The sequence below is a fragment of the Nuphar pumila genome, chromosome 2 (assembly GCF_984573655.1).
Source record: "Nuphar pumila chromosome 2, dmNupPumi1.hap1.1, whole genome shotgun sequence".
NCBI lineage: Eukaryota > Viridiplantae > Streptophyta > Magnoliopsida > Nymphaeales > Nymphaeaceae > Nuphar > Nuphar pumila.
This window is the reverse complement of record NC_143250.1, coordinates 13878012-13950100: the sequence shown is the minus strand read 5'-3', so window position 1 is coordinate 13950100 and position 72089 is coordinate 13878012. Positions and strand designations below refer to the sequence as shown.

General features: G+C 38.3%; 1 protein-coding gene and 1 long non-coding RNA gene across 2 annotated transcripts; one reads left to right on the top strand and one right to left on the bottom strand.

The window, feature by feature from the left end:
- The first annotated feature begins 1263 nt into the window (after positions 1–1263).
- On the top strand, positions 1264–2444 carry LOC149844820 (uncharacterized). The gene is made up of 2 exons (XR_016430411.1): positions 1264–1434; positions 2257–2444. It is a non-coding gene; the product is annotated as an uncharacterized LOC149844820 (long non-coding RNA).
- Positions 2445–30277: 27833 nt separating this feature from the next.
- Positions 30278–58986, bottom strand: LOC149844819 (iron-sulfur assembly protein IscA-like 2, mitochondrial). The gene is made up of 4 exons (XM_089997352.1): positions 58781–58986; positions 58144–58274; positions 39017–39125; positions 30278–30599 (listed from the first exon to the last, which is right to left on the bottom strand). Exons 1-4 carry the CDS (start codon positions 58961–58963, stop codon positions 30537–30539), a joined length of 486 nt encoding a protein of 161 aa, XP_089853478.1. The 5' UTR covers positions 58964–58986; the 3' UTR covers positions 30278–30536.
- Between the last annotated feature and the right edge of the window lie 13103 nt (positions 58987–72089).

Below are 72089 nucleotides of genomic sequence, written 5' to 3'. Positions count from 1 at the left end.
AGTTCAAATGCACATTCTGAGAACTTGGTGTGTATTTTTTTACAGATGATGTTGCGCCTGTATACGACCCACCTACACCAGTTGATCGCACAAGTCAACAGCCAACACAGGAAACAGGGTCTTCACAGGCTGGCACAAGAAGACTCATTCGAATAGTGTATATCGATAATCGACCGTAAGTATTTTGTTTTCAATTATTGCATATCTTTTAAATATTTTATATTGATATTTACTGTGTAACAATTCATGTGCAGCACGAGGTTTGAGCCACAAGAAGTAGTACGGGAGATTAGGAATTCACTTCTTCAACATCTACCAGGACCAGTTGCTCAATGGAAAGAGTACCCAAAGGAGGTATTAGACAGATTGTGGTCCTCATTCATGGTATACAGTTGTTCCTCATAGTTAATGTGTTTCATATTTAATTTATTTAAGCAATGTCTACTAACTTTCTGAAAATATTTGTAGGCTTCGAATCGCTTTGCAACTACGGTGGAAGAAAATGATGCAAGGAAGGTGTGGCAGAAGGTGGCTGCCAATCGATTTGCAGACATGCTGCACACTATGAAGACTGCAGCAAAAAAAGCATCTGGCGTAGTAGATGATCCATTACTGTGGAAGGGCCATGGTCCTATTACTATCAGGAGAGATTACTGGGATGAAATGTGCGATATGTGGGCGGGAGATGCATTTAAAAATCGCTCTGCGAAGGCTTCACAAAATCGATCGAAGATGCCCGAAGCCCATCTACACACAGGTGGATCTAAGACATTTGGGAGCCACCTAAAGAAAATGGTAACTCATCAATATATAATATTAATTTTATAAGTATAGTTGCAAATTTTTGTACTAAATCTTTTGTCATTTAACTTCGCAGGAAGCAGAAAAAGGAGGCAGTGTACCATATAAGGATGTGTTTGTAGAAACACATAAACGGAAGACCACGGGAGTCTTCGTATCAGAGAAGGCGAGAACGACAACGGTATGTATTAATTCTATTAATAATCATTGCAATATATATGCAAGTCATCATAATGTTATCATTAATTATTAATGAATACTTTAAACATTATTTTGTAGGAGGCATATGAGCAACAAATGGTAGAGCGATATGGTGAAGACGCTACTCAGCATCCATCATTTGATCCTACAGCATGGGTGACTGCAGCAGGTGAACCCAAAAAAGGTCGCGTGTTCGGGTTTGGGAGTAATATGAACACTTCACCAGTTATTGGTTCTTCCAGTTACGGCTCACCAACTTCTTGCGCCGACATAAGCTCCAAGCAGCCGACTATTCTTTCCGGTGATGATGTACGCGAGATCATTAATGAATCACTGAATAACTACTTCCAATACACCGTCGCCCCCTTTCTCCGAAATGAGATCAAGGCCGCTGTTCAGGATAGGGGATCTTCGATTCCAGGTCCCTCTCAGGTATAATCACATATATAGTTTTTTTGACTATCTTAAAGCACATCTGAGCATGGTAGAATCACATATAGAGTTTTTCTAGATGCCTTAGAACACATATGAACATGCTATAATCACATATTCAATTTTTTTACTGCCTTAGCACACATATGAGCATGATAGAATCACATATATATATATTTAACTTTTTGTCTGTCTTAGAGCACATATGAGCATGATAGAATCACATATAAAGTTTTTTTGATTGCATTAGAACACATAAGCATGCTATAATCACATATTCAGTTTTTTTACTGCCTAAGAACACATATGAGCATATTATAATCACATATTCTGTTTTTTGACTGCCTTAGCACACATATGAACATGCTATAATAACATATAGAGTTTTTTAACTGCCTTAGAACACATATGAACATGTTATATATCATTTATGATAGAATCACATATAAAATTTTTGGCTTTGCCTGCCTTAGAGCACATATGAGCATGCTATATTCACATATTCAATTTTTTTACTGCCTTAGCACACATACGAGCATGATCGAATCACATATATAGTTTTTTGCTTGCCTTAAAGCACATCTGAGCATGGTAGAATCACATATAGAGTTTTTTTATATGCCTTAGAACACATATGAACATGCTATAATCACATATTCAATTTTTTGACTGCCTTAGCACACATATGAGCATGATAGAATCACATATAGAGTTTTTTTATTGCCTTAGATCACACATGAGCACATGATAGAATCACATATAGTGTGTAATTTATTTCATTATATTTTGTTTATCAATACTGACTGTTCTTTTCTTGTGTAGGCTGCTAGCGATAATCAGGGTAGTGGAGCTGAAGGGACAGATAAAGACAATGAACAAGAAGACGCACAAAATCTTGGCGATGATTAGAGGACTGTGTTGAAGAAGTTCTATTTTTTTTATTTTTCCTAATTGTAATTGTTGAATTGTAAATAATTAAACTTTTTAGTTTTAAGGTGGAACGATTAATTATTATAGATACTTGTTATATGAATTTTTTTGTGTGGTTTGTTTTTTATTTACAGGAAATATAAATTGTACAGGAAATATAAATTGTACAGTTCTCCGTAATTAATTTTTAAATAAATTTTTTTTGATTTTTTTTCGTTTTTGCGACGGATTAGCGACGGATGATTCCGTCGCTATTCATATTAATCTAGCGACGGCTTAGCGACGGAATTAAATCCGTCGCCACGCCGTGGTCGCCGTTTAGTACCGGCGGATTGGCGACGGAATATAGCGCTCGTTATTCCGTCGCAATTAGCGACGGACTTGGCGACGAAATAATTCCGTCGCCAGTTAGCGTCGAAATATTCGCGACGTAAGCATACTGTCGCCGTGTTGTCGCTAATCCGTCGCTAACATGGTTAGCGACGGATTAGCGACGGATTAGCGACGAAAGGTGGTCGTCGCTAATCTACTGCTCTGTTGTAGTGAAAGCTCATTTTTCTAAACCCTCCCCCCACCAGTCGAAACACCCTCCCTTAGTTCTAGGGGTGTCACCGGGTCGGGTTTGGTTCCGACCCAGGTGGAACCAGACCTAGCCCCGATTTTCAGGTATGGTATCGGGTCCAGACCCCAGTTAAATCAGACCCACCATAAGAGAAATCATACCAAGACCCGATAAAAACTACATGAACCAGACCCAGGCCATACCCTATAAAATAATATTTTTTATCATTTTTACATTAAAAAATTGTAGGTCTTAATAGGAACTCAGGTCTGGCCTGGGTCTGGTATAAAATTTCACAAACTATACCCAGCTAACCGGCTCCATCTTGATGAACGGCATCCAAGCCACCTCAAGTGTCATGCCCTTTATTTGGATGAATCCCACTTGTTTTCCCATGCCGATCATGATCCAGATGGATGGCATCGGAGTGGCATAAAATGAACGGCTCGTATGAGCCTCTTCACTTTATTTGATGGGTGGTGTTCATTTTTAAGATGAACTACATTTAAAGCCGACAGAGCTGCCTCTGACCTGGGGGTAGGCAACAGGCCGGGTGGCCGGATGGAACAAGCCGACCTGATCCACCATAGGCTGGTTTTGGTCAAGGTTTTAGGCCCAGGCTCATTAGTTATTGGGACGAAACTCGACCCGTTATATATGTGGGCTGGATGCCGGTCGGTTGCGGGTTTCCAGGCCGACCTGAGTTATTTATTATTTTTCATTAATATAAAAATAAAAAATAATTAATTGTATAGTAACTTGTTAGCTATTATTATTTACCTAATTAGTTGCATTAATTTTATAAAAACTAAGAAAGATAAATAGTTGGGTACATGAAAACTTGTTAATTATGTATTATTTACTTAACTTGTCAAACAATATCAACCTCATTATTGTTTTTTTCGTATTTTCTACTATGTTAGACGATTTTTCAGCTGGTGTGTGATTGGAAAATTGCTAAACATTTTCTTCTTGTACACAGTTTTCCTTTTTTTTTTTTAACCCAAGTTTTTGCCCACAAGGACTCTACATACCTAACTATGTGTGTCAGCTTAAGGCATTCAAATAGAGTCCGGATGGGGTGCAATATGATTGCACAAATATTTGTGCATTAATCACCTGATTGCCCTCCATCAGGCCTTGAGCCCCACAGATGAGAAACCCTGTCCCCAAGATGGAGGTGCTTAATGCACAAATATTTGTGCAATCATATTGCAGCTGATCTTTTCATGTTCAAATCAAAGGATGTGCATACTTTGATATCCGCCCTTACTGCAAGGTTGAAGCCAACAGCACACATTATGGCCACCAAAATATGGCACACCTCTTGGCCAGTACTCGACATCTAAACCATACTGCCCTCCATCTGCTTTTGGGCCCCACAACTGACAGACTGTCAGCTAAAGATGGAGGGCAGCCAGGTGCAAAGGCACACTCAAAGTGTGCCATGTGATGGCACCTGACCCTGGCTTTGATTTATTCTTGTTCTTAAAAAAGAATAAACAAGTCCCGGTTGGATGACGGGGAGGAAAACCTGGTTTATAAAACCAATTTTTGTCACTTAAACAAACAAGAAAACCTGGTTTATCCTTCTAAACCTGGTATCTACTGAAAACCAGGTTCAAAACCTGGTATTTAGTGGCATCCAAATAGGCCCTTAACGCACTCCTAAACCTCAATCTCAAATTGAACATGGCAATCCTTGCCAACTTGTGGTTTCTTGGAAAGGCAGCATTGTGTGAAGTAGTACTCTGGGTCAGTGTTGGATCCAGGATTTTGTTTAAAGGGGGCCAAAAAAAATTTTATAATAAAATAAAATATAAAGAGGAGGATTTTGCTTTAAAATAAAGGGGCAAATTTTTTTTATAATAAAATAAAATATAAAGGGGGCAATATAAATTTTTATATTTTGCTTTAAGGGGGGGGGGGGGTGGTAAACAAATTTTATAATAAAATAAAATATAAAAGGGAGTAATATAAATTTTTTATATTTGCTTAAAGAGGGACAAATTTTTTTATAATAAAATAAAATATAAAACTAAAATATAAAGAGGGCAATATAAATTTTTATAATAAAATAATAAAACATAATTTTCAACGCTTGAGGAGGGGCTCAAGCCCCTCCTTGCCACCCGGATCCGCCCCTGACTCGGGTCACATTTTATGATCAAAATCAAAATTTTATGGATTAAGGGCAATCCAAAAGCCTTATTCATGATGTAGCTACTTGTTCATGCTATATGTGTGTCACATGTTGCTTTGGTTTTTTACATCTACTAGAAAAACGGCCAGTCCTTATGAACAGGTCACATACACATGCGAATATACCCATATGTTATGGACCCCACCTTAGGTCTGACCTGCAAGCCCAGATCCATCCCCAATCCACCCAGTTTGGGATTTGGGCAGGAGAGAGACTCACTTATCTCAAGACTCTAGTATTTTACATGCAAATGGATTCAGATTTCTATCAAATCCAGATATTCATCAGATTCAGTAGCAAAGAATCAAAACCATATCAGCATTTAATTATAATTGGATGTGGTTTTGTCTTACCAAATTCAACTAAACGAAGTCAGTTTCAGTTGGATACTGGATAGAATCTGATCCGTTGACATTTCAATCTAGTAATCTCTCTCTCTCTCATCCACAGAGAATTCCATCCAAGTAGTTTTCCCAATTTCTTTCTATTAAAATGCATTTATACAACAACCAGTTTAGTAAATACAATAAAATAATCACAACACTCACCATGTCATTTAAGTGACGTGAGTACCCCTGAAAAAAAAAACAAAAAATAAACAAGTTTGTAAATTCCATCCAACCCAAACCACCCCCTCTGTCATTTTTAAAATGTTTCAATACAGCTAATTTTGGGCTTCTTAATGCCTCTCATTGCTGCTCCTTTATAAGTACTATAGACAGGGGGTGTCAACGGGTCAGGTTTGGTTCGGACCCAGGTAGAACCAGAATTGAACCAGATTTTCAGGTATGGTATTGGGTCAGGACCAGGGTCTAATTGGGTCTACTATAAGAAAAATCATACCCAGACCCGAACCCGATAAAACCATATTTTTACATTGAAAATTTGTGGGTCTTAATCGAAACTCAGGTCAGGTCTAGGTTTGGTATAAAATTTCACAAACTATACCCTAGTCCATGTATTAATGGGACCTTCGGGTCCAGACCCGGGTCTTAATCGGGTCTTGTTATTTATCACTCCGGGCTCTATAAGGTTTGGTTCGGGTCGGGTCTGGGTAAACCAGGCCCGTTGACACCCCTAACTATAGATGTAATTAGAGGTGGCAATTTCTGACACGACCAGCCAACCCGACCCGCCAACCCGCCTCTTAGGCGGGTTCGGGTTGGGCTTAAGCCAACCCGTTTAATAAACGGGTCGACCCGCGCAACCCGTTTATTAAACAGGTCGGGTTCGGGTTGGGGGTATGCCAACCCGCCAACCCAGCTGACCCGTTTAATAAACGGGTTAGGCGGGTGGGTCAACCCGCCAACCCGACCCGCCAACCTGTCAACCCGACCCGCCAACCTGACCCGTCAACCCGACCCGCCAACCCGCCTACCTGCCAACCCGATCCGTCAACCCGCCAACCTGACCCGCGAACCTGAAAACCCGTTTACCCGACCCAACCCATTTATTAAATGGGTTGGCGGGTCGTGTCGGGTTACCCGTTTATTAAACGGGTCGGGTTTGTGTTTGCCACAGCCGACCCGTTTAATAAACGGGTCGGGTTCGGGTTGAGGTATGCTGACACGCCAACCCGCCAACCCGACCCGATTGCCACCCCTAGATGTAATATTGTTTTGTATATATTGGATGTAATTCTTCCTTACTTTTCATATTTTTACCTTTTAATGATTGGTAGACTGAGAAAAGGACATAAATTTACATATGCTTAGTACAACACCTAGAGATAACGTGTAAAACTGTCAACCATTCGACCTGACAGATTTAAGAAAATCATACATGCATACGTTGTGTGTGTAATAATGGAAATATGCAAAATGTGTTTAGGTATTTTTTGGTCGTTTTGTTTGCAATTCTGACCGTATAGATATCTTCAACATAGTTGATTTAGTTAGGAATGAATACTTAAATTATGTTTTTTCAATGGAAAAATTAAATTTTCAGCCTTAAAAGTTTATGAAGATTTCGAACAATTAATTTTTAACCACTGAAAAACCTGTTGAAATCGGACGATTAAGAGCCGATCCCTGATTAAATCAAGCATGCAAATCACATTTTAATAGTCAGAATTTAAAAAAATAAAAAACCCATTGTGTTTATTTATTTTGTTTATTCCATTCGGTAGGTTATATATATATATATATATATATATATATATATGTGTGTGTGTGTGTGTGTGTGTGTGGATCCATTATGACAAATTCCTTTTCATGGAAGATTAATATATTTGGCAAAGAGATTAAAGTAGGCAAGTGGGCAATACATAAATCAAATCCAAAGCCATTATTTGTGTTAGAAAGTAACCAGACCTGTTCACGTGTGATGGGATTGGTTGGCTAACGATCCACGCAAGGGTTGCAATCTCTGGATCTGGATCCGGATCCGGATCTACTCAGTTCCTTGCCGGAGACTCATAATTTTGGTGTATGACGTGGCACTCATTACAAACAGTGTGTCTCTTGACTTTCAAATCCGACAGTTTAAACTATTTCTCATAAATGATGGTCTGCCACAAGACACCATGCAATTAGACCGCGTGTTTGAATGATGCCTAGATACACCTGTACTAAAAGCCCAAAAAAATAAAAATCCAGGAATTTCAGGATATCATACACAATTAATTATGCCTTCAATTTGAAGTACCACTAGTAATAGTTGTGGTAGGTATAAGAGTTATGAGCGTGTTATTTTCACTTTAGCAAGTCACTGGGATAGCATTTAGGGTTTTGTATCTATGGGGACACCACGGGACACGCCACGTGACAGTTATAACACGTCCACACAATGTATCTTACTTTTAATCATTTTAATAACATTTTTAATAAGAGTATATTTTATATACTAAAATATAAAATTATTTTCAATCAATTAAAATTTTAAAAATTTGTGCCCCGTGTCGTATTTTTAAAAAAATTGTGAACTCGCATTTTGTACTCGTATCAAGACACGATTCGTGTCAGTATATTACATTGCTTTTTCAAATACATAATTTCAACGAAACTAATTGCCTCACTTTTAGATGGGAGCTTTTGTTTGCAAGTCAGCCTCTTAAGATAGGGTGGTTGTGATTGTTATAGTGCCTCAAATAAGGTACATGGTGACATAAACCAATTGCTATATATGCCCTTCTTTGGGCATTGATCAACAACAAGATGCTCTTGGGATTGGTAAAATAGACTCCAAAGTCCAAACTTTGGCACATTGAGAGCATCCAGCCATGCAGTTTGCCACTTGTTGAGGCTTTTCTTTTTGCTATGTTGGGGAAAACCTTCATCACCGACCAGGCCTTTCATTGATAAAACTTTTGAGGTTTCTGCTGGGTTTGGTTTGAAACCAGGTGAAACCAGACCCAGACCTGATTCGAGATGATGGTATGGGTCTGAACTTGAGTTCAATCGGATCCACCATAAGAGATTATATGAATTAGACCCGAACCATACCTTGTAAAATAATATTTTTTTGTCTTTTTTACATTGAAAATTTGCGGATCTTAGTCAGAACTCGGGTTGGGACTGGGTTTGGTATGAAACTTAGACCTTCTTATTTATCACCAAACCCTGATCCTATAGGGTTTGGTACAGGTTGGGTCCGAGTCACACCCCTATATAATGTCCACTGAGAGTACACCCAGCTTCGACCTTGCAGTGAGCTATGCTCCCATGGGCTTTGAATTCATGACATCTGGTCAACTTGCTACATTCTCAAGTACTCCTACCAGATGAGGGCAGAAACTTTATAAGCTTTACTTAAGAAAATAAGTGTGCCTGTGGGCTTTTGTTTTCCAAAACTGTTAAATATATTTTACCAGCATACTGATGCTAACATCGATCTACATTCACTTTTCTTGTGTGTAGAGGGGAGAAAAGGGTTCATCAGTGTCTTGTAGTAGGGTATGTAATGTAGGCCCATCATTCCAAGCCACATAGGGCTATCAATAAACAGGGTTTGCAGCAGGAGAAATGATTATCTTCTGTTTCTACCACCAGAGCTATTTTACTGGGCTCAGCTCCATAATCTGGAATTTATAAGCCTCAACAGGAGGTTGTTTACATAGGATTAAACTTGTACAAATCAGGAACTCTTTGAGATCTGTTTTCTAAGGTGGAATCTTATTATAGTCCCTATTAGCAAACGTCACCTTCACAAGAGTCCACATTATGTTGACTCTTCTTCTTTTGATCAACACATTGGACTTGATCTTGATCTTGGACCTGATCTTGATCTATATCTTTAACATCCCTCCTCAAACCCAACAAGCCAGAGAAAATATTGAGTTTAAAACAAAGAAAAGAAAATTGATCCTCAAAAAGTGGCTTGCTAAGAATATCAACAGCTTGATCATGAGAGGGAATGTGCCATACCACAAGCTGCTTTTGATGGATCTGATCACGAATGAAATGTACTATGTTGGTGAAAAATAGGATGTGCAACCATATAGATGGCACTAACATTATCATACCAGAGAATTGAAAATAGTTGTAGGATAATGCCAAGTTCTTGAATAAGAAATTGGATCCAAATGAGTTCAACAACAGCTTTAGCAACAACCCTATATTTTGCCTATGCACTAGATCGAGCAATAGTTGGTTGCTTTTTGAAACTCCAGGATAGCAAATTAGCTCCAAGATAAACGGCATAACCTCTAGTAAACTTGTGATCATGAGGACAACCTACCCAATAAGCATCAGAAAAAGCAAAAATAGAAAAATCAGAAGGGTGAATAAGGGTGAATAAGAAGCTCAAACTGTAGGATCTGCTTGGTATAGCATAAAATCTTTTTAACAGTAGACGAGCTATTAACTAACATACTTAATTTATTGGCAGCAAAGGCGAGATCGAGACGGGACAAAGTAAGATATTGTAATGCCTCAACAATGCTTCTGTAGAGAGTTGGATCATGAAAAGGAGTCCTAAACCCAAATAACACCATGAGAGGAAGAAAAGGGCGTGTGGATGGGCTTAACTTCAGTCATTACTGCATGACTTAATAAATTCATACTATATTTTTTATGACCCTTTGTGGTGTTTTAATGGCTTCAATGCCCCAAAAAAATGTAGATCACCAAGATCTTTAATTGCAAATGTCTGGCTAAGGTTGGATATAAAGATTTAATTAATTATCCAAAATTGCCTATGACCAAAATATCATCCACATAAACTAGCATAAATACATGTAACTTATCTTTCTTCAAAAGAAACAGAGATGTATGAGTGTGAGAATTAACCAATCCAATGGACAATAAGGCATTACTCAAACGTTGGTACTATGCAGTGAAAGCTTGTTTCAAGCTATAAAGAGCCTTTTGAAGACAACAAATATGATTCAGATATCTATTGTCCTTAAACATTGGAGGTTGTTCCATAAAAACAACTTCACAAAGGTCACCATGCAGAAAAGCACTCTGAACATGGGCCAATTATAACTGTCAACAATAGAAAGCATAGTTCTAATAGTAGTATATTTTATTATAAGACTAAAAGTTTCAAAGTAATCAATACCTTCTTCATGATCATACCCTTTAGCAACCAAGCGACCCTTATATTATTCTAATGAACCATCAAGCATGTGTTTAAACTTGAAAACCCATTTACATTTAATAACATGTTAAGCTGAAAGATGTGGAATAAACTAGGTATCATTTTGAAAAAGAGCACTAAATTTAGTAGACATAGCCTTACACCAATTTGAATTTTGGTTAGCCTAACGAAAAGTTTTAGGTTTAGCATCTTGAGTTATTTGAGCTACAAGAGCAGCAGGAAGAGGATATAAGGTTGATGCATACAATTAGGAATACGAGTGTCATCTTGAGAATGTGTCACTATAAGGTGAGTTCTCAATTGGAGAGCCACACTAGATGAAGTTGGAGGGACAAAATCAGGAGAAATCGATGATGGTAGGGATTCAAAAGATTGAATGGATTCATTAGGCTAAGGTACAGGAGATGCAGGCTCAAGTGGGTTAGATATAGGCTCAGGTGAGTTAGACCCGGGATTAGGATAGGATATCAAACTAGCAATAAATGGAGGAGACATGTTAATTATGGATGAACTAGGGTTAGACACAGGTGTCTGAAAAGAAAAATGTTGTTCATAAAAAACATCTCTCAAAACAAGAACTTTTCTTGTAGATACATTAAGACATTGATAACCTTTGGACTATTATTGTAACCCAATAAATCATATTTTTCATTTTTAAGTCTAGTTTATGGGTCTGATATGGTCTAAGACACAGAAAACAAGCACACCCAAACACCTTTAAAATTTTATAATTAGGCGTTTATTTAAACAAAACCTCAAGGGAGACTTATTTTTAATGACAAGAGAAGGCAAACGATTTATTAAAAACACAAATGTAGCAAAGGCATAAGACCAAAATTTAATTGCTCCAGCTGCTTGGCTCATCAAGCTTAATCCTGTATCAACAATATGACGATGCTTTCTTTTAGCAGTGTCATTCTATTCATGTGTATGTGGACATGAAACTCGATGTGTAATTTCACATTCTTTCAAAAAGGAGTCCAAAACTTTATAATCACCACCTCCATCACTATATAAATATTTTATTTTTCTCCCAAACAAATTTTTTACTTGCCTTAAATAGGCGAAAAGCATTAGCAACATCAAATTTATGGTCAATCACATATATCCACGTAAACTTAGAATAAATATCAATAAAATGAACATAAAATTTATTGTGGTTTATGATAATAACTGGTGTTGGTCCTTAAACCTCATAATAAATAAGTTCAAGAGGTTCAAACACTTTATGAGAAGAAGCAGAGCACGACTCTTTCCCTATTGACAAGCACTACAAACTCTATGCATAAAACTATGGTAATAAGGTAAACCAAATTTTCATACAACACTTTGCATAACTCAAACCATAGTGTCCTAAATGTTGATGTCATTGCTCTAACAATGTTTTTTCTCCTACCAAAGTTGTTGTCTGCTCCTTACTATCTACTTTATCTTTATCTGACTAAGGCAATTTTAATTGATAAAGTCCTTCAGTGCTCCTCCCTCGAATAATCTCTTTCACTAAAGGTGGAACCTTAACACAACAATATTTTGGATGAAATTAAAAAATAACATTATTATTTCTAACAAATTTATTTATTGAAAGTAAATTGCTAGTAATATGAGAAATATGCAGGACATCTTTAAGAGCATACTTTGAATAATCCATAATAAATTGAGAAAAACCAATATGATGCATTTTCAAACATGTATCATCACCTATATTGAGATTGTCCTTTCTTTTATATGAAGGGTACAGGGAAAAATTGTTAAGATCATGAGTTAGATGATGGGATGCACCAGAGTTAGGGTACCAATTTTCTTCACCTATTAAAGAAGTTGTGGCTTGATAAACTTGAAAATGAGTCTACTGAGCATTGTTGCTAGGATTCTTTTGAGGGTTTTGGGTAATCTAAAAAGATTGTTTGACAGTATGACCCGATTGATCATAGTATTGGCATACCACAGTGCCATAATTCTAACCATTAAAATTTGATTGACCTTGGTTCCTACCTCTGAACCATCCCCTACCTCTTTGTTGTTCCATAGCTCTATTGTTCTGAAAAGATCTATTCTGATCATTGGATGTCTAATGTTAGACAAAATTGATAGAACCAGAGATCGCATCATCATGATCGATATCAACAAATTGTGTTTCTTTAATTAGCAAAAGGTTGTGAAGTTCATCAATAGTAATCAGTTCTTTCAAGTGGACATGAAAGTTTTAAAGGAAGCATATTTGATGCAGAGCATCCAACAGATCAGAGCTTGCAGACGAGTTAGATCCTAATCCAACTCTCTAGACCCAATCAATTCATCATTACCTGAGATGATCCAAACCCATTCAGGACATCTCTGGCCCAATATGATCCTCAGAGTAACTTGTGTTCATCAATAATTGTATTTTCTTATTTTGATTTCATTTTTACAAGTGTGGAATCATATTAGAAATGTTACTTATTTTTATTTTATTTTTTTATTTTTAGGTGTCGGATTCTACGGATTTGGATAGTTCTATTGCCCTATAGGATCTCTTTTGTGACACTAGAGGGTGTACGAGGTTATCGGGTAGATTTTTTTATTTTTTCTCAATTTTATTTTAATCTAAAAATTATTTAGATTTCTTTTTGTGGTCCATTTGAGACAATGGATCCTTTTCAAGATCCAATACCTTGAATTTGGGTCCATATTGGTACCCTCACAACTGGTCCAATATGGACCTGATCAATTAACTTTTGAATGGGTTTTGACCAGCCATGCCATTCCACATTCATTGGGCGTGAAAGAGGTGTCGCCCAGCTGCACATAACCTATCAGTTGGTGTGTTGCATGATTGGGTCAGCTTGAGGTGCAATGAGAGCCAAAACTTGTTTGAATTAACCTCTTTCATTGGCCTCAAGGGAGGTTGCCCTCATTGGCTTCAAAAGAGGCTGCCTCTCACATGGCCAATGAGAGAACTTTCTTTCTTTGTGTCCCTCAAATTCCAGCAAAAAAAATAGTGAGGGGTCTTTTGTATAACTGAAAAAAAAAATCTGAAAAAGGAGGAAAAGAAAAAAATGGGAAAGAAGGAAGATGGTGAACTCGTGAATGGTGGTGGTGTGACCATTTGAGGAAGAAGGCCCTTGTTGAAGGGTGTTCGAGTATTGTGGTGTTGCCCAGCGTGTGAGCAAGGAAGAGAATCTTGCTGGTGTTGTTGTACGTAAGAGAAGACTGAGTTTGTTAGTTGTGGAGACATTGATTGATGCTCCTCAACGTTCCTGAGTTCTGTTTGGACTCATCAGTCATCATCATCAAGTTCTGTGCGTGAAGTTCTGGTTGGATCACGGGTCATGGATCGGCTTCATCTTCGACCCACCATCAATATTTCAGTGGGAGACTTTTTATTAGGTGCAACATCATATCTTTTTCACTCACGGGACGTGAAGCAATATCAAACTGATGAGATAACATTTTAGCTCTTTGAAAGTGTTCATTTATTGACTTGGATCCTTTCTTTAGATTTTGCAGTTGTTCTTTTAACTGCAGAAACTTAAAATGGGACTGTGCAGTATATGACCTTTTAAGAGAGTTCTACACATTAAAAAATGATCTATGGCCCACGACTTGGGCTTGCATAGGTTCTGACAGAGAAGTGATAATCCAGCTAAAAAGCAGTTGATCTTGTCTCAATCAGGTTAAAAAATTAGGATTAACAACTTAAGTTTTTTCATCATTAGACAAAACGTATTTGTTGTACAAAACATGGTACAGAATGTTGGGCTGCCAAGAGACATCATATTCAAAAAATGAGTGTAGCTGAGATGCGTATGCTGAGATGGATGTGTGGAAATACAAAAGATAAGATTCGGAACGAGGAGATACGAAAGAAGGTAGGCGTTGCACCCATTGAAAATAAGATGAGAGAGAATCGTTTACGGTGGTTTGGACATATTCAGCGAAGGCCTAATGATGCTCCAGTTAGAAGGATGAAGAAAGGGGAAAATATATTAATTAAAAGAGGTCGAGGTAGGCCTAGGAAGACATGGATGGAGGTGATAGGAAAGGATATGAATGCTTTGAACCTCACCGAGGACATGGCATTGAATAGAAATGATTGGAGGAGAAGGATTCATGTGGGAGACCCAGAATGATTTTCTTTTTTGGTTCATATCGCCGACCCCAATTGTTTGGGGATGAAGGCGTAGTTGTTGTTGTTGTTTGTAGACAAAACGTATTTGTCCATGTACTTTTTGGATCCATCAATAAAACCATAGAGGTCATAAGACAATAACAGGGAAGTAAATTGAGACTCGCATACCAAAAAATTATTTGCTGTCAATTTAGTGCTTAGAAAGTGTTGAAGGCTCGCTGGAGCAGGTAAAGGAGGCAAAGAAACAGAACTTATCTGTGAAGTTCCCATACCAAAAAATTATTTGTTGTCAACTTGGTGCTTAGAAAATGTTGAAGGCTCGCTAGAGCAGCTAAAGCAGGCAAAGAAACAAAACTTATCTGTGAAGTATAGAAAAATGCTGGGGATGCCATTGAAGCTTCAGCGGAGCAAATGAAAGGTACCCACACACCTGATCTGATACCATAAAAGAGCTAAAAGGAGCTCAATAAAGAAAATGAAAGAAGAGAAAACACACACCAAAAACTATTATTTAACGTGGTTAAGTGAGATCTACCTACATCCATGAAGAAGCCTCACACTCAACTTATTGAATGTGTGTGGAGGTGGCCTTTATTTATATTAGTGTACAAAGCATGGGGACGTCCGGTACTATCAAAAGGATAAAGCCTCAACAAGAGGCTGTTTACAAAGGATTGAACTTGTACAAATCAGGGACTCTTTGAGATCTGTTTTCTGAGGTGTCTTGTTAGGGTCTCTATTAAGAAACATCACCTTCCCAAGATAGTCCACATTCTGCTGACTCTTCTTCTCTTGATCAACACATTGGACTTGATCTTGGTCTTGGATCAGATTTTGGACCTGATCTTGATCCATATCTTTAACAATTATGAGCTTGAACTCTGCTTGGCTCGTAACAAGAATGAGCGAAGCTTGAATACTTCAAGCTTGGTTTGTTCAACTAGTTTACCTGCCTTATCTGGAATGATAAAGATGAGCTATTGCACTTAGCTTGTGCCACTAGCAACCAGCCAAAATGTCGTGTACATGTAACATAGGTTCACACCCTACACATAAATCTTTTTAAATAATACCTTATTATATCCCCAACATGGGTTGGTGGGATAACCTCAAATGATGAAGGCTCTTTTTGGAAACTGGTAGTTGAATGAAGATTATGCATTTGAAAAAGTGGCAACTGCTAAATCCTCGATTTGGCAGCTACCAATCAATTTCATTCTTTAGTATAAATACAAAGGAGAGAGGACCTCACTTTCCATCCCAAATGCATAAACACACATCTCAGCTACCAATTTTCAAACACCCACCACCAAAGTAGTTTGACCAAGTTTTTACCAATTACATTATTTCCCATCCCAGCTACTGGTTTCCAAACAGAGCCTTAGTCACTTTAAAGCGTGGAGCATGCAAGGAATATAAAAGTGATAATTGAAGAAGAAAAACCGTACGGAACAGCGCCCTGAAACCTCTTTTTTGACCTTTGAAGCTCAAAGGACAGTGGCAGTAAATAAATAAATGGAGAGAAATAAGGATGGTGGGGGAAGGGTGCCTGCCCTTGCTAGTTTAGATCCATGGGAGGCAAATGCTCTATTAACTCTTTCTACTCACCAAATTCTCATAAATTATAAACTATTATTAAACAAAAAAAAGGGGTTCCTACTTAAGTAATCAAAGGTGGAGCATATATTACTGTTCAAGATTGAATGATTGCTCCACTCCACCTAACCTGGCACCCCTCATGAGGACCTTTGGTGTTTTCTTGTTGGAGGACAAGATCGCCCTAAGGTTCCCAAAGGTCCAATTCCAAAAGAGGGGGTGATGATTAGAAATATCAGCAATTTGACGGTGCACTGATGTACCATCATGCCACTTTATTGGGTTATGCCCGATATCTAGGGTTTTATATGATGCATACTTGGATCCAAGACATAGATCCTGATCCAGTTCCTATTTATCTTGGTGTTCCTAAATCCAGCTCCATAAACATATGATGTGGGCCTACTTTCACTGCATATAGATTTGCCAAATCAAATAATGACTTAGGATGGGTCATTTATCTGTGCATTTGGTGCCCTAGACTGATTCAGTCAACTAGGTGCATATTACAGCCTTGTATTGATCAATTAGCTTGTTGTACTCATGGATGGCTTTGTTTTTTGTTTTGTTTTTTTTTGAAAAAATGGATGGCTTTGTTTGGATGAGTGCTAATTAGCACTTTCTTATTGCAATTGTTTCCCCCAGCTGGTTAATTTAGTAATGTGCTTTAGAATGGTGATTATGGTTTAGTATAACACGTTTGTCCGATAAGATACACAATGAAGAAAGGGATTGCATGTGAACACTAATGTCACAAAGACACAAATACAAACCATGACTCAGCATGAGTTGAAGACGCAAATTCTCACTTTTTTTATTTGAAAAATAGGACTCCAGACATGGATTTTTTCATTATTTAATTGACTAACAAATACTTATCGATGTTATTATAAAACTATTAAAAAAAAAGGTAACATATTGTCTGCACATGTCATGGTTCTCTCGTGTGTCGTATCGAATCCCTATACACGACCCAAAAATGGTGTCCATGTGACACATCCTCACCCAAAGACAGGTGTCAATGTCCAAGCACTTTGTGGCTACAAATTTTTCTTGGTAAGCAATCATGTTTGGCCTCATTTTGCAAGATTGTGAACATATGAACAAACCTCTTTCAGGGTGATTGGCATTGGCATCCTTGACCCACCAGATCATTTGGCTTAGGAGTTCTCAATGCTGACCTAAGTATGAAGATTTCATTTTTGGCAATCTTTTGTATATGCTAGGCAAGTGAATCATGCAGAGGGGCCGGTCTTGATTCTTAAGCAAATTTCATAGGCCCATTGTGCATATATAATGCAACAATAGAACTTCATTTCCTGTTAATTTTATAGCGTCATATAGGATGTTGGTATGGTAGTTGGACAAGATAGGATGATGGTTATTGAGTCATGCTTAGCAAGCAAATGAAGTGATATGATTGGGTGGGACTTGTATAGAGATCTTAAAATCTTTGGCTTTGTCTAATGTCCAAACCCTTAACCAGAAAACAAAGCGTATAATTAGAAAAACATGCAACCCCACGCCCCAAGATGCTTGTGTGGACACGTGCACACGCACGCATGATGGATTACATCACGCTTAAGCAAAGTGCATCAGGAGAATACTAGCCAATTTAATTATGAGGTTTTAGACTTGTTGAGCACTTGCATAATTTGCACTTTATTCTCTTGTGGAGAATACAGTGCAATGCAAGGAGAAAAGTATAGGTAATGTGGAAATTGCTTTTGATTATGTGTGTGTGTGTGTGTGTGTGTCCATGGGTATGCACTGAGTGGCAGACCAAGTAATGAAAGCCCAAGAATCTATATGAGTTTTATCTTGGCCCTCCAAGAATCTATAGGGCTTTATCATGTTCCTATTGTTTCTGCAGTAAAACCAACAATATTCAAGCATAGGTCTCTCTCTCTCTCTCTCTCTCTCTCTCTCTCTCTCTCTCTACATGTAGGATTTTGTCCACTACCACCGATTAGGATGTCCCATCAAACACTTGAGGTTTTTTTATTGTATGGCCAAATGCATGCACAATGACCAAGAAAATCAAGTGTGCAAGCTTTTTTCTCAAGGAAAGGTAGACAAAGAGAAAGATCGAGTTGGAGTGAAGGAGACTAGTGAAGGAGGAAGGGGACCCATTGGCTCTATGCTTTGACTAGAAACAATCAAGCATGGACAACTAGAAACAGGACTTCATATCCTCACATGGGACTTATGTCCATGTGAAGGAACACCACATTTTCAGTAGTAGGCTATGTAGCTTCTCCTTTAATCCATTTCACTTCCACTTTTCATTGTGGTGCCCACTCTCTTTAAGGTCACTCACATTGATGGGCATCACGTACAATCACCAAATTGACAGGCTTTCAGCATTTACCAATATGGAAAATTGGAGTTCATGAAACTGATCATGTTTCTACTAGTATGGAAGAGTTTAGGGTCATAACCTGGTTACACTTAAAATGGTAGCAATTTATTTAGATTTAGGCTCTGTTTGGGAGCCTTGAATTGGAGGTGTATTGTGTTTTTTCCAGTGCTCTCAAGCTCTCTCACTATTTGAAAGCAATCTGCATTAGAAATGCAGTTGGCAACCCAAATATATTATATATATTTCAACACCATTCACAGATAATGTTTTTGGCAACTCCATCCTCAACACCGCATTTTGGCAACACATGGCTCTGTTTGGGAGCCTTGCAGTACGATGGAAACACTGTTGCTGTGTTGCCAAATTACCAAAATATGGTGCCACCAAAATGTGGTGTTGGGAATGGAGTTGCCAAAAACATTCTTTTGTGAATGGAGTTGAATAGGGATGCAAATGTTTTGGATTCGGTGCAGCCAAATACATGGAGAGTTGGATTCATATCGGATCTAAAACAACCAAAAATTGCAAAATCTTCATCCTGGATCTGATCCATTTGTATCTCTAGTGTTGAATTGTGGTATTGAGGTTCAACATTTTGGCACTACTGCTTAAAACAATATCGGGCATTGGGGAAACTATCACACTGCTCCCAAATAGTAGAATCTAAGTGTTGGGGAAACTACAACACACCTCCAGTTTAAGTCCCACAAACAGGACTTACTGGAGCTTATGAAAGTTAAACCGATCGTGATTCTATTAGTATAAATGTTTAAGTAGCCTGGTTACACTTTACAAGATGGCAGTTTATTTACATCCAATTTGTTTAAAGGGGCTAATTTCTCTTCTTTTTTTATAATAAATCATCTCTCTTCTTTAAATAAAAGAATGTAGAAGAGTTTATGACGGCATTTTTTTGAAAGGGCGTTGATTGGTTCAAGTTATACTTCTTTCTTGGCTTAAATGAATAAGTTCAGATATTTCTTTCTTTGCTTGTTATATTTCTTAGTTAATCTTATATTACTGTATGGTGATCTCATTACATGCACTAAAATGGAGCACATCTACCAACGGTGGCTCTGCTTGTTTGGCAGGAGCAGTTAGTACACGTCACCTGGTGTTGGGGCGTTGCAAGTTCGAACCCTAAAGGGTATGGTTGTATAACTGGTAGGGGTCTGCCTAACCCTAGCTTTCTCTGTCAAAAAAAAAAATAGAGCACATCTAAAAAGATTGCACTAGTATAGCTAAGGATGGCAGTGGACGGGGGAGGAGGCTCCCCTGCCCCTTTTCAAAATCTGAACCTCCATCCCCCCACAGGGATGGATTTTAACCTCTACCCCCGCCTTCATTCCTGTTTCATGTCCTCCACCTCAGTAAAAACATGGGCGAGGCAGGGTGGGGCCCTGTTTTCCCTTAGTCTATAGTCATCCCTTAAAGGATTGGGGACGGGGACGGGGATGGGATGGGGCGGGGCTAGGCGGGGATTGGGCCGGGGATGGGATGGGATGGGATGGGGCGGGGCCGGGAAAAGCATAAGTCCATCCCCACCTCCATCTCGGCACGGGGGATAGATTTTAACCTTCATCCCCGCCTTCATCCCCGTTTCATGCCCTTCATCCCCAGTCCAAACAGGGCAAGGCGGGCCGTCATCCTCCGGTCCATGTTCGGGCAGGAAGGTAACCACCTGATCCAGATGTCCTGGCCAGGCCGGATTGTATTCGTGGGCATGCTTGATAAAACACAATCTTTTTGTGTTTCGAAATCACCACGCACCACCATCCATCACTTCAATCACCACCATTCATTGTACAGACTGTGGGGTCTACCAAAAGTGCTGATGCCATCATTTGACAATTAATGGCCGTGATTAAAGTGATGGATGGAGGTGATTTCAAAACACAAAAATTTGGGTTTTTATCAAATCACCTGATCTGTCCTCTACCAGGTCACTTCAACATGCGCATGGGACACACCTCTAAAGTTTCGAACTCAAGATGTCCCTTCAATTTATGACAATCAAACCACCTCCTAACCCAGTTATGCAGAGCCCACTTGGGGAAACAACAAAGGGCGTGATCTATCCTTTCGGAGATAACCCACTTTTGTAGACATATAATTAGAAAGAATCATTTTCAAGGGGAATCAAAAGAAAAAGAAAATGAGATGACAAAACATATCAAACAAGGATATCGTAATACTATACACGGCTCTGTGCAATGGTTTAAAAGGTGAAAATAAAACAAATAGCAGTCCAACCAGTACTGTCCTTCTCGGACTACCACTGTAAGATCACACCATCACGAAAACCACTTGTCCGCTTAACCAAAGAACTTGTCCTTCGTATCTAAAGTAGTGGAGACAAACCCATCTGCTATTTAACATCATTCACATGGTCGTGGCTTCCCTGTCTTGGCATCGAAGTGCTAAATAAGAGCGACAGTGGAGAAAGATCTCTCTCTCTCTAAATGGGGTTTTCGACTTTTTGGTGCTCTTTTCACGATTCTGACCACATAGATGTGTTCTCAAATTATTAGGAATGGACACCGGAATCATGTATTTTCAATAAAAACTATGATATTTAGAGACTCAAAAATTTACAAAGATTTTGGATCGTTGAATTTTCAAACTTTATAAAAACCCACCTACGTGTCATAATAGAATACTCTAAGAGTGCTTTCCTATAAAATCAAGTACTTAAATAAAAATTTAAAAATAATTAAAAAAAAGTTGGAAAACCCCATTTAACATGTTTCATTAAGTATGTTTGCATTACTCATATATATATATATATATATATATATATATATATATATATAAGGTAAATATTGGCTACTAATGAAGGTATGAAACTAATGAGCTAGAAATTCTAGGTTTAAGTCAATCTAACCACATGGATGTGTTCAGCATCGTTTGTTTGCTAAGGATCAAGCCTTGGATCATGCTTTTCTAACATAAAAATGTGATCTTTTGAGTAATGAAATTTTGGCACATGGTGGGCCGTTGATTTTTAAAAACCTAATTATTTGTTATAATCACATGATTCAAAATAAGTTTCCTAACATTTGATCTACAAAAAAATAGAATTTTATGAAGAAAAGAATGGTTTCTACTCATTAATTTTGCTCCTTCATTAGTAGCCAATATTAACCCATATATATATATATAAGGTATGAAACCATTGAGTAGAAATCACTTTTTTTCAAAATTTTCTAATTTTGTGTAAATCAAATGTTATAAATGTGATTTACATAGTTTATTTAGTAGAAAATTTGCTTTGAATCACACGATTATGACAAGTAAGCAAGATTTTAAGGGGATTAAAAATCAATGGCCCACAATGTGTAAAAAGTTGATGACTCAAAAATCATGTTTTTACATAAGAGCATGATCCAAGGATTGATCCTTAGCAAACAAACCATGTTGGACACATCTATGTTATTAGATTGATTTAATACAGATTGCACTTATGATGTCTAGCTCCATAGTTTCTTACGTTCGTTATTACCATATATATATATATATATATATATATATATATATATATATATATATATATATATATATATATATATATATATATATATATATATATATGTGTGTGTGTGTGTGTGTGTGTGTGTCACTTTTCTAGCCTACGTTAGCCAATCAAGCTTTCAAATGATTTTTTCATGTTTTTCTTAAATCTAATCATATAAATGTGTTTTATATGCTTGATGTATAGTATTCAACTCTTGGATGTCTTAATTCCAACTTGCAGGTAGGTATTTATAAGGTTTAAAAAAATGACGGTTTAAGATTTTTATAAATATTCAAAGTTAAAAATAATGATGTTTTTAATGAAAAAAGCATGATCCAAGTATTGTTTCCTAGCAAATTGATCATGCCGGACATATCTGTAGGGACAGATTTGTGAAAAACAACCTAAAAATGCCCATTTGCTCATGGTAGGCAGCTGTCACTTTCCCTATATATATATATATATATATATATATATTTATTTATTTATTTATTTATTTATATGAAATATTCTAGTGAGGTCTCATTTTCATTGGGATCAAGTTAAGCCCTAGCAAAAAACATGGCTGCAGGTAATTTTTGCTCCACTTAAACCAATAGATGTGTTTATCATTATTTACTTAGTAGTTAACATGCATTCAATTAGGTATTTTTCATGCACATTGTGTTTTTTAGAAGGGTGAAAAAATCAACGGCTCATATTCTGTGAAAAAATGATGAAAGAAGATTCTATTTTTTTTGGTAAATCGATTCAAACCAAAACATGTTGCAATAATGTGAACACATCAACAGGTTCGGATTCAACAAAAAATACCTACAGCCATGTTTTTGCCAGGACCTAACCAAAATAGGACCACTAGAACATATATATATATATATGTGTGTGTGTGAAAGAGAGAGAGAGAGAGTAATGCGCTCCTCCTGTCCACCTTCTCGTTCTGCCCCTCAAAAAATGTCATTTTTGGGTTTTTTCTCACATCTAACACTATAAATGTGATCTATAAGTTTTGTTTAGTGGGAACCGGCTTTTGGATCATCGGAATCTAACCTGTATACAGGTTTTTCCGGTGATCCAAAATCAATTGCTATAAAGGTGCCAGTTTTTTCTGGCTCATAAAATCATGTTTTTTTGTCGAAAAAACATGATCCAAGAGTCGATTTCCATTGGATTTTATGTTTATCTGTGCTCTCCCTTGCAGAGGTTCCCTCACTTATGATTGTACATTTTGTGTAGAAAGAAAAAATGTGAGGGATCAAATAATTGGAGCTACATTGGAGAGGTTTGTGGTTGTAGATAATCTTTTTTATGGCTTATAGATATTTAAAAACAGAAAGGAACAGGAAAAAGGAAGGTAGGTTGTGGCCCTAACTCGTTTAATTCACTACAAGAAAACCGTGGATTAGCGACGGCCTCTATCCATCGCTAATCCGTCACTAAGCCGTCGCTAAACTGTTTAGCGACGGCTTAGCGACGGATTAGCGATGGATAGAGGCCATCGCGATTTTTTGCTCGCTAATTAGCGAAAAAAATTATCTGTCGTTAATTCCGTCGCTAATTTGCGACAGATTAGCGACGGACATTATCCGTCGCTAATCTGTCGCTAAATTTTAAAAAAAAAATAAAAAAAAATTGATCCTTGTCGGGCGGTATTCCGGCAGCACTAAGCCGGACTTATACCGCACCCGACAGGCATTGCATGCACATAACGATCGCTCTGCCTCATCGCGAACCGGCGTCGCCGTCCTCCATGAACCGGTGCTCTCCGGCGTCGCCGTCCTCCATGAACTGGCACCGTCATCTTCCGTGAACCGACATCGCCGTCATCCTCCGTGGACCGGCGTCATCGTCCTCCATGAACCGGCGCCAACGTCCTCCAGCGATCGCCGACCGTCCTCCGTGAATCGACGTTGTTGTCCTCCGTGAACCGGCGCCGACATCATCCAGCGATTGCCGACCGTCCTCCGGCGTCGCCGTCCTCCGTGAATCGGCATTGTCGTCCTCCAGCGATCGCCGACTGTCCTCCGGCGTCGCCGTCCTCCACTCTCATGTACATGCTCTCCAATAAGCTCTCCGACGTCGCTCGGTTTAAATCGAGCGCGGTCGATTTAAATCGAGCGCGGTCGATTTAAATTTCAAACAGGGAGAGAGGGAAAATTTCGCGCTTGGTTTAAATCGAAAATTAGCGACGGATTTGCGACGGAAATTTTCCGTCGCTAATCCGTCGCTAATTAGCGACGGATTTGCGACGGAAATTTTCCGTCGCTAATCCGTCGCTAATTAGCGACGGATTAGCGAGGGAATTTTTCCCTCGCTAAATCCCTCGCTAAAATGTTTTTCTTGTATTGAGAATTAGCGACGAAATACTTGTTGTCGTTAATTCGTCGCTAATTAGCGACGGATTAGCGATGAAACAACTTTCATCGCTAATCCGTCGCTACTTAGCGACGGATTCATTAAGAAAGTTTTCTCTAGCTAATCTGTCGCTAATTTGCGACGGAAAAAATCCGTCGCAAATTTCCGTCGCTAATTAACATTTTTCTTGTAGTGATTATTTAATCCAAGTAACTGTACTTGTTCATCTCATTGTAAATACAAGGCAGATTGACACAGCTGCAGTGCCCCTATTGGGTCACAGTTTCAAGTCTTACATGAGCTTATAATTAAAGCCCACTTTTTTGCAGCAAGCAACAAATAAATAAATAACTAGATTAAGCCAAGCTTACAAACTAGAGACAGATTGAAGCTGGTATGATAAACCCACCGATTTGATCCCATCATCCATGGATGTGCATATATATCCTTATCTCCTAATCAAATTGTTATGGGTGTATCCTCGCCTTCAAAGGAATAAAAGGAGAAAAATAGGAAGATCAATAGATATAGTCGGACATAAACAGGCTTTGTTCGATTTATATATATTTTTAGAGAGAGTACAATTTTTTGTGCGAACTTCATGATATCTATGCATTTTCAACAATCTTTTCCCCTTTTTTTAACAGCTCGATGTTATCTACATACTTGGATCTGTAGGATCTCGATCTTAAATAGTCGCATTACGAGCTTCAAGAATGAAACGGTTCACCATTTTTGTAAAGTTTAAGACTCAAAAAATCACCTTTTTTGTCAAAAATAAGATCGAAGTCGATTCCTAACAAATAGACCATGCCCAAACCATGCTGCCGGATTAAATTTGCAAAAAAAATGTCAAGAATGAACAGCGACACAATGAAATCTCTCTCTCTCTCTCTCTCTCTCTCTCTCTCTCTCTCTCTCTGATTATTGTGGCGGGTATGATTGTTTTCAGCATGGTGGGTGATATGGACCGAAAGAAACGATATCTGACTCTTAAACTACATAGTAGAGACGGGGGTTTGGATCTACTTGTACTCTGAACTGTGCACAGTCACCATCTAGATGGTGGCTGTCTTACTCTTATGTTCCTCATCCAATATTCGGTTGGATGTATTTTGGTAATGTTGAATGATAAATGTTCTTTTCTCTCTCTCTCTCTCTCTCTCTCTCTCTCTCTCTCTCTTATATATATATATATATATTCAAGGTGACATTGCATCTGTCAGGATGAATCTTACTGAACATCTCTTGAGCTACGTGACATTGTATCTGTCAGGATTGAACAGACAAAGCTTATAACAATGTGAACAAGAGAAGGCGTCCATGCAAAATCCGGCTTGGAGGCAATGGAAAAGAGTAGGTAGATAACAAATCTCATCCTGATACAAAACCTTTTTCCTGGACATATTTGTTTGCCCTTTCTGCGGAAGCCAGCCAAATTTGAAAATTAAGCCATTAATAATAGGGGATCCTTTATGATAAGCTTAAATAATATTTTCTACTAGTATATGTGGCTGCAGTTTCACAAGGGAGAGGCCAAGGGTTTGATTAAGAAAGATGTCTTGTTTTATGCTAAGATTACAAGATTCACTTGACCCTTGTATGTTTCATAACAAACAATCTTACATCTTGTTCATGAATTAAATGAAACACTCAGTGAAGGACGGGGGAATCTCAAAAGAGAAAAAGGGATGCAGAGGAAGTAAATGTTTGGCAAGGGTGCACCTCATTCATCATGAGGTGACTAAAATTGCTGGTGAACGACTCGAATCACTGATACTGAGTTCATTCAGGCTCCCAAAATAAGGTCATAATCAGCTCAGTATAAGTTCATTATGTTTAATGAGCTGAGCTTGAAGGGCTGGTCAGCTTGTCTCTGCTCTGCTCGGTGGGGTAGCTCATAAAGATGTTTTTCATAGAAAATAGATTGCATAACGATGTGTAGATCAATTAGTTTACAACGCATGACTAGATACTAGAGGCTGAGAGCCAGTTTCTTCATTTTGGGGAAAATGAGGAAAGATTTATCAATCAAATTGGAAGTTCAATTCTTCCAATTGACTGTCATTTTTCCTTTTTTCCCCTCAAATGATTAAATAGCTTTGCTTGAGCTTATGATGAGTTGATTCAAGCTCAGCTTGAGGCTCCGATGGCGTGAGCCAAGGCCTAAACTTGTGCTTATATAAGTCCACAAGGCAAGCTTCATTCATACAGCACATTTACCAACCCTGGTGACTACCAGAGCTGGTAAACAAGTTGAATGAATAAAGCTTCAAGTTTTCAGGCTTGGCTCATTCTTGTGGTGAGTTGATCCGACTTCAAGCTGGCTTTTTACAGAAAAAAATACATTGTTTCAGAATTAGAAGTTACATTGCAAAAAAATACATTTTTCAGATCTGGAAGCAATAAGATTTTAGCTCTAAACCTATTGCTTGCAAACAAAATGCTTCAATCAAACGTTATATACCATATTACATGATATAAAATACATCTAAATTCATTACTACTTTATGAGCTTATACTTTTATACAAGCCAAGCTGAGCCAAACACCTATTTTCCATGTTCTGCTTGCTGAACCTATTTTAAAAGTTTGAATGAGCTTTTTATGAGCTGAACACAAGCAGCTCAGCTAACCCAACCCTAACAAATACACAAATAATCACCCCTGAAAACCTCTCCATCTTAAGATGCAGTAATATGAATGATATTTTGTATATATTCCCAAGCATCTTCCTACTTTTAGCATCCCAACCATCTAACTTTTATAGATGGCAATCAATGCTAGTCCATGCTTGGAACCCACACAGTTAATGCAAGAAATATAATTGTGAATGTTAACTTTAAACATGAAGCATACAATTGACCGAGTAGACTAGTCGAAAAATAGAGTCCAGATACGGCTCTCCTGATGTGCGCAAGCAGCACTAAAAGGCTTCTCCCTTGACCAAGTGTTGGTAGGTGCTGGGGCAATATCTAAACTTGATAAGGAAAGTGTCAAATGCAATCCAAACAAATTGTATTTCATACTGATTTCTTTCTTATTTTAGTGGTACACAAGATACGTGGTATCCAAAACCATTTCACTAGACATAGGATCATTGATCATGTCCTCTCATAACCATTCACTGATATATCACAGCATGATAATTGCATTGGTTTTTGTTAAAATTCAACTTGAAATGTTTAGGAAACATTAAGGCATTGTGTGAAAGTGACCAATTTAACGAATTCCATGAATAACCCAAAAGAATATGTGGTTCAATGTGTTTTGCTCATAAGGTTTTCCATAATGTTTTGATTCATCAAGTTTACATGATGCTAAAATGCACATCCTGACCAAACTTTTAAATTATGGTATTCCTATGCAATGGTCGCACAGCCAATTGGGACCAAATAATGCTTAATAATTGCCAAGTTGGTTAAACAAAAAGGAGCAGTGGATGATTGGTCTTTTTTGTTAGTGATGAGCATAGGTGTGGTTTTCCATTTTATCAATAAAAAAAAGGGTATGGTTTGACATGAATACCAACATGTTACATACCCAATGTGCATGGAATGGGACAACTCAAACTCAGGCGGGTTTGCATTTGGTCTAGACACCGAGGGACCTTTCTGATGCAGGTGCATGTCTAATACCCAGTGTATAAGGAGCCTAGCCTTACATGGTAAAATCCCCTTTTTTCCCAAATTAAGGAATCAGACATGAATTAGATCTTGATCTGGGTAGAAGTAGATAGGAGCCCTAAAACACAACCTAATAAACCTTTTTTGACTCATTTGGACAGGACAGGATCCAAGCCATGTCATGTCAGAAACTGGTTTGGTTCAGGTCATATGCAACACATTGGCAGCCTTGCACAAAGCCTTATAATATTGTAGTGCATTTAACTTGGAGGATCATAAGGCCTTACATTATTGTGACTGTCTGCTATCATCCTATGGTTAGTATGACTGTTTGGCATCCCATAGACTGCAGCATAGTTACCAAAAAATGAAATGGATACGAGAAGCGATGTGTGAAGCGGAAGAGGGGAAGCGAGCATTAAAAAGTAGTATGAAGAAGAAAGCAGGATAGAGTTATGAAGCAATTTTCCAAACACGTGAGAAATGAAAAGGAAGCACAGGAAGCACTATGAAGTGCGAGTGAAAGCAAAAATGAAATAAAAACAAGTATAAAACGATATAAAATCAGCACACAAGCTTGTTATAAAAAAATAAAATTATTACTAATTGAATATGAAAAACTTAGGAAGGGGAAAGTGAGTGGGAAGAGAAAAGAAGCAAGAGGGAAAAGTTAAGGAAACAAGAAGGAATCGATTTGGGAAATGAGGGAGAAACAGGCTTCCCACTAAAGAGGAGGGTTTCTCATATTTCGGAAATGAGTTTTCCAAGGTTCCTTCTCCTTTCAGAGAAATGAGTTTCCTGCTTTCAAAGTGCACTTCTCAAGCTTCCCCATGTAGCAAGAAGCTTCCCGTGACTATGATCTGAAGGATGTTAAGATTGCTTCGGTGATTTCTTGATAACCTGCTATGCAGTATATGCCAAAGTGCCTCTAGATCTTTGGCAATAAAATACTATAGTTTGTTACTATCAATTACCATAGATTATGAGTGTTTCTTAGAATAAATTTAGTCCATTGAACATGAATTGATCTGTTCATTATAGTGAGTGCAACTCTAATCAGACTATAGCAACTGCATGCTTTGCACTGGGGCCAGCCAGGGTCAGGTCCTATCAGAGTAGCCTGATAGGCCTATGGGAGTCATTAGGGGGGGGCCCTGGTACATGTGTTGTCATCTCAGAATCAGCTTTGGATGAAGTCAGATGCCATTGGTAGTCTTATATGAAGCCACAAATTGGAATTATATCTAGTCAGAGTACTATGTGATGGCCTTTTACATAGTTTTAAATGTCCCCTAATGTCCGATGGTTTGCATGACTCTTTTTGGCATCACTAGGATGGTGCAGTTTCACCTATGAATAACATTCTACATAGCTTATACTGAAAAATTTTCTGCTGCAATAGTTTGAATAGTTAGAAGTTTGAAATTGTTAGTATGGAAGAGACCAGTATAGATAAATTATACTGCATGAAATAAATTGGGGCCTTAGAATGCACCATAGGACAGTTGATCAATTTAACTTAATGAGGTTAATCTTATTCAAATTTTGGGAAAAACATGATTTAGTCTGAACATATTTCTAAGCAAAAAAATTGGGATTTCTTCCCTTGAAACTGATTATTAAATAGACAATCATCTCCATCAATTGTTAGAAATGACTTTGATGAATCCTGAATCATCCCAAAAATATGTTGCTCAAAGTGATTGATGCATGAAATGCAAAATTCATGTTTGATATTCAACATGACATTTAATCAAGCAAATGCCATCATAAGATCGCAACTAGAAGTCAGACTCACAACTAAATCTGAGCATTAAAATCTATAGCTTCAGCCATTAATTCTAAGTCACTTTAAACAATAAGAGAAACATTAGAAAGTTGTGCCGATTCGTCCAATCAGTTTTTGAAATTATTACTGCTTTTAAGAAGTGATCCTTGCATAAATTCCTTTTTTGTCCTTTGCCTCTTTGTGTACAGGTGCATCTGTGTGTACAACCTGCATGATGCATCATACACTGGCTAAACTGGTTGAAAACAAAATTAGCAGGATTATGTACACAAATAAATTTATCCAAAATCAGCCCAATGCTTTAGAGAGTTTTACAGAGTAAAATATATCAATAGCTTTCCTGATCATTCAAATATAAACAATACATATGAGAAAGAGATGCTGATAAATACTACAGATAAAGGAGGGTTACAAATCCCGAATACAAAAAATTACAGTAAGAGGGTTCAGTGTATAAAGGCTTTGGCACAGGCAGGGGTAATGGACAAACCAATCTCCAACTCCAGCCATTGGAATTTAACTACTTCACCATAAATGAGCTTTTGCAACTACATCCGCCAACTGCACTTGGATTTGTAGTCACCTGAAAATACCAGAAAGAAATAAAGTAAAAACAAAATATAATCTGTAGAAAAAAATGCTTTTGGGCAACATTCAGCTACATATGCTATTCTTGATGAACACCAACACAGCAGTTTCCCACATCGTATATAGCCCATATGTGGGATAAGACACCATATCCTCTGAGTAGCTTTTGAATCAAGAGATGATGTCAGCATTTATGAAGATTAAGTGGAGAAACACAAATTCTCCAACTCCCTTTCACAACCACCTTCACAGTTTGAATCCTATATTATCATATTTCACAACCTTTTCTTTTAATAGTGATGCTGGGAATAAACCCTATGTGATTTGAACCGAAGACCCCTGAGTTATGCTAGTGCAACGTTACCAACCAGCTATTTCATTTAACACCTGCTATTTCACAACAAAGTCTCATTACTTTTGATATTTTCTTCCACACACACCTCTCTCTCTCTCTCTCTCTCTCTCTCTCTCTCTCTCTCTCTCTCTCTCTCTCTCTCTCTCTCCAATTCAAACAGGTGACTACTAAACAGAAACTATATCACAAGGACATGCAAATATTTGCAAGTATCCCCAAAAACATGACACAATTCAGCATGCTACAGAGTGTACCCCTTGATTTGTGGATGACACGATCGTAACTGTGTATAATATTATCAACAATGTTTTTACCACATCAGACAAACAAATATTTGCAAGTATCCCCAAAAATATGCCAAGATTTGTCGTGCTACACAGGGTACCCCTCAATTTGTGTATGAGATGGTCATAACTGTGTCTAACATTATCAACAGTATTCTGACCACATCAGACATGGTCAACAACTTGTAGTATTCACTTTTATTCTAAAATTTTGTAATCCTCATAATACTGCATACCTTATATTAATGGCACTTCCACGCATCTCTCTCAAACTCTCATATTTTCATGTATCACAGAAGATTAGTGAGTTTCTTTTTCCTTTAAATTTTACAAGGGCATCCATACTATATTAATTTATTCTAATAAATACTTTTCCTAACTACAATTTTGTAATCCTCATAATACTGCATACCTTATATTAATGGCATTTCCATGCATCTCTCTCTCTCTCTCTCATATTTTCATGTATCACAGGAGATTAGTGAGTTTTTTTTCTTTAAATTTTACAAGGGCATCCCTACTATATTAATTTATTCTAATGAATACTTTTCCTAACTACAATTTTGTAATCCTTATAATACTGCATACCTTGTATTAATGGCACTTCCACGCATCGCTCTCTCTCTCTCTCTCTCTCTCTCTCTCTCTCTCTTATTAATGGTGCCATCTCATATTTTCATGTATCACATGAGATTAGTTTCTTTTTTCTTTAAATTTCACAAGGGCATCTATACTATATTAAATTATTCTAATGAATATCTTTCCTAACTACAATTAAACTGTTATTGCATACAAAAAATATTTTAATTAAAATATTATGCCTCTTAAATTATTTTAGCTAAAACTATAATTCTCATAGACAACCACCTGAATGTATTTGTGTGTCTGTCTCCTTGTGTCCTACATTTTCAAAATGCTCGAATCTGTGCCCTGTGTTGAAATTGTATCTATATTTGCGCCAGTAGTCATGTGACATAGAATGGAACATTTCAAGCCTAGTTCACAAAGTTTTATTTAAGATCAGACAAAGCTCTAAAAGGCATAGTTCGCAGCACCAATGGATCAGATCAGGAATCGCCAAACCAATCTGATTTGACCATGTAGCCAGGTCATGATATTGTCATGACATATGCAAGGATCATTTTGTTCCAATTCTTGACCAAGGATCATCCAAACCTGGCAAGTTAGACAATCCACTCACTCAAGTACAACTCAGAAGAGTTCAATTATGGAAAGAGATTGATATAATCAGTTACTAAGGTTCACACTTCACACAACCACAATAGTGGCTTATACTTGACTTATTTGATAGGTCATTTTATTCAATTTTACATTTTATACTCTAGATAACATAACCAGCATTTTGATAACTACTGTTCTTCCAACATGTCTCTTATTTTTCTCAAGCTCTTGAAGATTTTCCCAAAATTTGAAGAAGATCAAATTATAATGAGCTTATTCATCATTTTGATCAGTTATCACTTTGATATTTATTCATAGCATCATTATAACCACTTAAATATTTGCTTCCAAAGCAAATAAATAGTTGACTAGATTTTTGTATTTAAGTATATTTACTGCACTATTAAATTTGATATTATACAATTTTATATCCATGTATTTTATTTGAAAAATCTATTGAAAAAAGGGTATCTTGTCCAATTCAGGTAGGTGACTGATTTGAATCTAAGTCTAAACCATAGTTACAGAAATTGTCTATAAATTGAAAATGTGGTCTATATCTATCTTTTTTTGGGTAAATGATATAAAACATAAAATATCGTGAGATTTTCAAACACAGTTTGGTCGCGATATCATCACAATATTATCATGGTAATATCGTGACATTTTCAGTCACTTTTACTTTGACATTTCTTTTCTACATTTTAAATATGTTTTTCTCTTTTTTCTTTTACGTTTTTTATTTCAAAATTTTATAACTTTTATTTACATTTCTACGATAACTTTATTATCTGAACATATTCTTTTCTTACTTATTCTTCTGTTTTTATATTTCTTATTTTTTTAGTGCCTAGATTTATCCCAAGATTTTCCCAATATTTGTAATATCTCATAATTTTTCCTCTATTTAAAATTTTAAAAGTATAATTTTAATTAAATAATTATATTTTTTTATCGCTGAAATTGAAAATAATATAAAGACATATATATGTTCATATATGTGGGCTGACGTCAAGTGGATCTAGACCTGGTCCAAGACCCATTGACGAGATCCATATAAATATATATAGGGGCTGACGTTAATATGGATCTGGATCCAGTCCAGGATCCATATTGACTAAGACCCATGCATATATATAGGGGTTGATGTCAATATGGATCTGAATCAGTCCAGGATCCATACTGACTACAACCCATGCATATATATATATAGGAGTTGATGTCAATATGGATCTGAATCAGTCCAGGATCCATATTGACTACAACCCATATATATATATATATAGGCTGAAATCCAAATGGAGTTGGACTTGGGTCATGGGTCCAGCCTAGACCCATAGTCCATCCATAAGCTTTTAAGATAAACAGAAATTTAAAACTTCAATTTAAAAGAAATATATATATATATATATATATATATTAAAAATAGTCTTGATAGGGAAGAGTTCTACCTTTAGTAGAACTCTATCCCATAATAATTAGGGGGGGGGAGGGCATCACCTCCTAAAGAGGAATCCCTCTTGAATTATGAGAGAGAGGCCTCTCTCTCCCAAAAATGTCAAGTAGAGAGAGAGAGAGAGAGGGGTGTCACCTTCTCCACCCTCTTCCTCTTCTACTTTTCGCGTTGGTTCTTCTCTTTTTTCGATAGAACAAGGGTTTAGCATGGCCTAAATTGCATGGGTTTAAGGAAAAATCATATCTGCAATTTTTTGCATGTATCAACTATATATTTTCAGTGTTTTTTATGCTTAAATCTAATTTTCTGCATACCTGAAGATGTTTGCAATTTTTGGCATAGATTAGACGTGTATTTTCAGCGTTTTTGATGCCTAAAACTAATTTTCTGCATACCTGAACATATCTGCAATTTTTTGCATGTAATAAACATGTATTTTCAGTATTTTTTATGCTTAAATCTAATTTTCTACATACTTGAACATGTCTGCAATTTTCTGCATGTATTAAACATGTATTTTTAGCGTTCTTGATGCTTAAAAGTAATTTTTTGCATACCTGAACATGTTTACAATTTTCTGCGTGTGTTAAACACGTATTTTCAACGTTCTTAATGCTTAAATCTAATTCTCTGCATACTTGAACATGTCTGCAAGTTTCTACATGTATTTTTAGCGTTCTTGATGCTTAAAACTAATTTTCTCCATACCTAGACATGTTTGCAATTTTTTGCATGTATTAAACATGTATTTTCAGCATTATTAATGCTTAAATCTAATTTTCTGCATACCTGAACGTCTGCAAATTTCTGCATGAATTAAACATGTATTTTTAGCGTTCTTGATGTTTAAAACTAATTTTCTGCATACCTGAACATGTTGCAATTTTCTGCATGTGTTAAACACATATTTTCAGCGTTCTTAATACTTAAATCTAATTTTCTGCATACCTGAACATCTCTGCAATTTTTTGCATGTATTAAACATATATTTTCAGCGTTCTTGATGCTTAAATCTAATTTAATAGGGACCTACATGCAAAAACAACTCTGATAATTAACTTAAAAAGTTATTTATGCACGTGCATTGATTCATTTATCCTTTAATGTTCAGCATTAATTTCATGCATTCCTGAATATTTGATTTAACATGATATTGCCTGTGATTTCCTCTTAAATTTGTACTTGATTTAATTTATATTATTTTCTCCCAAAAATGTCAAGTAGAGAGAGAGAAAGAGAGGGGTGTCACCTTCTCCACCCTCTTCCTCTTCTACTTTTCGCGTTGGTTCTTCTTTTTTTTCGATAGAACAAGGGTTTAGCATGGCCTAAATTGCATGGGTTTAAGGAAAAATCATATCTGCAATTTTTTGCATGTATTAACTATATATTTTCAGTGTTTTTTATGCTTAAATCTAATTTTCTGCATACCTGAACATGTTTGCAATTTTCAGCATAGATTAGACGTGTATTTTCAGCGTTCTTGATGCCTAAAACTAATTTTCTGCATACCTGAACATATCTGCAATTTTTTGCATGTAATAAACATGTATTTTCAGTATTTTTTATGCTTAAATCTAATTATCTACATACCTGAACATGTCTGCAATTTTCTGCATGTATTAAACATGTATTTTTAGCGTTCTTGATGCTTAAAAGTAATTTTTTGCATACCTGAACATGTTTGCAATTTTCTGCATGTGTTAAACACGTATTTTCAGTGTTCTTAATGCTTAAATCTAATTCTCTGCATACTTGAACATGTCTGCAATTTTCTACATGTATTAAACATGTATTTTTAGCGTTCTTGATGCTTAAAACTAATTTTCTCCATACCTAGACATGTTTGCAATTTTTGCATGTATTAAACATGTATTTTCAGCATTATTAATGCTTAAATCTAATTTTCTGCATACCTGAACGTCTGCAAATTTCTGCATGAATTAAACATGTATTTTTAGCGTTCTTGATGTTTAAAACTAATTTTCTGCATACCTGAACATGTTGGCAATTTTCTGCATGTGTTAAACACATATTTTCAGCGTTCTTAACACTTAAATCTAATTTTCTGCATACCTAAACATGTCTGCAATTTTTTGCATGTATTAAACATATATTTTCAGTGTTCTTGATGCTTAAATCTAATTTAATAGGGACCTACATGCAAAAACAACTCTGATAATTAACTTAAAAAGTTATTTATGCACGTGCATTGATTCATTTATCCTTTAATGTTTAGCATTAATTTCATGCATTCCTGAATATTTGATTTAACATGATATTGCCTGTGATTTCCTCTTAAATTTGTGCTTGATTTAATTTATATTATTTTCTCCCAAAAATGTCAAGTAGAGAGAGAGAAAGAGAGGGGTGTCACCTTCTCCACCCTCTTCCTCTTCTACTTTTCGCGTTGGTTCTTCTCTTTTTTCGATAGAACAAGGGTTTAGCATGGCCTAAATTGCATGGGTTTAAGGAAAAATCATATCTGCAATTTTTTGCATGTATTAATTATATATTTTCAGTGTTTTTTATGCTTAAATCTAATTTTCTGCATACCTGAACATGTTTGCAATTTTCAGCATAGATTAGACATGTATTTTCAGCGTTCTTGATGCCTAAAACTAATTTTCTGCATACCTGAACATATCTGCAATTTTTTGCATGTAATAAACATGTATTTTCAGTATTTTTTATGCTTAAATCTAATTTTCTACATACCTGAACATGTCTGCAATTTTCTGCATGTATTAACATGTATTTTTAGCGTTCTTGATGCTTTAAAGTAATTTTTTGCATACCTGAACATGTTTGCAATTTTCTGCATGTGTTAAACACGTATTTTCAGTGTTCTTAATGCTTAAATCTAATTCTCTGCATACTTGAACATGTCTGCAATTTTCTACATGTATTAAACATGTATTTTTAGCGTTCTTGATGCTTAAAACTAATTTTCTCCATACCTAGACATGTTTGCAATTTTTGCATGTATTAAACATGTATTTTCAGCATTATTAATGCTTAAATCTAATTTTCTGCATACCTGAACGTCTGCAAATTTCTGCATGAATTAAACATGTATTTTTAGCGTTCTTGATGTTTAAAACTAATTTTCTGCATACCTGAACATGTTGGCAATTTTCTGCATGTGTTAAACACATATTTTCAGCGTTCTTAACACTTAAATCTAATTTTCTGCATACCTAAACATGTCTGCAATTTTTTGCATGTATTAAACATATATTTTCAGCGTTCTTGATGCTTAAATCTAATTTAATAGGGACCTACATGCAAAAACAACTCTGATAATTAACTTAAAAAGTTATTTATGCACGTGCATTGATTCATTTATCCTTTAATGTTTAGCATTAATTTCATGCATTCCTGAATATTTGATTTAACATGATATTGCCTGTGATTTCCTCTTAAATTTGTGCTTGATTTAATTTATATTATTTTCTTGTTGTTGGATTTTTTGAGAAATTCGTACGAGAACTTTGGTTTTTACCCGTTTTCAAAAAATGCTTTTCAGGCACGGAGGCTCAGTGAAGAGAGGGACTGGCTGGCTGGAGGACTCGAGGTTTTATGACTTGGTGGCCCAGGTTCTTATGTGCATGGGATGAATTGGAGTCGATTTTTGAATTTTGAACTTTCTTGACTTATTTGATTAAATAAACGAAGTTCAATTCATTGTTTTAAATTGACTTTATATTTGGAATGGGCATATTAAATCTGTTATGCACCCCTAGTCCATGAGAGGTTTTCCGTAATTGTTTAAAAAAAATCCGCATTTTTTCAAGGGTCAGTTTGGGGTCGGGTCGTTACATTTCTGTTGTGAAAAAGACCATGAAGGATTTTACCCATAACTTGCATTTCAAAGTAGCATTTCCAAATCTAAGGACATTTCTCCCTATCTCAATAATCAGATTCCTAAAGACTAATTTTCTGAATGAAGAAAACAAGACGACAATGCACTTGTCTAGGTTATGTACAATCATTGCAGACCTTACTTATCTGCCTAAGAACAATGGCGTCTAAAGCAATGTATCCACTTGCACACCAGGAGAGGTTCATAACAAAGATGAAAGATAATATTTCAAGTGAATGTTCTAGTTGTCACCAATGATGATGGATGGCTTCTACCTTGTGTTCCATCAAGATCTTCACCTTCAAGTAAGCTAATCATCTAGCTCAGCCCAAGGCTTACAACAACCAAACAAGAAACAACATAAGAGAATATATACAGCGTCTTTATGTCTCTTGTACTTGACCACCCATTCATGTTTCTGCCTCATGCGTAACGAAACGACGTCTTTGTCATTCCAATTGGATAAAAGATCCAAGTGTTAAGCCAGGCAGATCTTAAATGCTCTCATCTAAAGGTCCATTTAGCCATGTAAATATTCATTAATGAAATGCTTTAAATGTCACCAGACTTTCAATCTTTTCTGCAAAAATATCCTGATAGGCAGACAACCTCCAGCTAACATAACATATTTATCCATGCCTTTGTCTCTTTTTTTCTTCTCACCTTATTTTTAAGGAGGATTTACTGGTTATTTTTTATTCACTTCCAACTAGAACACTTCTGATACTGAACTTGCAGGTGTTTGATGCAACAAAATGCTCTCTGTAGATGCCCGCTTGAAGTACCATGGTGAGAACATGAGAAAAATCAATAATTTGTCAAGCTATACAATGAAAACAACAAATTTTAACTCAACTAGCACTCTCTTAACTAATTCTAGCATTTTCTTTTTTAAGGTGAAACTGGTTTAACAAATTTCTTTTCCTTCTCCCTTATCTTGAACTGAAATAAGCTAATTAAAATTTGAAAAACACGGAAGTTTTCAAAAGCTATCAAATGTAGATAGTGTACAGAATCATCATTGCCCAAATAACGAAAAGAATATTTGATGGATGGAACACAAGGAAATATCTTTACAAAAGCAACTTGCATAATTGTGAATTTGTGATGTTCATCCAAGACAGTATCACCACCTTCTTTGCACATGAATAATAACAATAGACAATAACATAACAGAGAAAAGGAGATGCATTAAATCCCCTGATATCTGAAATTATCAACAATATGCACATGGTCACTTTTGCAAGAATATGGGCTAGAATTGTGAACAAACCAGGAAAGCAGACCGGATGAGCTCCTCTACGTAGTCAACAGTAGCACCTTTTACAAAGTCATATGAGATATTATCGACCACCAACTTCACACCATCCTTCTCGAAAATTCTACATCAGAGATACTTGATGAGAAACAAAAAAACAGTGTTGAAACACCAAATTTTATTTGGATGGACAGATTACCTAACAGTACATTTCTTATGTTTCCAGATAAGACGTGTATATGCACATGTGTGTGTGTGTACATCCATATTAACAAAAGACGTCCTTACATGTATCGATCAGTCACAAATCTCATTCTTAGGAAAATCTCAGCAAGGAAACATCTCGTAATGTTTTAAAAAATATGGTTATTCTCAAGGAAATTTCCAGAAAATATCAGCATATATAAAAAAAATAATTATTTGATATTAAATACATAAAACCTATGTCACATGGGTGCGGGTGCGACACGGGTGCGGCGCAATTTCAAAAATTTTGGACACGGGGACTCGGCTATATATATATATATATATATATATATATATATATATATATATATATATATATATATATATATAGATATATATATATATATATATATAAGACTTGGTCAAAGTTGTGCCCATTAGGGGACAGGTGATGAGTTGTGAAGCCTGATTCAGGGTTTTTTTCCTTACAGGAGGGGAGGTTCCCCCCGGCACGGATCCCGCTGCACAGTCAGCGGGCGGGGGTCCAAAGCCCCCCCCCCCAAAAAAAGAATTAATTTTTTTAAATTCTGTAGCCCAGAAATTTTAAAAAAAAAAAAAAATCCAAAAAATGGACCAAAATGACCCTGGGTGCGTTGACCGCACCCAGGGTCGGATTGACCGAGTCCGAGCCACACCCGTGTCGGTGCGTGTCGACGCGGGTGCGTCGACCTTGGAGCCGAGTCCATGTGACATAGCATAAAACTAAAAAATATATAAACCACAGAAAAAGTGATTTTATCATGTTAATATCATGATAAAACATGATATTCAATTGCAGTTTTTTTGGTACTATATTGGCCTTTGAATATTGGTGGTATTTGTGATACAGGTATCAATGTGTGTGTGTGTGTGTGTGTGTGAGTATGCATGTGTGTGTTTCTACATGTGTGTATGTGATAAAGACCCAATTATCGAAAATCTAGATCTAAATCCCAATTTCCAAGTGTTGAAACTTGTGGGGCCCACTCATAGGATGACCCCTCCTATTTCTGAACATCAAGGCTTAGTGGGACACACCACAGGGGCACCCCATCTATTTCTGGAGAGCAAGGAAGGGTGTGTAGGGTGTCTTAAGTGCCTCTCTAAAGAAGGAAAATGAAAGTCCAAGGTGTGGACTAAAAAGGGAGGAGAAGACAATTTCTAGATCGGTCCAAGAGGCTTAACCAAGAATAACCCAGCCTATTTGGGTTTAAATATATTTAGGTTTTAATCTATTTTAGATTTACCTAGATTTAGGTTTATATTTAATATTTTCTTGGTAATTGGTATAAGGCATTATATGCCTTCTTTGGCCTATATATAGAGGACTTGTCTGAGCTTGAAGATTATGAAATGAAGAAATCAAAAATAGAACTTGAATCCCTCTCTCTCAAATTTGTCCCTCTCTCTCTCTCAGGACAATTCTTTCTCTCTCTCTCTTCTCATGAGTCCCTACACCCCTGACTCGTCTATCTCTCTCAGGGGCTAGTCCCTCTCGCGTTTAAGTTGTTGATTCCTGATGGGTGTGCTCACTTCAGTGAACCAACGTTGCACCCAAGGCCCACCTCATCCCTACGTGTGCAACCAAATTCCCGGCGATCTCAACCTTCCCCAAGCCAAGGCATGGTGCATCTGACCTTCCCCAGCTGACCCAACCTCTATAGCAGACCCCAGCCAAGTCATCCTAACTCCTGTAAGTCGTCCAAAGCACTTTTCTTGACCCAATTCCAAGTTAGAGTCTATCTGAACCCACTTTAGCCCAAACCAGAATTCTGACGAACCCTGAAAAGTTGTAAGACTTTAAAAAATCACCCAACCCAAGCCATAAGGTATTTGAGTCTGCAATTTGGATCCAGTATACTTAGGGTGTCTAGTGTTTACTCTCTAAATTTCATGATTTATTGAGCTCTTTGTAAAGAGAACTCGATTTTACAAGTTGGCTTGTCTCTCCCTATCATGTCCTGTCTGTCCAACCACTTACAAAATTCATATCTCCATGTCCCCATGTCGCATGCTCCTAAAATTTTAACTGTGCCTAGTCCAAGGTGTCCAAAATCATCCCTCCAAATTTGAGATTTTTTTGTGGTGCCGTTTGGGAGTTCTGATTTTTCTCCTGAACCCTCTCATAACACATACCCTATCTACCCGAATTGACCTATTGACCTACACCTTGACCTAACCTGAGCTACCCCTTGCCCAAAAATTCTTAACCTAGGCCTAAGCGCTAGGGATGCACAACAAATCGAGCCGGCTCAGGCTGTAAATGAGCCAAGCTTGTACGTTGGTCTGAGGCTCAGACGAGCAAATGAGCCGAGCTTGATCAGTCGACCAAGCTCAATAAGACTCGGCTCCCTGTAAACAAGTATTTTGGGCCTGCCCCATATTGTCCTGCTTCGCCCCATCTTGCCTTGTAAGTCGTCCAAAGCCCGTGCTAGCTCGGTTCGTTGTGCTCAGAAGTGTGAAACATTGCCAGGGATCGTGCTTAGAAATGTGAATCACGTTATTACTGAACATTATAATGAGCTTAACAAATTGAGCCGAGCTCAAGCCAGCTCTGTCTGTTGCGCTCAGGACGAGCTTAACGAACTGAGCCAAGCCTGAACATCAGTGATTCAGGCTCGGGCCGAGCTCGACCTGATCCTGTACACCAGTTTACTTGGGCGAGTGGAGCTTGTACATGCCAAGCTCGGCTCGTGTGCATCCCTACTAAGCGTGCATCAAGTGTATCAGAGAGAACAGTCCTTCGTTCGTCTAAATTTTTAAAATGAACAATACCAAGCTTGTACGTATGGGAAACCACATGTCTAAGCTCACAACTAGCTTCCAACAAATATCAAGCATGTTGCAACAACTCCAAGTGAGTGTCCACGACATGAGGCAGTAGCTCCGACCCACTGTCCTTGGTGAAAATATTCTCAAGAAATGTGTCAAATTTTTAACATGCGAATCGAACTAGATGTTGCAGCGGATTGACGAAACCGACAAAAGGAGTTTGGATACGCATCCTTGCAGGCCACCTGCGGCAGTGACCTTCGAAGGCCCCAAACCCTGCACGGTGGCTCACGAAAGTTGAATATCCTACCAGCAGCTCAGCCATCGGCGGCGATTCCTTCCCCAGCATTAACCTCACCATCGCCGACACTGCAGCAACGCACTGCGCGCCAAGAGCACATCCAGTCGGGCCCCGATGGTTGCACCACTGTGCATAGGGAAACACCCTTGTATGATGTTGACAAAAGACACCAATCTATGGAGAGTTGTGAACCACATGTTGCATAGGGCGCCTAAATAGATCCTCTCCTTGTTCATTCGGCTCGGCAACTGGACACAGCAAACATAGCTGTGATGCAGTTCAAAGAAGAACCATCAGACTTCTTCCAATCTGAAGTGCGGCAAGGTGATGTCAGTCCAGAACAGAAAAATCTGGACAATAACCAGGATCAGCTCCCTAATGTGGCGGTGAAGGAATTCACCCGTGTTGTTGATCTTCTATCGTTCTTCGTAAGACCATGGGAAGAATGTGTGAAAATGGATCAGATTCTCGTAGATGTGAATCTTGACACATTCTTTGCTGACCCAAGTGATTCAAGGGTGTATGAACGAAGATCACTTATGTATGCTGTCAGTGTTGCCAACACTGACTGTTGTAGTGAGGAAGTATGGCGTCAAAGTGTTCGTAGTAAAGGGAAAATCTGTTGTCAAGCGACTAGAACAAATCTTGGTTCATTGCCACATAAACCTATTCAGTTAAAGGAGCAGCAGTACGATAGTCATGAGGGCAACCGCATGCAGTCCGTCAATTGTGCACTGCACACAAGTGGATCACCTACCTGCAGCACGCAACTGCAGTTACTCAACAGATCAACAAGCCCCTGCTGATGCTCACGGCCATGTCACACTATCGAGGTTGCGTACACTAACTGACAGTAAACTATCACAGCAGCTCTTTATTGGATTTCGCCCTGCAGCCGGCGTGCGCCATCTTCATCTGCAGATCACAAGCACTGTTGCAGCCACCCATTTTGCAGATATGCAGTCTTAGTATGCATACATATATTGAACAAAATGCTGACTTGAGTATTGATCACCTTGGCCTACACAAGCCTTTGTGTGTTTTGATGAAATGGAGCTATGAAAAGCGACCAGAAAACTCATACTAGTCTCTGTCTGCAGATGATGCAGCAGCAAACAGAGACAATCTTGTTATAGGATCAGCTGTTCCAAAACTTGATGACATGGGAACTTATCTAACCCTATGTTTGGTTCTTGCTGGCGATGATGGAAAACTTGGAAGGCCCTTGGTTGCAGTCAACCTGTCTCTGTTTTCACCGACTCTTCTAGTGGTTTTTTATGTTCATGAAGTATCACAAGGTGTGCTTCCAGGAGCTGGGAAATATTATAGAGGATTCGAAGGTGCCAGTTTGTTTAGCTGGAATAAAAAAACTGCTGAAGGAATGATATCTTTGATCAATAGAGCAAACTCTATGACATATGAAGTTACAGATGCAGACTACAATTTCCATTTGGGTTATACTCTAGTTCGCTCAGATTCGGTCTTCGGTGAACATATAATTTTTTAACCCAGCAATGTTCTTCTTCCAAAGCCTATAAAGGTGCAGAAACTTGTTTTCACTGACAAGGCCTTGGCAAGGAGAGTACTCACGGCTGTGGAGGTGATCCGTGAAGGTGACACTCAACAACTTGTACAGATTAAACACAAGAAAGATGTTAGCTATCAAAGGTTTTTCATGTCAAAAGAGGACGGTTGTCAATAGTATGATCCATAGTTGGCAAACCCGACGATCTGACTCAGGAATCATCCGAGTCCGATCGGATCGTCCAGCAGTTGGGCCGCCGATCCAGCCCAAACCTGTTTTAACCAGGTTCAGGCTGGAATCGTTCAGGAATCGCCCAACCGGGCACTGACTCGGTAACTCGCGGAGTCATCGTTGGATCAGACGATCCAAGATTGTTTCAAACATACCGGTTCAGACCCGATTCACTGAGCCAAACCGGTATGTGTGTCGGTTCGTTTCGAGACGAACCGGCTTTAATTTATATTTTGTGGCTCGAGTTTCTCGACTCTTCCCCTCCTTCCCCATTTTCCAGAACGCAGAAACCCTCCGCCTTCGGTACCTCCCCTCCATCTGCCACCATCGCCACTGTCGGCGGCCACCGACGAAAGTCTCTCTCTCTCTCTCTCTCTCTCTCTCTCTCTCTCTCTCTCTCTCTCTCTCTCTGAGAGAGCCGACGGACATTTTGGGTGTTTTTCACCTTATTGTGTACCATGTCCGCGTGTGCATTGTGTGATTTTTTTTTTGTTTTTTTCATTTTGTTGTAAATAATATAAATCTACAAAGTGATATTTGTGCAATTTTGTTTGTCTTTGTGTGCAATCACTGCAATGTGCATACTGCACACTGCTAACTGCTAAGTGCTAAATTATATCCTGCATGTTTTTTTAAATTTTTTCTAAAAATTGGCATGTAGAAGATGAGAGACACATCAGAGGCCAACCACACAAAGTATAGAGATCCTAGTTGGGACCATGGAGTGCTTATATTGACAAGAAAAGGAAGAGAGTTATGCGTTCCTATTGTCAAAAGGAGATGTCCGGTGGAATAAATAGGTTAAAACAACACCTAGCACATGTGAAAGGAGAGGTTTTTCCATGTATAGAAGTCCCAAAGAAAATTAAAGAGGCGATGTATGAAAATCTTGCAGGGTATAAATCTGCAAAATCTGACATGAATAGGAGGCAAGAAATGACTTCATTTGATTTGGAAGATAGTGAAGATGAAAACATCGATGCATTGAATGCCTCAAGATTGAAAAAAGGAAATTTTGTTGCAGAACAAGAAACTCCAACTTCAAGAGCTTTAAGACCTGAATCAAACACAAGAGAGAATACACAGAAAGGTTTAAAGATTGGAGGATCATTGGATAAGTTTCTAGTGAACAAAATGTGTAAGTTTATTCCTCTCAAACAATTAAACTTGAAAACTGCAATGGATAAACAAGCAAGACAAAGAATGTGCACAACAATTTCAAGGTTTTTTTATCATACTGCAATCCCATTCAATGCAGCTAGTTCTCCTTATTTTCATGAGATGTTACGAGTTGTGGGTGAAGTCGGACCTGGTTTGAAACCTCCAAGCAGAAACAAAATTGCAGGAAGGTATTTGAATGATGAAATAAAAAATATTGAAAAATCTTTAAAAGAGTTTAAATAATCTGTTAGATTTCACTAGGATCTGTCACACGTGAAAGAGAGATGAAAGAGAAAGAAGGAGCTGCGGCTGTCACGATTTCCAATAATGAAATCGTGATCTAAAACATGTATATATATCCTTCGTTTACAGTATGGGTCGGGTCTGATATATTATCCAGACCCGAAATACAAAATAACAAATACAAGTAAAGAATACATAGACAAATAGACTTTTTCACCCCCCCTCAAGTTGATCATGGTGTTGAACCATGAACAACTTGTCTTTAAGTATCCAAAAATGATCCTTGGTCAAGCTTTTTGTGAATATGTTTGCAACTTGTCTTTCAGTGTTAACAAATTCAGGCTCGATCTCCTTTTCTTCAACCTTTTGTCTCACAAAATGTTGATCTATCTCAATGTGCTTGGCACGACTGTGATGAACCGGATTGAATGACATGTTGAGAGCACTTTGATTGTCGCACAGCAAGACAAACCGAGATATCACTTCTCCCACTTCAGTTAGCAAATGTCTGACCCATGTGACTTCAGCAGTAGCGGCAGCCATAGATCTGTACGCAGCCTCAGTACTTGATCTAGCAATGGCCTTTTGTTTTCGACTACTCCAGGATATTAAATTTCTTCCAATGAAGATGCAATATCCTGATGTAGACCTTCGTTCATCTGGATCACCTGCCCAGTCTGCATCACAATATACAGTAATCTCGCGCATGTCCTTGCCAAATGGTTTTGGAGAATATATCAATTCATCCCCAACTGTTCCTTTCAGATATCTGAGTATTCTTTTAACAGTCTCCATATGCCCAGTACGTTGTTCATGCATGAATTGGGACACCTGATTGACCGAATAAACAATATCAGGTCGAGTGAATGTGAGATATTGTAACATCCCTATTAGACTGCGGTACCTGGTGGGATCCTCACACAAGTCTCCATCATGAGCGCTCAGTTTTTGGTGAAGAATACTTGGATTCCCTAGAGGTTTACAATCCTTCATACCTGCTTTGGTTAGAACGTTCATCGTATACTTGTGTTGGGTGAGAGTCAACCCATCAGCTCGGCTATCAACTTCAACTCTAAGAAAATAACGCAGAGCACCAAGGTCTTTCATTTTGAATCTTTGACTCGGTAGTTTTTTTACTTCTTTGATATGATCCTCAAAGTTTCCTATTATGACAATATCATCAACATAAATTAGCAATAAGGTGATCACAGTTTGCCCTCTAAAGATGAACAATGAGTGATCTAGTAGGGAGTGAGCAAAGCCATGCTTCTGAATCTCAAGAGAGAAGCTATTAAACCAAGAGCGAGATGCTTGCTTTAGACCATAGATAGCCCTTTTTAGTCTGCATACATTTGTCTTACAATCTTCCTTCTAGTATCCAGGTGGTTGTTTCATGTAAACTTCCTCCTTCAAATCTCCATGCAAAAATGCATTCTTAACATCAAGCTGACTCAGTGTCCATCCATGTTCAACAGCTAAGGAAAGAATAATTCGAATTGTTCTCATTCTCACCATTGGACTAAAAGTCTCATCATGGTCTTGTCCTGCTTCTTGTGTGAAACCCTTTGCCACGAGTCTTGCCTTGTATCGTTCAATGGTCCCATCCGGTTTATATTTTATTTTGTAGACCCATTTGCATTCTACCACATTTCTGTCAAGCGGTGGAACAATTTCTCAGGTTTCATATTCATGCAAGGCTTGCATCTCATCATTCATGGCTTCTACCCATTTCTTAGAAGTGGCTGCCTAGTAGTACATAATAGGTTCATCTTCCTTGTTGAGAGCAGTCAAAAAGAGTTGAAAATCCATGAAGAAATTGTTGTAGCTGAGCCACCTATCAATAGGATGCCACATGCGGCTGGATTTCCTGACGTCAAGGGTGTGTGAGGAGGTAGCTGCAGCCTCTTGAGCCCGATTTAGGAGTCCTGAAGCAGTTGTTCTCTGTCTAGTGTGGAAAATGCCCTTATACCTTCCCGATTCCAATGGTGGTGTTGCTTCACAGTTCTGCGATTCCGATATACCAACGATCTTGGGACTCTCTTCTTCGTGTGGCACACAGTCTGAATGACATTCGTCATTCGAACTATCAAAGATTTCTGAATTCAGCCAAGGGTAATAAACTTCAACTGAGGTAGAGGACATGTCACCTGTGCAATTTTATGATTGAAGTTCAGCTCGTCAAAAACAACATTTCTCGAGATTTTGATGTGTCTGCTAATGGGATCATAACATCTGTATCATTTGTAGTCATCCGCATATCCCACAAATCTACACTTCTGAGCCTTATCCTGAAACTTGTTTCTCAATGACTGATCAATATGCACATAACAAACACATCCAAAAACACGTAAGTCATGATAATCAGGATGAATTTCGAAAAGGCAATGATAAGGAGACTTGTTTTCTAAGACAACCATGGGCAGTCTATTTATCACATGTACAGCAGAATGAAAGGCTTTTGTCCACAGATTAACAGGAAGATGATTGTCATGAAGCATACTCATGTCACTTTCAACAATATGCCTATGTTTGCGCTCAACAATCCCATTCTGTTGTGGCGTGTGTGGGCAAGACACTCTTCTTCCTATCCCATTATTCTGAAGAAAGGAAATGAAGTCACTCGATGTGAACTCTCCTCCTCCATTACATTGAAAAAATTGAATGGACTCGGCGAATTGATTTTTTACTAAGGATAGGAAGTTCTGAAACAAAAGGAAAGCTTCAGACTTGTTTTTCATAAAGTATATCCAGGTATATCAAGAGTAACTGTCAACAAAAATTAGATAGTACTTGCTTCCAGAAATAAAGATGACTGGAGCAAGCTCCCATGCATCACAACATATTATCTCAAAAGGCTTTGAAGCTCTCTTATTAATGAAACGAAAAGGTAGTGCATGACTCTTGCATAAAAGACAACTGGAACACTTTTGACTTCTCTCTTCCACATTGAGACTTTCTTTTGGAATGAGATTATTAGAAACAAGTTTCTCAATAAAATAACTCCCACAATGCCCTAAATGACTCTGTCATAGAGAAGGCTTATTACATTCAGAAATACTAAGAACATTTTCAAAAAGACATAACTCTAATGGAGAATTCAAATCTGGGTGAGCAGGACAGGCCGAATGACATGGATCCTCTTGAAAGACATACATATTGTCTTGTCTCTTTCCTTCAGCAAATGTTTCCCTCGTGCGAAGGTCCTTAACCTGCACAGAGAAGGGAGTAAATTCGACTGAAGCATGATTATCATCAATAAGTTTAGAAATAGAGACAATATTTTTCTTGATATTGGGAGCATGAAGGATATTGGATAGTTCAAGAGTAGAATGTGATATGGGGATTATAGATTTTTCAATATGAGTAACAGGGTGGTAAGATCCATCTCTGGTGACAATCTTACTTTTTCCAAAATAGGGAATAGGTTTAAAAAGTTTACCTGCATCACCGGTCACGTGAGTTGTTGCCCCAAAGTCAACGAACCAAGTTCCTTGTTCATTCTGCTTTAGATTCAATCCCGACAAGGCAGATATTAACAATTCTTTAATCTCTCCACTGTCTTTGGTGTTGCTGGACTTCCTTTTGGATGTTGCCTGATGAGACTTTCCTTTATTTTCAGGATCATGCCAACAATTTGCCTTGATATGCCCCATTTTGTTGCAAAAGAAGCATGTGGGAATGGGTCTTGATCTCTGAGTAACGGTGGGAGTGGGAAGTAATTCACGTCCCCCTTGTCCATTTTGCCCTTGTCCTCCTCGTCCTCGATCATAAGTCATTCATGTGGCAAAGACCTCTTAGGTATTTGTATGAGTGTGATTATCCTCAGAAAAGCCTTTCAGAGTCATTTCACACTGAATTAATTTAGCCTGAAGCTCATCAAAGGTGGGAAGAGCAGGCAAACACAGTAATGAGGTAACAATCATGTTATATTCTGATCTCAATCCACTCAAGGTTTGTTGCACCATATCACTGTCACTCACTGCACATCCTATAACCGCAAGTTGATCTGTGGTAGTATTCATCTTGTTTAGATACTCCATGGTAGTCATGGAGTCTTTTCTCAAAAACTATTCTTGCCTGAGAAACTTGTGAATATGTCTAAACCAGAGTTACTGAAAGCGCCTAGGTGCATGAGAAAGCGTGCTTCCCCGAAGCGTGTTTCAGAAGCACGAAACATTGTGCTTCCGAAACGTGCAGGGAAGCGCGCTCTCCCCCCACGCTTCGCTATTTTTTTTATTTTTTTTTGTAATTTTATTTTTTTCACTTCTACCTCGCTTCCTAGGTCGCTTCCGGTTCGCTTCCTAGGTCGCTTCCGAGATGGTTCGTAATTTTCTTCTAAGTCATCCCGCGCTTCCCGCTTCCTAAAATTTTGAAAGTGCCTCACTTCCCGTATCGCTTCTCGCTCCCGCTTCCTCGACTGGTAACTCTGGTCTGAACCAGTCTCTCCCAAAGTTGCATGGTTGTGCAATTGTCGGGAATTGCAATAAGTACCTCTTGAGAGAGTGTAGAGGTGATGTACGCGATCACTGATTGATCTTTCTTTTCCCAGTTGAGATATTCTGCATTTTTGACATACACAATTGAGATTGCCCTCTTTATCATCCTTCTCTTCTCGCGCAATAAATTCCAGTGGAGCTGGAGCGGTTTCATCCAGATGACCTAAGAAACCTTGACTCCTTATAAAAGGAATGATCTGTCTTTTCCAAATCAAGAAGTTTGAGGTGGTCAACTTTTCATAAACAAGTTGATTGAGAAAACTCGAAGAGAGACCAGATTGGGAAGAATGGGAGGAGTCCATAGCTTAAAGTTAATAAGGTGTTCACAAGATGCACAGTCCACTGCTTGAGAAACTTGTTGGTCGTCCCTTCCTGCCTTTTTTTTTTGCTGTGATAAATGCAGGAAAAGAGAGCATAACAGCTCACGCTGAACAGACTTTAATAAATCGCAGATAGGAACTATGATGGTTCAAGAACAAAGGGTTTCGTGAATATGAAATTTGACAACAGGTGTATTTCATGCACAACGATTTGCAGACATAACGATTTACAGATACAACGATTTATAGGTACAGCGATTCGTAGACACAGCGATTTGTAGGCATAACGATTTGTAGGCACAACGATTTTCGTGATTCAGCAATCAAGAAATATGATATTCCAGATCTGATAATGATGGATGATCAGATCCGATAGTTTCAGGCAAGGTTTGAAAGAAATAAGAATTGTGAGACCAAGAATATTCATGATCAGATCTGAGTATTTCAAATCTGACAGAACGAGAAAGTGCAAGACGGAGAATATGCACAATCAAGAAAAATTTGAGATCTGATGCAAGGATTGAATATTTCAGATCTGACGCATGTACACGATCAAATCTGAATATTCAATACGAATCGTGAGACGAGAATAGAAAGAAGAACCGAACTCTTTCAGGTCTAACGCAGATTCACGTCAAATCTGAATATTCAGGCACGAAGAATAGTAGAGGAGTAAAAGAAAGAAAGAAAGAAAGAAGAAGATGAAAGAAAAGTGTGGAAGAAGAAAACCTCTTGATTGGATGCAGGTCGATCTCTCAGGTCAGACCTTCTAGAAGCAGCTTCAAAGCCCTAGATGGATCTCTGCTCTAATACCATGTTAGATTTCACTAGGATCTGTCACACGTGAAAGAGAGATGAAAGAGAAAGGAGTTGCGGCTGTCACGATTTTCAATAATAAAATTGTGATCTAAAACATGTATATATATATCCTTTGTTTATAGTATGGGTCGGATCTGATATATTATCTAGACCCGAAATACAAAATAACAAATACAAGTAAAGAATACATAGACAAATAGACTTTTTCATAATCATGGAGATTAACTGGTTGCACAATCATGGCTAATGGTTGGAAGCATAATCTAAGTAGGACATTGATTAACTTCTAGGTTTATTGCCCAAAAGCGGTATATTTTTTTAAATTTGTTGATGCATCTGATATTGTTAAAGATGCATACAATCTATTTAAGATGTCAGAGCAAGTGGTGCTACATGTCAAAAAGAAGAATGTCGTGCAGGTAATTATTTATTGTTTTAACTTTCAAATTTCTGTTCCAATTAAATATATAATGAAATTTGTTAATGTTTTCATTTTTTAACTTCTCTATTTTTTTTCAGGTTATCACTGATAATGCATCAATTTGGTTTTATGCCTGGAAGATCAACTATGGAAGCTATACATCTTCTTAGACAACTTATTGAGAGATTTAGAGAGAGGAACAAAGATTTGCATATGGTTTTTATTGATTTGGAGAAGGCATACGATAGAGTACCTAGGGATGTTCTCTGGTAGACAATGATGAAAAAAGGTGTTTCTCTTAAGTACATTAGTATAATTAAAGATATGTACGAAGGAGTAGTAACCAATGTCCGCACTTGTGGAGGGGTGACAACTAATTTTCCTATAACGGTTGGGTTACATCAAGGATCTACATTAAGCCCTTTCCTATTTGCTATAGTGATGGATGAGCTTACAAGATCAGTTCAAGAAAATGTGTCGTGGTGTATGTTGTTTGTTGATGATATTGTTTTGATTGATGAGTCTAGAGCTGGGGTTAATGCTAAGTTAGAATTATGGATACAGACATTGGAAGCAAGCGGTTTTAAGTTGAGTAAGAGTAAGACAGAATATATGGAATGTCGGTTTAGTAAGCAACGAAGTAGTGATGGGAGGGTAGTGAAGCTTGGTGAGCAAGAAATACCAGTGGATGACTGTTTCAAATATTTAGGATCTATCATTCAAAAGGATGGAGAAATTGATGGAGATGTAAATCATAGGATAAAGGTTGGGTGGATGAAATGGAAAAATGCAACTGGAGTGTTGTATGATCGTAGAATGTCATTGCGGTTGAAGGAAAAGTTTTATAGGATGACAATTAGGCCCGCTTTACTATATGGTATGGAATGTTGGGCTGCCAAGAGACATCATATTCAAAAAATGAGTGTAGCTGAGATGTGTATGCTTCAATGGATGTGTGGAAATACAATAAAAGATAAGATTTGAAACGAGGAGATACGTAAGAAGGTAGGCGTTGCATCCATTGAAACTAGATGAGAGAGAATCGTTTACGGTGGTTTGGACATATTCGGCGAAGGCCTAATGATGCTCCAGTTAGAAGGATGGAGAAATGGGAAAATATATTAGTTAAAAAAGGTCGAGGTAGGCCTAAGAAGACTGGGATGGAAATGATAGGAAAGGATATGAATGCTTTGAACCTCACCGACGACATAACTTTGGATAGAAATGATTGGAGGAGAAGGATTCATGTGGAAGACCCAGAATGATTTTCTTATTTGGTTCATATCGCCGACCCCAATTATTTTGGGATGAAGGCGTAGTTGTTGTTGTTGTTGTTGATCACTGATGATGCAGCAAATTTTATTGCTGCAGGAAGAATGTTGGAAAAGGAATACAATTTATTTTGGACTCCTTGCACAGCCCATTGCTTAGATCTCATTATTGCAGATATTGGAAAGTTGAAAATGGTGAAGAAATGCATAGATAGGGCAATGGGAGTAACAAAGTTTATACACAACCATACATTGTTGCTACACATGACGAGGAATGATTTTACCAACAAAAAGGAGATCTTGAAACCTGTAGAAACTAGATTTGCAACCAATTTTATTTTGCTTCAAAGTTTACTTGAACATAAAACCGCATTGAGAAAGATGTTTGTATCTGACCAATGGGTTAATTCACGATTCTCAAAACTTGAATAAGGAAAGGCAATTGAAGAGATCATTGGGGATACAAGCTTTTGGAAGACAGCATCTGGCATAGTAAAAACTGTAGAATCTCTACTTCAAGTCTTGCGGTTGATAGATAGTGATGATCAACCAAAAATGGGATAAATATATGAAGCAATGGATAGGGCTAAAATGAAAATTAGAGATATCTATGGTGGAGATGAAAGGAAATATAAAGTTTACTGGGATTTGATTGACAAAAGATGGGAGGACCAACTCCACCACCCTCTTCATGCTGCAGGATATTTTTTAAATCCAACATTTCAATATTCCCCTGGATTCTCAAAGGTAAAAATAAAAATCTATCTAGCTATCAAAAAAGTGTTTTTATTTTTATTACTATCTGTATTTCATTATTTCTATTAATATGATGTTGATGACATGATGTTTTTCTCAGCATCCTGAGATTCGACATGGCTTAAAGGAATGTATTTTGCGCCTAGCGCCTGATCAAAAGAAAGCAGTGGATAAAACCCTTCAGGTACTTTTTTTGTATAACTTCAAAACTCAAGCCTTAAGGTATATATTATATTGTAACGTGCAAATATATTCAATTATTCATAAAACATGAATATGAAAATTATTTATTGATTTCATAATTTTATTTAGATCAAACAGTTTACATGTGCTACCTCAGATTTTGGTCAACCATTGGCAGTGAAGACTAGAAACAAAGAACTACCAGGTGCATAGCTATTGTGTTTGAAATTTTATATTGATATTGATTTTTCAATTTCCACAAGTATGTAAGTTATAACTTAATGATTGTTCCATTGTTTTATAAAAATATTAACTTATAGTTAATTATTCATTTTTTAGCAATATTGTGGAAAGAAAATGGGGGATGTGCTATGGAATTGCAAAAATTGCAATACACATCCTCAGCCAAACTTGTTCCTCAAGTGGATGTGAGCGCAATTGGAGTACATTTGACCAAGTGCATACAAAGAGGCACAATAGGTTGCAGCAAAAATGATTGAATGATATAGTTTATGTTCATTATAACTTGAGACTGAGGGAGAAGCAAGTCTTGGGTGGAAATTCCAATCCTGTGTCACTTGACAATATTTTCTTAGACAATCCAATTGACTCTTGGATCACATGAGATGTCGAAAATGGTGTGGCTGATGAAGTGTTTATTATTTGCTTATTTTATCAATTTAAGGATTTAAGTGTAACAATTTAAGTATATTAGATTTTTGCATTTACCATTTTGTTAATTTATAATGAACATTTGAGTAGGAAACCTATCTAGAATCTAAATTTTGCGAAGTTGTAAACTGTGAAACAGACTGATTGCATATTTTGAAGTTTGATGATAAATTGTTAATTGTTTATTATAGTTTTTAACCTTTTATTAGTGTCAATTGTCAAAATATTACAGAATGATGCTTGCAACAGGTTGACATTTGGGAATTGAAAATTTCAGGTATGCTTCTTTATTAGTTTATTCTGTTATTTTATGCATGCCATTAATTGCATTTTATGATTTTCAATTTTTAATGCATAATGCTGTTAGAAATTATTAGAACTTAGAAAGGTAGTGAATCTACTAGTTTACTTGTTCATTTTTTACTTGTTTTATTTATCCTTGTGTAGCTTAATTATTAATATTTATTTCACAATTTTGAAAATTTCATTATTGTTCTTATCTTGTGGCTAGTTACATGGGTAATTATGAAGCTTGTCTATTTTTTTATGCAGATATTTTGTAGTTTTTGTCCTTTAATGCTTTGATTTTGGTGAATTTGTTGCTTGGGCCTTGGATTTTGATTATTTACATTCATATTGTAGAAAGACATAGTGTTATATTCAATATTTAAGGTATTATTAAAAAAAACACTAAAAAATTTTAGGTCCTAACCTGTCTGAGTTACCAAGTCAACCCGCTGACCCGCGAGTCAAGGGTCGGGTGATCCGAGTGCGAGTCACGGGTTTGCCAACTATGGTATGAGCCATTGCCTGCACAACGTTCTTGTTCATAGAAGTTGTCTTTTGAGGATATAGGTGGTGTTTGAGGTGTGAATGCATGGTCACTAATGTAATTGGAAGGCCCTGTGAACCGACACTTGTTGCAGGGATTTCTAAAATAGACAAGCTAGAGATCGAGGGCAGAGACTTTCACATGAACTTATATGTTGTTCATGGGATTTACAGTGAAGGAAAGGAAAGCTTGAGCTCGGATCTCAATGAAAGCCCCATGGGCATCTTACAAACAATTTTTTAATCTGCCCAAGATGGAAGACAGTCTATACGGTGTTTGAAGCATATCAGTTTGCTATCTTAAACCTAGGTGGAGGTTGTGGTGGAGTATGCCATCAACGAAGTGAGCTCCCTGTACAGACGGCTCGTGTGTTGGAAGAACCCACGGATGTTGCGTGGTGCAACCGTGCAAAAGGCTGGAAGACATTCTGCCAAATAATACAAAGGTACGCGCTAACCTTGGATATGGACTACACCCTTCGAAAGGATCCTCTCAGAATCTTGCCTAGTGAACTAGGCAATTTTCAAGGGGGTAGGAGATGATGCGGACCCAATTGTCGAAGATCCAAATCCAAAACCCAATTTCCAAGTGTTGGAACTTGTGGGGCCCACCCATGAGGCACCACCTCCTAATTGTGCCAATGAAGACCAAGTGGGGCCGACTCATACAATGCCCCCCCCCCCTTATGAACATCAAGGCTGAGTGGGATCCACCCCAGGGGTGCGCCATCGATTTCTAGAGAGCAAGGAAAGGTGTGTAGGGTGTCTTAAGCTATGTCACATGGGTGCGGGTGCGGGTGCGGCGCAATTCCAAAAAATTTGGACACGGGGACTCGGCTATATATATATATATTAAAAATATATATATTATAAATATATATATTTTAAATATTATAATTATATATATATAACAATAAATTAACACATAAAGATTGCGAGCCGAGGGTGCAGGGAGGGGGGCCGAGCCCCTCCCCTGCGAGCAGAGGGTGCAGGGAGGGGGGCCGAGCCCCTCTTCTGCGTGCAAAGGGTGCAGGGAGGGGGGCCGAGCCCCTCCTCTGCGAGCAGAGAGTGCAGGGAGGGGCCGAGCCCCTCCCCTGCGAGCAGAGGGTGCAGGGAGGGGCCGAGCCCCTCCCCTGCGAGCAGAGGGTGCAGGGAGGGGGGCCGAGCCCCTCTTCTGCGTGCAAAGGGTGCAAGGAGGGAGGCTACGAGCAGAGGGTGCAGGAGGGTCGACATACCTGACGGAGGGGGAGACAGTGGCTGCCTGTCGCCGGAGTTGGGATCGCCGGCATGGTTGCAGGAGAAAGCTGCAGGGGCTGAGGGGGGAGAGGCAAAATCGAGAGGGTAAGCCCCTCTCCCTGTCGATAAACCCCTTTTAGGGTTCGGCTGCCAAAAAAAATTGGATCTGGGTCAGGTTTGGACCCGACCCGACCCAGATCCAAAACAAAATTTAAAACTCGAACTAGACAATTTTGGACTCGGTCAAAGTTGACCGAGTCCAAAATGTGGACGGACGCGGCCCGGACTCGTTGACCGAGTCCGACTCGGCGTTGACCGAGTCCGGGCAGAGTCCAAAGCCGCACCCGAGTCCGCACCCGAGTCCGTGCGTGTCGACGCGGGTGCGGCAACCCTTTAGCCGAGTCCGTGTGACATAGGTCTTAAGTGTCTCTCTAAAGAAGGAAAATGGAAGTCCAAGGTGTGGACTAAAAAGGGAGGAGAAGACTATTTCTAGATCGGTCCAAGTAGGCTTAACCAAGAATAGCCCAGCCAATTTGGGTTTAACTAGATTTAGGTTTTAATATATTTTAGATTTACCTAGATTTGGGTTTATATTTAATATTTGCTTGGCAATTGGTATAAGGCATTATATGCCCTCTTTGGCCTATATATAGAGGCATTGTCTCAGCTTGAAGATTATGAAATGAAGAAATCAAAAATAGAACTTGAATCTCTCTCTCTCTCTCTCTCTCTCTCTCTCTCTCTCTCTCTCTCTCTCTCTCTCACACACACACACACACACATGAGTCCCTACCCCCATGACTCGTCTCTCTCTCAAGGGCTAGTCTGTCTCACGTTTAGGTGTGTTGATTCTTAGTTCCTCAGCCAAGTCGTAGTGCATCTGCATCAGACCTTTCCCAGCCAACCCAACATCTGTAGCAGACCCCAGCCAAGTCAGTCTAACTCATGTAAGTTGTTCAAAGCCCTTCCCTTGACCCAATTCCAAGTTAGATTTTACCCGAACCCATTTTAGCCCAAATCAGAATTGTGATGAACCCTAAAAAGTTGTCAAACTTCGAAAAATTGCCCAGCCCAAACCGTACGGTATGGTACCTGAGTCTGCAAATTGGACCTAATATACTTTAGGGTGTTTAGTGTCTACTCTTCGAATTTCACAATTTATTGATCCCTCTGTAAAGAGAACTCGATTTTATAAGTTGGCATGTCTGTCCCCGACTCCTTCCAAAATTCATGTCCTTGTTCATTTGTCTCTTGCCACTGAAATTTTAACCGTACCTAGTCCAAAGTGTCCAGAATCATCCTCCAAATTTGAAATTTTCTGTGGTGATGTTTAGTTCTGATTTTTCTCTTGAATCATGTTAGAACCCATAACCTGTCTACCCGAATTGACCTAGACCTAGACCTAGACCTTGACCTAACCTGAGCTACACCTTGCCAAAAAATTCCTAACCTAGGCCCAGGCGCGCATCAGTATGAGTGTGTGTCTGTGCATGTGTGTGTGTATGCATGTGTGTGTGCATGTGCTGAATTGCAAATTTTTCACCAGCACTCAGCTTTATCTACCATATCATAGCAAGCATGACAGATTCATGATGGCTAGCTTATCCCAATCCTGGAAATACAATGAGGAAATATGAAGATGAGCTTCTAAACTTTGAAAGTGAAGGATTAGGCTGTACCTGTCATCAGAGTTTTTCTTGTCATCAAGCAGGAAAACATATTGAAATCCAGAACATCCACCAGTCTCAATGCTTAGCCGAAGCATTTTACCTTCCGTTGACTGGCCCTTGGAATGCAGCTCTTTCATTTTCTGTAAGTATGATGATGGTGTGTGTGAAAAATTCGATACACTGATGTGAACAAACTTAGGAAACAAACAAAACATACAGAGAGGAAGCAGAGACCAAATTACATAATCCAATTCTTACCCCTATTTTCATTTTTTCAACAAAAAAAAGGAATACATATTCCCTGTCTGGAAAATAATTTAAATGGTACTATAATTAGATCTTCCATTTTGGTCATGATGGTTACAATCCCAAATAATTTAAAATAGAAATAAGCAGTAAATAGATAGTACGCATATTCAGAATTCACCTAATTACCACGAATTTCTCCAAATCTATAGAAACCATTCACCTAAAACTTCTTTAATCAGCAGAAGCATCGTTCTTCTCAGATTACCAATCAATGGTCATGCAATAGCAAGACAAAAGAAGTGATGGGCAATCAGAAAATAATTCATAAACTCAACGCAGAATCGAAACAAATGAAACAGAAGAGCAAAGACGTGAGGATTCTAAAGGAAGCCTCTACCCGAACACAGTCGTCCGTAAGGTGGATGGCGTCGGGAGTGTCTTGGGGAACGGTGGCGGTGGCGCTGCTGCAGAAGGAAGAGAGCAGAGCGAGGTTGGCTAAACTAGACGACGACGACGAAAACGGCCAGTTGATCGATCTCGAAAGGCGCGGCGCGAGCGTGCGAAGGAGATACCCGGACATCTCTCTCTCTCTCTCTCTGCGTAGGCTAGTCTTGTTCCTTTAACGTGGGAGACTCGCTCGCTCTACAGGTGTAAGTGGGTTTGACCATGCCCAACCCAAATAGAAGATCCAGCCCTATTTAAACATACGTCACGTGGGTACGCCGGATTGGGCTCCCGCACTCGTGTCGACAGGGCACGCTTCGGGTGCGGGTGCCCCCCTTACCCCCAGCCCCAGGTACTTTTGGATCGGGTCAGCTAGGACCCAATGCTGATCCGACCCGAAAACTTAAAAAATTGTATTTTTTTTTTAATCTTTGGCGGACAGAAAAGGAGGAGAGGTAAGAAAAAAAAAAGATTAAGAAGAAGAGGTAATGAAGTAATGGTCCACACATGCTCGTTATAATTATCTGTACACCACATGTGCAACAGAAGCGCGCACGCCATTAACGCCAACAACGCATGATTAACGTTACTAGAATATCCAAATGCACTCTAAAAATTTCATTTTCAAATGAGGTTAAAAATGTCGTTGGGATGTTTCACCGAACAGTTGATGAGTATCTCTCAAACCAAAGCAGGTTATATGTTCCCCCCGATGATTCACTGAATCCCACGTCCGTGTTCGGGGGATCGAATGAGCGCCACGTATTCATGCACATGGGGCTCGTATTCCCGTGTATGTTGACATAACTTTGCATCGGACTTTGGTGTTGTTGCAAAGACTTAAGTACCCTTTATTGTTATTCTTCTCATAAAGTGATGGTTTGAGAAAATGACAAAAATGCCTTTCATTCAAAAAAGAAAAAACAAATAGTTCAAAAAAAGGATAAACATGTCCTCCATCCAAAAAGTCGAGGATGATGTTGACTCTTCAAAGTCTTCTTCTTTTTCTGTTCAAAAAAAGGACAAACATGTTTTCTTCTTCTTTCTCCGTAAAACACTGTAAAACCCTTTCTCTCTCTAGAGAAGAAATCAAGGGAAACAAAGAGTTCTTCCTGAAGAAGGCCATGAACATCAACCCTCTCACTCTCTCTCCCTTCTCTCTCTACTTCTGTGCACATCCAACAGACGATCCTACATTGCTGCATCGTCATCTTCTTCTTCTTCCTTCTTCGTAAAACACTGTAAAACCCTCTCTCTGTAGAGAAGAAATCAAGAGAGGTAAAGGGTTCCTCCTGGAGAAGGCCATGAACATCAACCCTCTCACTCTCTCTCCCTTCTCTCTCTACTTGTGTGCCTGATTTAGAGTTTTTGCCCTTACAGGAGGGGGGTCCGGGGGCTCCCCCCCGGCGCGGATCCCGCTGACCGGTCAGCGGGCGGGGGTCCAGGGGGGGCCGCCCCTGGCGGGGGGCTCGGGGGGCAGCGCCCTCCAGACCAAATTTTTTTTGGGCCTTCCAACAATGATTTGTAGTATTATCGGGCTTTCCTACAGCAATTTGTAGCATTTGTAGTGTCTTCCGTAAATCGCGAAACGCTATAGCGATTTGTAGTGTCTTCCGCAAATCGCTATAGCGATTTGTAGTGTCTTCCGCAAATCGCTATAGCGATTCACAAATCGCTATAGCGATTTGTAGTGTCTTCCGCAAATTAGGACCAACTTGTCAGAGTCATATCTCCCTAACCGGAGGTCATATTCTAAATCCGCGATTTGTAGTGTCTTCCGCAAATCGCTATAGCGATTTGTAGTGTCTTCCGCAAATTAGGACCAACTTGTCAGAGTCATATCTCCCTAACCGGAGGTCATATTCCAAATCCGTAAAAAGTGGTGTCTTCGTTATTGAGTCTAGTTTATTTCTGTAAATTTTCAGAAATTTCTATTGTCATTTCATTCCCCTTTTTAACTTTAACGATACATTACAACCACAATCATCAAAAGAAAGATTGCTCAAGCTAAGAGTCATCGTTCTCGCCCTCCTCCTCGACAGCAACCCAGTCGGTGCAGTCGCGCTGAGGATGGCCAGCAGAAGCTCCACCACGTCGTCTTCTTCTCCCTAGCGAGGAGGTCTCAGCGAAGTCGTCGTTCCGGTGATGGGTGTGCATCTCGTTCCCTAGAGTTGAAGAGTTGTGGAGTCTGATTTAGAGTTTTTACCCTTACAGAAAGGGGGGTCTGAGAGTTCCTCCCAGTGTGGGTAGCATCATTCAACTTGAAGAGTTATGGAGTCTGATTCAGAGCTTTTACCCTTACAGAAAAGGGGTCTGAGGGCTCCTCCCAACGTGTTCATGGCCTTTTGCCCTTAGAGAAGGGGGGATTTACATTTCGTAGAACACCCGTCACCGGAACGAGATGAACATGTTTCTTCTCTAGAGAGAGAAAGGATTTTACAGTGTTTTACGGAGAAAGAAGAAGAAAACATGTTTGTCCTTTTTTTGAACAGAAAAAGAAGAAGACTTTGAAGAGTCAACATCATCCTCGACTTTCTGAATGGAGGATATGTTTATCCTTTTTTTGAACTATTTGTTTTTTCTTTTTTGAATGAAAGGCATTTTTGTCATTTTCTCAAACCATCACTTTATGAGAAGAATAGCAATAAAGGGTACTTAAGTCTTTGCAACAACACCAGAGTCCGATGCAAAGTTATGTCAACATACACGGGAATACGAGCCCCATGTGCTTGTATACGTGGTGCTCATTTAAAGCCCCGAACACAGACGTGGGATTCAGTGAATCATCGGGGGCGAACATACACAACCCTCTCCTCTCAAACACATGTTAAACAACGTTTTGCCTCAAACAATCAACACAAAAAAGAAATTCTTGAAAGTGTTATACCGTCCTAGCAATTAAACTAACAAAGTAAATCAGATTCAACTAATAAAATTACACGAACAATCACATAACACGAGGAACTCGGTTCCTTATGGAAATGAAAAACGCATGACATGTATCATGGAAGCGCAAAGAAACCTATCCTAAACGATACCTTTTAATAGCACAACTCAGATTCCTTTCAACAAATAAAGAAATTCAGATTCAATACTCATTGATTTAGGCAGAAATCAGATTGAAATGGATGCAGTTTGACTCAAAACCAGATTTAACGCATAGCAGTTTTCATGCTCATTTCACACAAACATTAAACTGATGAATCGTAAGAAGGAAACCCTGTCCTAAACTAAATAAAACTTCAAACCCAAAAACACATTTAGATTATCCCATAAACATTCATGCATGCACAGTTTTAATATTGATAACAATTCATTCAGTCAATCTTTCAAGGAACCCAAAACATACGAGTATTAGTCAAGGGAGAGGAGAAAGAGGAACTCGCTTAGCTCCGACGATGGATTCACTGGCCAAGGAGGTGTCACCTGTGTTCCTTGCTTCACAGCACGCGAACAGACTACGTTGTGGTCGCTGCCCGGCTGAAAAGCTCAATGGTAGCACGCGTGTTTGGGCGACCACCAAGAATGGACGAGTGGGAGGGCGATTCTTCACCTCACATGCACATTCAAAAGGATTTCTTCTTTAGATGAAAACCCTCTCACATTTTTGTTGGTTTTAAAAAGAAGGTAGAGCTCTCATGGAAACTTAAGATGCCGCCCAAGTGACTCATGGGGATGAATCTCTCCAATGGGTTGAACCAAGGTTGTTAAACGCCATGAGGCGAAGCGAGGCGTTGAGCCTGCACTTCGCCTCTCACAACTGGTATGGAAGTGAAGCGGTGGGAGGGGAGGCAGGGAGCGGTGGAGGAGCAGTTGGCCGGCACGTGGCGGTGGATCCACCGGCACTTGGGGTTAGCACAGCCGACGAACCGGGCGGAGGAGGAAGACTTGGGGATGAAGGAGGGGGTTTGGAGGTTGATGAGGGGCAATTTGCGCATCACAGCACGCCTCAGTACCTTGAGCGTGCGCCTCGCCTCTAAGGCGTAGGCCTCTCACAACAGTGGGTTGAACAAAACTCAAAATGGACTCAACTCTAATAAAATGGATCTGAACCCGACTCACTACCAAAGACTCGTCCCACACCCACGGGCAAGCAACATAATGTTTGTTTATCTCATGGCCAAGTGAGAGATGTTAGATCGAGAGTACGGCGATTGAGTCTCACAAAAGAATCCAATGACCACCAAGGTAGCAAACCTATAGTGTTCAGTTAAAAGGTGTGGTTATTGGCGAGTGGGGCATGCTTCTCTATAAAGTGTGGTGAATCCCTTGCATTACTAATGGGAAAGTGATAGTGGTAATGAAAATGAAAAACAAAAAAACTAAGAGCGCACTCTAGGTAGAGGGGATTAAGAGAATCACCATGAGAGAGAAGGGGGGTGAAATAGTTCAAAGAAAGAAGATATGGTGACACAAGATGGGGGGGGTTTGATTCCTCCTTTTGGTGCACATGCCCCACCGTCCATCACAACACCCTAAACATGTTTATGAAATCCATCAGGGTTCTAAGAGAATAACATCTAGATTCTAGATAATGATTTCCAAACAAAAATTATTGTTTATTTTTTCCAAAATAATATCTGAAAGTTTTAAAAATACCCAAAAATAGGCATTTTGCCTTCATATCCACTTTAGGCCTGTGACGAGTTTATAATTCTTCTCTTAACGTGTTTTCAACATGTTCTTGATGTTATTGGAATGTGTTGCATCATGGGATCAAGACGATAAGATCCTAATATGCATTTGGATCTAATTCATTCTTGGTAACTCATACTGTTCATTTGGATTTGGATCAAGTTTGAACCACTGTCAATTGTTCAGGTATGACCCAATCCCCACTTATATTGGATCTTGCTGAATCTGAGTTTCATAATAAAGCAGTCCAATTAACAATCCGGGTAGGTACTATAGTGTCTCATTAGTAATATGGAGTTGAGTATGGTTTATGAAACATCATACCAAACCCAAATCCCGCTCAGGTTTTGATTAAGATTTGGTATTTTTAATATAAAAAATCATTATTTTATCAGGTATGGATAGCATTTGGATTATGGCATCCAATCACACTTGGATCTGGACCTGATATCAGCACTTCAAAGTTGGAACCAGGACTAGGGGTGGCAATCGTGTCGGGTTGGCAGGTCGACCCAACGGGTTGGCGGGTCAGCATACCTCAACCCGAACCTGACCCGTTTATTAAACGGGTTGGCTGTGGCAAACACGAACCCGGACCGTTTAATAAACGGGTAACCTGACACGACCCGCCAACCCATTTAATAAATGGGTTGGGTCGGGTAAACAGGTTCTCAGGTTGGCGGGTTGGCAGACGGGTTGGCGGGTTGACCCACCCGCCTAACCCGTTTATTAAACGGGTCAGCGGGTTGGCATACCCCTAACACGAACCCGACCCGTTTCATAAACGGGTTAGGCGGGTTGACCCGTTTATTAAACGGGTTTGTTTTTTCCAAACCCGAACCCGCCTAAGAGGCAGGTTGGCGGGTCAGGTTTTGCCACCCCTAACCAGGACACACCTAAGTTTCGTGAAGGTTTAACTCATTGACATATGTGTGTAAAAGGGAAAGATTTGCAATTTTTTAATATAAAAACATAAAAATTCATTATTTTATCAAGTATGAATGGGGTCGGATTTATGTTATCCAATCTAGGTTTGGTATCAACATCTAAAAGTTTGAACTGGATTTGGGCTCAACTAATTTTGGTGAAGGACCGACCCATTGACACATGTATGTAATAGGGAAAAATGTTAATGTTTCATTGTTTTCTTGTTTCGTAGCCAAAGGACTCCCACGTGACAAGATGAGATAGAGAGATAAGATTGTTCTTATGAAGCCCACATGAAGATTAAAAAAGCTTATAAAAGAAAATTGTATTGCTCCTTCAAATATGTCCAACACCCACTTAAATCAAGAATTGAAGATTTTTTTATGTGAATTTAGACCTCACAAACTCACATAAATTTATTTGTAAAATTTTGATGAAACTAAAACCACCAAAATCACAAATATCATACTCTTTTGCATATAATAAAAAATTTTACATAAAAATATTTGTGACTCACAAATAACATACTTTTTCACATATATGCTGAAATCACATAAATTTATTTGCGAAACACTTACCATTAATTTTACAAATAGCTTATGTTTTTGCATATATTGCATGCTCTCACATGAAATTATTTGTGAATCTCTAGATATAGAAAATATCATACTTAAATATTTGTGAAACTATGACGAATATGTGATATTTCTTATTTTTTATGAATTTCTTGAATTATATATAAACCTGTTGTGGTCTCCAACCTGCTTATTTTTGCATAATTTATGGCTCCTTTTTGTCTTTTCTGCCCAACCAATGGTCCACAACCTGCTTTCCTTTTGACTACTAATTTCGGCAACTATTTTTAACTCATTTGTGTGTAGCATACTTAGGGGTGGCAATTTCTGACACGACCCGCCAACCCGACCCGCCAACCCGCCTCTTAGGCGGGTTCGGGTTGGGCTTAATCCAACCCATTTAATAAACGGGTCGACCCGTGTAACCCGTTTATTAAACAGGTCGGGTTCGGGTTGGGGGTATGCCAACCCGCCAACCCGGCTGACCCGTTTAATAAACGGGTTAGGCGGGTGGGTCAACCCGCCAACCCGACCCGCCAACCTGCCTACCTGCCAACCCGATCCCTCAACCCGCCAACCCGACCCGCGAACCTGAAAACCCGTTTACCCGACCCAACCCATTTATTAAATGGGTTGGCGGGTCGTGTCGGGTTACCCGTTTATTAAACGGGTCGGGTTCGTGTTTGCCACAGCCGACCCATTTAATAAATGGGTCGGGTTCGGGTTGAGGTATGCTGACACGCCAACCCGACCCGATTGCCACCCCTAAGCTTACTTGATCGCATATATGTTCTCTAATCACATGAGGTATATTTGCAAAAATTCTATTAATCGACAAAAAATTGACAATTTTGCAAAACTGTTTTTCCATGTATAGACAAGTCAATATGATTAATATAGAACTAAATATAGTTGGTTTGCACAAAATTATATAACTTGAAGTTTAATAATTATAAAGTTATATTCAATACATGGGTTTCATTACAAAGTTATAGCCAAAGTTTAACTTGATCCATTCAATTACAAAGTTTAACTTGATTCATCCAATTAAATATAAGTTTAACTTGATCTATTATAAATGTGCATAATAGTTCACAACTCAGCTAGCTGGACAGACTCTTATGACACTTTTCTAACCAATGTATGTGCATTTTCATTATCTTTTGCATCTTTGAAAACCCTTTCCTTCATATGCTTGTAGAATTTGATCATATGATTCCTTATATTTATGACATATTGTTAAAAATAACCCTTTATTAGCAAACAATTAACTACAACGAATATCTCAAACTAGTGAATAATTGACATATAAACACATACTTGCATGAAGTTCAAACTTTAATTTTTTGCCCAAATATTGCATATATTGCATGACAAATATACCATAGTCATACCTGTAAAATGAGAAAATACCAAGTGAAAAACATGTACATGTACGAAATAAGTTAACAAACAAATGCAAAATAATTACTCGTTCTCTTGTTGAGGAATAATATGCATCCTCTGTGTTGTCTAATCTTTATAACAGTCGAACCTCAATTGCGCTAAAAAAATGAACCTGCAATAGATATGCACGAAAAAGAAATAACAAATATACATAAAAAAGAGATAATAAACATACAAAAAAAATACATTATTGAGTAAGTTATATTATTGTACTATTTGTTTGAGGTTTTTATCTACTAAATATGTGTTCAACATAGAATTATACAGCCTAAAGTGCTTTTCCTTCATGTCCATTTCTCAAAGAACCTAGTGCTTGTTGCCCAATTGAAAGGAAATAAGAGTTACAACATAAATCTAGTGTAATGTCATTATGCACGTGAAAATTTATTTGTATGTAAAGTTGTGTAAAAACATATCTTGTCATCATCAAAGAAATTATACAACAAATCGTTGCTCTTTAAGTAGTCAGTTGCCCTACCTCGTTGTCCTTTAATTGCAACTATTTACTATGAACAAACAAGATTTACCAATTAGTTTTTATTAATCGGTAGTAAAATAATATAAACATCACTTTTATAACTCACAAAGAAATACATGGTAAGGTAAAGGGTCTTCGGCAAGTTGTCTCTTTCTCTATCCTCGTTGTGATCCACTTAGTCTTTCTATGAATCTTGCTATATGTTATATAGTAAATCCAGTGTGGTAACAAAAGAACAAAAAAATTTATGTGCAAACGTAACAAAAAACAAACAAATTAATGTGCAAAACTAGCACTTACGTCACTTGCTCAGAGAGTTTCTTTGCCAAACTCATACTCTTTTGGTTTTGGGGTGTTCTCTTCTATAACTTTTCATTTCTCATTAACTTGTTCTTAACAACAAAATAAATTATATATGATTAATATCAATTATATACACATGATTCAAGATATTTCTTATACCTCATGTACGATCAATTGTTCATTGCTCTTCGAAACTCGGGGCTCTTTGAATCCCTTTTTTTTATAAGAATATGTATGACAATACATTTCAAACTACCTAGATATACATATAAAGAAACAATTAATTAAAAAACATTTGATATACACATAAAGAAGTAATTAATTAAAATATACTTGATATGCACATAAAAAAGCAATTCATTAAACAACACAAAATCTATATATGCATATTGTTACTCGTGGTGCTGCCTATTGTAGCCAACCTCACCACATGCGCTGGACTTGTATGGCACAACATCCCTGTGTTATGTTCTTTGTCTATTAACCTTCGGTCTCTTGCTTTGCAAACCACTTTTGGTGGATAGACAACTATAAGAATAGGTGAAGAGATGTGTGAGATATTATGTGTCATCGAGAAGAATGAATATTTATTATATGCAACATGATATGATTCAACTTGTTATAGTAATCCTCTGGTAGGTTGCCCTCATACAAAATTCATGTGATTGCATGTTCGTAAGTAATCTCATTAATCTGCCACTCTTCACAAGAACACACGCACCTCTGAAGATCAACATTGTAACCATGAGATTGGTCGTGGGCTTTGTACCTTTGTCGGAGGCAATACACTACTTGCATATATATTTGTTGTGCCTTTTTATTCAGTTTCTTTAGCTTTTCTTTGATCTTCAACACCACAACACCTGTCATATGCTGCCCTGTAATCTTTTTTTTTTTCTTAAAAAGTTTTATAAGCATGACAAAAAACTTTTCAATACATGGAGTTAGGGACTTATCAAGTATAGCAAAAATATATGAAGTGAAGCTCTCCGCTATATTAGATGTTAAGCAACCATATCTTTTCGCTTGAAAGTGACAGTTAGCCCAATATTTTGGATCCACGTTTGTGACAATATAATTATATGTGTCTATAATTTTTTTGTTAACTTTGTCAATAAAATAATTGCATTATTGTTTTGTGGCTGCTCAAGCTGCACTCCACTAAAGTGCACTAAGTGGTAAACCCAATTTCTTTGAGAAGTTCTTCGCCAAATACTTCATGCAAAATCCAACATGACATATAGGTCATGTGTAAGGGACAACATAGCTATCAATATTCCTCTCTTTCTAAACTTATCAAAGTGTATGAATTTGTACTTTAATACCTTTAAAAACCATTTTCATGAATCTTTGGACATTTTATCAACAACTGCAATGCTACTAAAAATATCTCACCACAAAGATCAATAATATACCTGTGTATCTTCTTTTTAGAAATGTGCCATATATCATAAGAACTGTAGGGCATCCTTTAAAAAGCTTAACAATGCTTGGCCAAAAGAATATGAACATGTACTTAAATCAATCTTTCTGATTGGTCTGAATATATCCTAGTGATCCTTGGTTAGCATTCATTAGATGATCCAAATAGGCGGGAGGCATCTTAAAAGACTATTCGAATGAACCATATAATGCAGCCTTAGTGTGTTCTCGTCCATGCCATGTTTGTTTGTAGGTAACCTCCATACTTTCCTCGCGACTGATATCATTCATGATTTCTCTTGGAGTTATCTTCGAGTTATCATGCATGCATTTATGAATAACACTTGGAAGACACTTTTTCTACTACAAGGTTGCCTAGTGATTCACCATATATATGCTCTCTATCATACCTCTTCACTTGACAAAAAAACTGCTTTGCATACCTTTGTGCAATGGTTCTTCCAGAGGCAATCAAGTGTCATATGAGTGTTCTTCCTATACATATGACAATGACTTTATTATTGCACCTCTTTATTAATTTTTCTTTATAGTTATTCTCAATCACACAATGTTTCAAAAACTTGCAACAGTTTTGAAGATCAATAAACCTTTTGCCCAGAGCAATTTCTCGATTGTTTTGAGTGTGTTGATAGCCCTTGAAATTATTCATAATCATCACCACAAGAAAAATGTCAGTTAGCGATGGATAGTAACGACAAAATTTTTTCGTCGACAATTAGCGACGACTTAGCGAGCGACAATAATTCGTCGGGAGTTTCGTGATATTCACAAATGTAGCGACAGAAAATATTCTGATGCTAAGTCGTCGCTACGTTGCGACGGCTTAGCGATGGACCATTTTTGTCGCAACAACACGCTGCGGTTAGCGACGGATTGGGCGACGGCATTTTTCTGTCGCTACGTAGCAACGCCGTTAGCAACGAACATATTTCGTCGCTAAGGAGTTGTATATATTTACGCCGGCTTAGAGACGAAATTATTCTGTCACCCAATCCGTCGCTAATTTTTGCGTAAATCTGGTCAGAAACCCTTTTTCTTCTTTTCCTGTTTCCTCTCTCCCGCCCTCCCTACGCCGCCCGACGCCTTCTTTTGTCGCTTGCCGCCCGTCGCCCTTCATTCCACCTGAGTCATCACCCCACCGACCGACGCAATCCCTGGCTCGTCGCCCCGCCGATCGACGCACTCCTTGGCTCGTCGCTCTGCCGACCGACGCACTCCCCGGCCCGTCGCTACGCCGACCGATGCCCCGACCCGTCGCTCTCCAGTCCGCCGTCCGTCGCCCCCCGCTCGTCGCAAGTAAAATTTTTTTTTTCCGATAAAGGTGGGGGGCGCCTGCCCCTTCTATTTTTTTGGCAGGGGCAGCAGGGGGTCCGCATTTTGTTTTTTCCGGCAGGGGGCCAACCCCTGCCGGCGATGCAACACTTTTCAGGGTCTTGGGTATTTAATTGATAGACAATGTGATTTCCAGGTTCTATTTTTGTACCCAATACGTTATATATCTCTTTTTGGGGTTTTAGTTTAAATGTGTTAAAAAATAATTTATTTGTTACATGGGTGTCAATTGGATTTGCCGTGGGAAGCATGCAAATGTGTGTTTTGGGTGTTTTTATTTTTCCATTCGACAATTAGAATGAGTAGTTGAATTTAATGTTGCTTTTCAGATGTCTATCATCGTCATGCTTATGAGATTTCAGTTGTTTGGAATTTTGTGAAAAAGTATGGTTGCATTTCATTGTTATTGTGTTTGATTAGCATTTGTGTTCGATGGGTATTGATCAGATTGATGTGAAAGGTTTGGAGATGGATGTCCTGACTGAAGTTTTTAATGTCTAAATGGGTGTTATTGTCAGTTGGGGAGTCTTCTTCACCAGAGTTAATTGGCCTTTCTGGTTTTTGGTCGTGTGTGCCTGAGTTCATTTTGGTATTTGATTGTTGAGTGGGTCTCAGAAACCATGATCTTGTAATATTGTTTTTTAAGTATTTGTGAGTGATTGCGTTAAGGATAATGAAGTTTTCTATTGACATACCATATAAAGTCCTTGGGAAACAAAAGGGCCCCCAACATTGCATTGCATTGCAGCCCTTCTCAATATTTTGCTTTCTTTTATGTCTTTTTTTTTATGTTTGTGAGCCTACTAACACCACCACTTTCCAACTTAGTTTTGATGATTCTGTGTCCGACAAAAGTCATCTGACATGACAGGTTAGATCCTATTCTAAAATGGAGAAAGCAAGTGTGGTGGTTGGATACTCATTTTTGTAAAAGTGCAGTTGAAATAAGCATATGAGATAGCATAGCTCGGAACTTTTCTGTAGCAAATTAAGTTATGAGTATCGGAAAAGTTTATGGTGTTTGAAGGTGTCGTTCTTTGTGAATGGGGAGAATTTCTACAAATCCTAGAGTGCTCTTGCTACCCAGTGATGTCTTTGTAGTCTATTTATTTTTTTCTGGTCAGGTATATGAAAACATACAAGTGAATGCTGATATTATTACCATGTATGCTTGGTTGCCCTAGGTACATGACTCATTATGTTGTTGCACTACCATTGATGAGTTGAGGTTTAGGATTGGTCCATTGTGTCCCTAGGGGTTTAGGTTGGATAATTTTATGCCTTCCTTTATTCTTTGGTTTAATGTCATTCACTCTTGTTTTGATACGAAATTAAGTTTATAAGTTGTGCATTAAACAATTTGAATATATTGCATGACATTTTTTATTTGTTAGAATATGGTTCGTGGAGATTACAGTGGTCGTTCATCCAGTGGTAGCCAAGCTCAGCCTTCATCTTCACGGGCTCCTTTGATAGGTATATCATTTAACTAATTGGATACTTCATTAGTTGAAATATGCATTCTGAGAATTTCTAATGTATTTTTTTTACAGATGATGTTTCGCCTGTACATGACCCACCTAAACCAGTTGATCATACAAGTCAGGAGCTAACACAAGATGCAGAGTCTTCTTAGACTGGCACAAGAAGACTCATTTGAATAGTGTATATCGATAATCGACCGTAAGTATTTCGCTTTCACTTATTGCATATCTTATAAATATTGTATATTGATATTTACTGTGTACCAATTCATGTGAAGCACGAGGTTCGAGCCACAAGAAGTAGTACGCGATATTAGGAATTCACTACTTCAACATCTACCAGGACCGGTTGCTCAATGGAAAGAGTACCCAAAGGAGGTGTTAGACAGATTGTTGTCCTCATTCACGGTATATAGTTGTTTCTCATAGTTAATGTGTTTTATATTTAAATTTTTTTTAGTCATGTCTACTAACTTTTTAAAAATATTTGTAGGCTTCGAATCGCTTCGCAACTACGGTGAAGGAAAATGATGCAAGGAAGGTGTGGCAGAAGGTGGCTGCCAATCGATTTGCAGACATGCTGCACAATATGAAGACTACAACAAAAAAAACATTTGGCGGAATAGATGATCCACTACA

Coding starts and splice junctions, on each gene's coding strand:
- LOC149844819 (XM_089997352.1), bottom strand. CDS start 58,963: ATGTCCGGGTATCTCCTTCGCACGCTCGCGCCGCGCCTTTCGAGATCG. Junction 58,275..58,780: donor TTACGGACGACTGTGTTCGG/GTAGAGGCTTCC, acceptor TCATACTTACAG/AAAATGAAAGAGCTGCATTC. Junction 30,600..39,016: donor TCATCCGGTCTGCTTTCCTG/GTTTGTTCACAA, acceptor TGGTATTTTCAG/GTGACTACAAATCCAAGTGC.